Raw genomic sequence first — 72,089 nt, 5'->3', positions numbered from 1 at the left:
CGCCGGCAGCGATTAGGTGTGGATGGCGCCGGGGGGAACCCGCCGTTTTGTGCAGGCCGCTCGGCCCATCCGGCACTGAGAATCGCGAGGGTACCAGTGAATCGCCATTTTGGTTGTCTCGGGCGATTCACTGGACCGCGCCGCGCAAAACGCAATTGTGCCGATCTGGCCGCTTCCGCGGGAGGACGTCGGACCGGCGTCGCGGGAAAATTTGGCGACCCAGGCGATTCTCTGAAACGGCGCGGGAACAGAGAATCGCGCCCACAATGTTTTGGTCTCAACTACGTCCTGTGGTGATGAATTCCACAGGCTGGCCACTCCAGGGCTGAAGAAATTTCTCCTCATCTCTGTCCTAAATTGTCTACCCTGTATCCTCAGACTATGACTCCCTGGTTCTGGACACCATCAAGAACATTCTTATTGCATCTTATTGTCGAAGTATATTTTGCTTACGGGAAGTTGAGAAGGTGGTAGAACAGAGGGTCTTGCAACTAAAATCGACTGCATGAATTCTCCTGTCTGGCTGGTAAGGAAACCAGGCGGGTCATGGAGAATGACCATTGGCTATCGCACATTTAGAATAAATATTCCCACCCGTGCACCCGATTTTGCAGCACAGACAAACTTGACCTTGGTGGCGCTCAGCTTCTCACAATGCTGGATGTGTTGGTTTGGAGGGAGGACCAACATGGGCGGCATGGCAGCACAGTGGTTAGCACTGTTGCTTCACAGCGCCAGGGTCCTAGGTTCGATTCCTGGCTTGGGTCACTGTCTGTACGGAGTCTGCACATTCTTCTCGTGTCTGCGCGAGTTTCCTCCGGGTGCTCCGGTTTCCTCCCACAAGTCCCGAAAGACATGCTGTTAGGTAATTTGGACATTCGGAATTCACCCTCTGTGTATCCGAACAGGCGCCGGAATGTGGCGACTAGAGGTTTTTCACAGTAACTCAATTGCAGTGTTAATGTCAGCCTACTTGTGACAATAAAGATTATTATTATTATAAGGTTTCCTTTACCTTTAAGGAACAGCAGTGTATATGTTGATGTGTTTGCCCTGTAACTGTCATGATTTGCAGACATGCAGATAATGATATACAGACAGGCACAGACAGGCAGCTAATGAACACAGAGAACAGGACATGACCAATGAGCAGACAGGACATTCAGGGTGGTATCTCACTATAAAAGGCACGAGGCACTCACACTCCGCCTCTTTCCACTGATGAACATCTACAGAGTGAGTCAGGGTGTATGTACAGTATCATACCTCCAGCACATGGCTGAGAGCTAGTCTGGTTCAGTCAGACAGAGTAACCACACTTAGGTTAGCAAAGAGTTGAACCCATAGTGAACTGTGCTAACTGTGCTACTGGTTCAATAAATCAGATTGAACTAACTTCAAGGTCTGGAGTATCTTTTGGTTAAAGCTGCATCCAGTTGCAGCCTGTGTTATCCCAGAGTACATAACACATCAGTAACAGCCTCTTTATTTATCATCAACCTGTGGCCAAGTGCCTCAAGTTGTTTAATCAGTTCAATCAGCTCATCCAAGGTGTATTATTCACAGGAACCAGGGTCCAGCACTGGGATCTCTTGCATGAGTTGCTACAATTATTGAAGGGTTCTGGACTGATAGTTAGCCCAAAAAACATTTAAAAACGATACCTGCCCCGATCTCCCCTTGGACACCCCAATGTGGCCTTCGAACCTCCCCCATTGCCCCAACTTACCTCTTAGGGGGTCCTCAAGCCCCCCCTCAATGTACCTCTTATGGGCAAGGCACCTCCAGGCCAATTCCCTGGCATCTGGGTACCTTGGCACTGTCAGCCTGGCAACCCAGGAACCTGGGTGGCACTGCCAAGGTGCCAGGCTGGCAGTGTCAAGGTGACCAGGTGCCAGCAGGTGTGCCAGGGTGTCACCCTTCCCAGAGCCCGGCCACCCAGGGGCCTCCGATGGCCATGGAGACACCCCAGGTGCCATTAGGCCTGGTCCAGGCGCAGGTGTTCGTTCCAGGGCCTTGCGAGAATCGGGCGCTGACATATTTAAAGGAGCCTAAAGGCTCATTTAAATATGTTAATCTGGATCTCGTCCAGCAAGTGCACGATCCAGATCGCGACTTCTCACGAGATCATATTAGATTTCGCAAGATGTCCTGAGCATTGCAAATCTCGCCAGAGGCCTCTTGTGTGGTTCAACAGCCTTGTTGCGCCACTGAGTTGGGCGCAATGAGGCCATTCGATCGCCCCCAATGATTCCTAGTTAGGTTGGAGTTAGCTTTGCAATTATCCACCACCTGTGAGCCCAATAAGCTGACCTAACGATAGTAGTGCATGTAGTGCCTCATGCCATTAAACTCCTTCCACCTTGCAATAATTATTGACTTTTTGTTTACTTGCAATTTGTATACGGAATATTTGGCAACTTGGGAGTATAGCGGGTTTAGATCAGCAGATGGATGGCCCCTGACCATAACCCCATTGCTTACACCATGCTTGAAGCTACAAGGGGAAAATGGGATCAGTACTGTACACACAAAGTAAAGGTCCATTCCAAAACAGAGCCTCAGTGGAAAATTAACAAGTGGCCGATGAAATAGCCAAATTGGGAGTGGCAGAAAGTACCCCTGACTGGGGTACTTTCCAGTCAGGAATGATGACAGCAGCTTTCGAGTAAAAGGAACTAATAAGAAAGGTTCCCTTACCCCCAAATCTCCATGGGAGTGTTAGGGGGTTTACGGGGCAAAAACCCACTGTCCTCTCTCTGGATTCATTCTCCCTTCACTGCCAGTCCACCACTGTCCTTGCTGTTGCCTGTCAGCGCAATAGTCCAGATTGCTGCTTCCTATGCTGAGCTAGTGCAGTTCAAACTAGGCCCAGACCTGCACAGATTACCATGGTCATCTGCAGTCTCCTCCGCTGAATGTCAAGAGCTTTCCATCAGGTATGCTGAAGCCACTGAGGTAGCACTGCAAAGGAGCACTGGGGCGGGCAAATACAGGGAATACTGCACTAAAGGAATGCACAAAATGGTTAGTTGATGTGTGTTTGCAGCATGGCAGTCTTTGGTTTGAAATGTTTATTTTATGGAGCTTTCGATTTTTGCATTTTAGCTGTGGGTATTGTGATGGTCAGTGGTGTTACAGCACTCTGGGTTAGTTAATTCCAGCCCAATGTGTCCTTGAGTCACAACACAAGTGAATTAACCAAGAATTCTTATAAAAATACCCAAGACCTTTGGCCCTTGGCTGCCCAACAACCACAGTCAACAGGTTTGTAAATGTAAACATGATCACTGTTTATTTATAACAAGAACTATCATGAAATATGCAGTAAATATGTTAACAACAAGATAATACCTAATACCCAAATTAACTTTCCCCCATCCTCTACATTCCCCCACAAGACAGACAAACATAGAGGTGTGAAAAGGGATAGAAATCATAAGTGGAGGGAAGAAAGATTCTTCGTTCCAGATGATGGTTTTAGCGCACTTTTCTTCACAGCCAGCTTGCAGATTTACGTATTTGGTTTGCAGCCTGTAATTATCTTCTTTGTAGATTCATTCATTCAGGTACTCTGTAGTATAAAAATGCATTACTCCCAGATTTTCCTGAAGAAGCACCTTATTCCTCATCAGACTGTGCTTTCAGTTTGTGGTTTGTCTTTAGGCCTCTGTAGTTTCAGGAAAACAGCACCTGGCTTTCTGGAGTGAGAGTTAACCCTCACAGTGGCCTTCTGGAGAGAGTTAGCTGAATCTTTCTGGAGAGAGTTAGCTGGATCGTTTTGGAGCGAGTTAGCTGGATCCCTTCACTGTCCTGCCAGAATGAAACCTAACTCAAACCTTGGGTCGGAAAAGCTTTCCAGTGGGATCAGATCCAATCACCACCTGTTACCGAGCAGAGCACAGCCTTTTCGACCAATCCATTGGCCCCCAGCCGAGTCCCAACCCAAGTCCCAACCCCATCTCCCCCTCATTGACACCGGTCAGTCTACAACTCCAGATTATACCAGCACAACCTTTTGGAATCTCCTGTTTGAATTAACGGTACAGGCAGCTTGCCTTAAAGACAGGTGCTCATTAATCATACATGGAAATTACAAATTTTCCTTCCTGTACTGCTTCCATGTCACATGTTTTCACAAGTTCATCCACAATGAAAATGTAGCATGTTTCAACAGTGTCCCCACTGACATTAAGCAAACAGCAAACAGCAAGCAACCATCAGCAGTTATTTAATGGGTTATTTAATATTGCAGTTGCCTCAATTATGATATACAACGTTTACAATTTTGTAATGAAAGATTTGCAAATTGTTGGCATATTGCAGCAATGAATTATTGTTTGCATGACAACAGAAATTAGATTTATTCAGTGTTTTTAATATGAGGAATGGAACAGAGTACTTTACAAATCAGAAAGATAGGTGCCGAACAGCAATTAAAGGAAGACACAATGGAACAAATACATTTTCAGAACTTTTGAAGGCAAAGGGAGAGGTAACAAGATTAAACATGTTTGCTTGAAAACGCCAGTGATCAAGGGCATAATGATGTAAAGGAGAAACCAGGGGCAGGATTCTCCAATAATGGGGCTATGTACCCACGCCCGCGAAGAAATGCGTGTGAATCACTCTGGACTTACCTGGAGTAAGTCCAGGGTGATTCTGCAATTTGCAGGGGGCTAGCAGGGCTTTGGAGTGCTCCTTGCAGCTACGGCTGCCGGTATGGGGCCCTGCACTTCCGGTCGGGGGTCCGCGCATGCGCAAGGTGTGCGACATGGCCGATCCACACCGTTGAGCGACAGCAAGAAGATAGGCCCCTCCCCAGATGGCGGATCGGTGGCCCCCGATCAATAGCCTGGCCATCCTGGTGCCCCCCCAGGTGAATGATCCCCCTATCCCCCACCAGGGCATCCGCAGACTGAGTCCGCAGCTGCCACGTCGAGTGCCCGCCGGGTGGAACCATGAGAGAGCCACGCCGGCGAGAACTCGGCCAGCTGCACTGGGGGATCGCCTCGGGGGCCTTTTTCAATGGTGTCGAACGCACGCGCCCGATTGGCGACGATTCTCCGTTGACCGGAAAATCATGGGAGCAGCATTGGACCCGATGGCGGGTCTGACGCCCATTCTCCACCCCTGCGCCGAGCGTGATTTCGGCGCAGAGGCTCGAAGAATTCCGCCCCCGGAGCCAGAAGAATTGCTGGTACAGTTGTGATGCATGTGTAGAGAAGATTTCCATGATAGATTGTGACAAAGCTATGAAGGAATTTGAAAATGAGGTGGAAGATATCTTTAAGACGATTTGCTGGGTATTGGCAATCGTTGGATTTAATGTGTTTTTGTAAACAATGTGAATAAAAATCTAATCAACACAATTGCCACAAATACACCTGGAAATCGCTAAGAATATTAAACACGTTGGCACCAAATTCCTCTCTGTGCTATTTTAACAGGTGCATTGGCTCATTTAAAATAAACAGATTTCCTCTGTTAAAATAGAGAGGAGTAACTTGATGAAAAGGTGTTAAGTGATGATTTCCAGAGAATTTCCATTGAATTAAATTCCATGTTACTGATTTCATGCCTTTTGCTAACAATATCAGATTTCAATATATTTTTCCCCTCCGCATGCTGCTTTTGAACAGATTTAATTTCAGAGGGTTAGCAGTATCTGAGATATTGATTTTTGAGGGAGGTTTAGTTTCCTCTGCATGCTACTTTCAAACAGGTTTGCTTTAAGTGGGTTAATACTGTTTAAAACATCACAAACAGCAACTCGATGCAAACTCACAGGGCACAGAAAAAAAAGTAAACTCCCTGGTGGAGCAATATTTGTAAAAGGCATCTGCATTCTTGGTTTGGCACTTCATAACTCTCGATACAGTAGCTTCGTGGCCGAAGCTCGAAGTTGTGAGTTCGAACCCCACCATGACAAGTTGAAAAGAATGAATGTATTAATTTGAATAATTTGTGCACTGGCAACTGATAAATGACTATAAAAGCTGGCAGCTTGTCAGAAAAACCTAACTGGTTCACAGATGACCTTCAGGGAGGGAACCTGCCACCCCTTTCTGGTCTGGCCTACATTGAGGCAGCATTTCATTGAACATAACACCCAGCAGCCTGAGTAAAAATAGAAGTCAGTGGGAAAACCCTCCAGTAGCTAATGTCATAACTGGTGCACAGGAGGATGGTTAGAACCATAGCCCCAGGTCATCGCAGACAAGAGAGTTCCTCATCTATTTGCAAAGCGCCACCATAAATCTGTTTGCACAAGCGGATTAAAATATTCAGCATACTGGACGAACCATAGCGCCATAGGGCCCCAAGAGGTGCAGGAAGAATTTGGCTGGAGGGTCGGCTTGTATCATTCTATAGCCGACGAGAGCAGAGTAGAGGCTTTAAACGAAATATGCTTTTTGAAGTGTAGGAAATTGTTGGAGTCACTGAAGAATGTGCCTAGCAGCTCACAAATCGGGGGCGGGATTCTCCGACCCCCCGCCGGGTCGGAGAATCGCCGGGGGCTGGTGTGAATCACGCCCCCACCGTGTCCCGAAGTCTCCGCCACCAGAGCTTCGGCAGGGGCGGGAATCGCGCCGCGACGGTCGGCAAGGGCGGGAATCGCACCGCGCCGGTCGGCGGGCCCACCCCTGCCGATTCTCCGGCACGCGATGGGCCGAAGTTCAGCTGCTGGAATGCCTGTCCCGCCAGCGTGGATTAAACCACCTTTTGAACGCCGGGACAAGGCGGCGCGAGCGGGCTCCGGGGTCCTGGGGGGGGAGAGGTCGCGGGCGATCTGGCCCCGGGGGGTGCCCCCCCGGTGGCCTGGCCCACGATCGGAGCCCACCGATCCGCGGGCGGGCCTGTGCCGTGTGGGGCATGCTTTTTCTTCCTTCTTCGCCATGGTCTTCGCTATGGAGGAGGCGGAAGAGACCCCCCTCCCTTGCACATGCACGGGGATGACGTCAGCAGCCGCTGACGCTCCTGCGCATGCACGGACCCGCGTCGCCTGGCGAAAACCTTTCGGCTCTGGCTGGCGTGGCGCCAAAGGCCTTTCCCACCAGCCGGTGGTCCGGAAACCGCTCCGGCGCGGGCCTAGCCCCTCAAGGTGATGGCTTGGCCCCTAAAAGTGCGGAGATTTCCGCGCCTTTGGGGCGGCCCGACGCCGGAGTGGTTCCCGCCACTCCATCACGCCGGGACCTCCCGCCCCGCCGGGTAGGGGAGAATCCCGCCCCAGGTTTCTAATTTGGAGGATTCTTGTGCATGGCATTGAAAGCATGAGAGTTGGCACAGAAAGAGCATTAACCAGAAGAAAATTGGTCCCAATAACTTTGTATACAAATTAAAAACTTCGCATTCTTTAAGGCTTTTTTTTAGTCCAATTTCTATTCTCTAAAAGATTTGAATGTATTTAAATAGGTGTTACATATTTAAGAATTGTTTATAATGGCATTGTGAAGTGGTCTGGGTTGTTGCATGTTTGTTGATTATGTTATGTAAAGGTTAAGTGTAAAGTACAGTAATAAAAGTAATTGTTCTTTGTTAGAAAGATTTCTTGATGCTATTAATGTCTAAATTTTAATGCTTAATAGTAATGATTAATATTGTCCGGCAATATGAAGCTATACAAGTAATAAGAAGATCTAACTTTCTATGACAATAATTAATTTGTTAATGATGCAGTTTTACAATTTAGATGGAGAGTCTTAGTTTGCTAATTTGATTACAACACTTTGGGTGTAATTCACTCCGCTTTTAATTTCACAAAGGAACAGCCAGATTTATGCTTCAGGGATTAAAAACTGTGTGAGTTTATTGTACGCCTGTGGATTCAATCCAGAGTTAATTTTAGCAGCCCTCTGTCACAAGCAATCATTTGCAGGAGACCATTAACTGGACTATCAGAACTCTAGCACTGTAATTAACAGGAACACTTTATAACTAATGGAAATAACTAACCACTTCTTAGCAGCTATTAGGGTCTTCCAAAACTTAAGTAAAAGCAATGGAACTTAATTCACAGCAGAGATAAGGGCCGGGCTTCTCTTGGAATTGGCAGGGTGGCCCGTACCGTCGCCAAGAGTGGTGTAAACCACTCCGGCATCGGGCCGCCTGGAAGTTGCGGAATCCTCTGCACTTCCAGGGCTGGGCCGGTACTGGAGGGGTTGGCACTGCGGCAACTGGCGCCGAAGGGCCGCCGCGGGCTGGCGCGAGTTGGTGCATGCGCAGAACCATCGGCGTGTTCTGGCGCATGCGCAGAACAGCTGCCGTGTTTCCTGCGCATGCGCAGGGGGTTTCTTCTCCGAGCCGGCCTTCGCAGAGCCATAGAGAGGCCAGTGCGGAGGGAAAGAGCTCCCCCACGCCACAGGCTCGCCCGCAGATCGGTGGGCCCCGATCGCGGGACAGGCCACCGTGGAGGCACCCCCTGGGGCCGGATCGCCCCACGCCCCCCCGAGGACCCCGCTAGACGGCCGACAAGCCAGGTCCCTCCGGGATGGATCATGTTCATTTCATGCCGGCGGGACTGGCCAGGAACGCGCGGCTGCTCAGCCCATTGGGGCCCGGAGAACTGGCGGGGTTGGGCCCCCGACTGGCGCGGCGCGATCCCTGCCACCGGCCGAAAACCGGTGCCGGAGAATTCCACAGCCGGCGCGGAGCGGCAGGGCGGGATTCATGCCGCCCTCCGGTGATTCTCCGACCCGGTGGGGGGTCAGAGAATCCCACCTAAGGTAAGTAACTTGGAATCAAATAAAAAGCAATCTGAATGTTCAGCAGATGTACTGGCAAGATAGACCTACAAGAGGTGATGGTACACTGGTGCACAGTCAGGAGGTAGTGGCCTGCGGGTCCTCAATGTTGACTTCATGGCATTAGGTCAAACATGGGCAAAGAAACCTCGTGCCACCCTCTCTCAGCTGCTGAATGAGCAATCCTCCACATTGAACACCACTTAGAAGGAGCACTGAGAGTAGCAAGGGTGCAGAATGTACTCTCTATGGAGAGGTTCAATGCCCATCACTAAGTGTGGTTGGGTAGCACTGCCACAGACTGAGCTGGATGAGTCATGAAGGACATGGTTGAAAAGGCTGCAGGTAGTAAGAGAGCCAGCATGAGGAAGAAACCTACTTGATCCTGTCTTACCAATTTTCCTGTCACAGGTACATTTGTTCATGAGAGTAATGGTGACCACCACTTGGCCTTTGTGGAGATAAAGCCCTGTTTTCACATTGAAGACACCCTCTACTGTGTGTTATGGGAGAGGTGTTTTCAGAACCCCAAAATGTATCATGGAGTTCAACCAACCTCTCCCTTTAATGGATTGTTGCTTTTGAAGCAGACGGCTTGTTCTCCAGGTGTGGTATTACAATTATGGACACGTGGGTTTTTTAAACACAAAACAATGTTTATTCCATGAACTCAACTTAAACTTTTAAATAAACATTGGATCACTTAACACCCCTTACTTCAAAGATAACTCTGAAAATAATACAACACTAAATAATCCTTCAGTTATTCCTTTCAACATCCAAGAGACTTAACACCTTTAAATAGAAACACATCAGGTTAAAGGCATTACTGTTATGAGTTTAAATCACCCAAATGATCCAGAGATAGTCTTTCATGGCAGAGATCACAGCAGATCGAGCTCACTACAAACACAGACACACCCGAGCTCTTTTCCTCAAAACTGAAACTAAACTGCAAAATGGCTGAGCTAAAACCCAGCTCCACCCACACTCTGACATCACTGCATTAAAAAAACTCATGCCACCCTCTCTCAGCTGCTGAATGAGCAATCCTCCACGTTGAACACCATTTAGAAGGAGCACTGAGAGTAGCAAGGGTGCAGAATGTACTCTCTATGGAGAGGTTCAATTAGAGGTTCAATGCCCATCACTAAGTGTGGTTGGGCAGCACCGCCACGGACTGAGCTGGCTGAGTCATGAAGGACATGGTTGAAAAGGCAGCAGGTAGTAAGAGAGCCAGCATGAGGAAGAAACCAACTTGATCCTGTCTTACCTATTTTCCTGTCACAGGTACATTTGTTCATGACAGTAATGGTGACCACCACTTGGCCTTTGTGGAGATAAAGCCCTGTTTTCGCATTGAAGACACCCTCTATTGTGTTGTGGGGCACCACCCACCTTGCTAACTGGAGGAGGCAGCTCAATGAACATCTTCATCCTCAATGACGGTGGAGCCCAACATGCGAGTGCAGAAGACAGGGCTGAAATATTTGCAGACATCTTCAGGTAGTGTGAATGGTCCAACTCAGCCCCCTCCTGAGTTTCCCACCATTACAGAAGCCAGTCTTCAACCAATTTGCTGCTCAGTTTAGGTTCCACCAAGACCCCTGAGTTCGAGACCTCATTATAGCCTTGGTTCAATCACTGATAAGAGAGCTGAATTCCAGAGGTGAGGTGAGAATAACTTCCCTTGACAGCAAGGCAGCACTTCATCCGGCGCAGTATCCTATCTGGCACGATGGGAGGTGGCTGCGGCTTATGGCGACAAATCATCTCAGCCGCAGGAGTTCCTCAGAGCAGTGCCCTCCAACTATCTTCCACTGCTTCATTAATGATCTTCCTTTCCTCATAAGATCAGAAGCGGGGATGCTCACTGATTATTGATGTTCAGTTCCATTTACAGCTCCTCAGATAATGAAGCAGTTCATGCTAATATCAGCAGGACCTGGGCAACGTTCAGGCTTAGGCTGATAGTGACAAGTAACATTCATACCAAACAAGTGTCAGGCAAGGGGTTGGGGTTTAGTTTAGTTTAGAGTAGTTTGTTAGAAAAGGTGTGACCTGCGAGGGAAGAAGATGGCTTTTGCACTATGTTTATATTTGTAAGTACTCTGTTTCTACTGTTATTGTTATAAAACCATAAATACCTCAATAAAATGTTTATAAAACAAACAAGTGTCAGGCAATGACTTTTACCAATAAGAGATAATCTAATAACCTTGCCTTGATATTAAACAGAATTACCATCAATGAACAGAGAGATCATGGGGTGCATGTCCACAGATCTCTGAAGGTTGCCACGCAAGTGGGTAGAGCCGTGAAGAAGGCTTATAGTGTGTTCGGGTTTATTAACAGGGGGCTTGAGTTTAAGAGTCACGGGGTTATGCTGCGACTATACATGACCCTGGTGAGACCACATTTGGAGTATTGTGTGCAGTTCTGGTCACCTCATTACTGGAAGGATATGGAAGCATTGGAAAGGGTGCAAAGGAGATTTACCAGGATGCTGCCTGTTTGCAGGATAGGTATTATGAGGAAAGGTTGAGGGAGCTAGGGCTTTTCTCATTGGAGCGGAGGAGGATGAGAGGCGACTTAATAGAGGTTTATAAGGTAAATAGGGGGATAGGTAGAGTGGACGTTCAGAGACTATTTCCTCGGGTGGATGTAACTGTTACAAGGGGGCATAACTATAAGATTCAGGGTGGGAGATACAGGAGGGATGTCCGAGGTAGGTTCTTTACTCAGAGAGTGGTCAGGGTGTGGAATGGACTGCCTGCTGTGATAGTGGAGTCGGACACTTTAGGAACTTTCAAGCGGTTATTGGATAGGCACATGGAACACACCAGAATGACAGGGAGTGGGATAGCTTGATCTTGGTTTCGGACAATGCTCGGCACAACATTGAGGGCCGAAGGGCCTGTTCTGTGCTGTATCGTTCTATGTACTGTTCTATGTTCTATGTTCTATGTTCTAATCACCGACCATCAATATCTTGAGAATTATTGTTGGTCAGAACTTAACAGCGCGAGCCATATAAATACTGTAGCTCCAAGACCAGACCAAAGGTAGATATTCTGCAATGAGTGATGCTCCAGGTTCTGATGCTCCAAAGTCTTTCCACCATTATCATCAATGCTGAACTTTAAAAGACAATTGAGCGGGATCCTCCATCGGCCGACATCGAAATCGGGAAAGGTGATTGGGCGGAGAATCAATTTTGACGCCAAAATCGTGGCGGGCACTGAGTCCATGCCGAATCGCAATTTTCCAATGCATCGACTGATTAAATACTTACTGTACATGCAGAGTGGAATGCATTGGCACCACTGTCGAGGCACCGGAGAATTGCGATTTGGCTAGCAAATGGTGCCGGAACGATTTTGACGTCAAAACCGATTCTCCGCCCAATCACGATTCCCAAATCCGGCATCAGCGAAGGAGAATCCCACCAGACCATTGCTTCCCATCCAGCCCACATTCTGGTGCAAATATCTGATGACCTGCAAACACCTCTCTATCTGAAATCCAGCTTTTTGCTGTAAAAAGAATTTTAAATCTGTGAGAACTTAAAACACAGGCTGGATTCTCCATTTCTGAGACTATGGGCTGGATTTCCAATTTTGAGGCTATGTCCAGAGGAAGTATCTAGTCTAACGATGAGAAAGTCGGCGGCGCCCCGCACGGATGCTCTGCTCGGTGTTGGACTAGCAGCCGCGACACGTATAACCCCCTGGCGACCCGACAGAAACGGCCGGAGAATTTCCGGGTCTGTTGCCGCGCATGCGCATGGCGGCGACCTGCAGCGGTCCGCCGTACAACATGGCGCCGGCTTGCCAGATAGTGCTCCCTGTAACCCCCTCGCCACCCTCAGACCACCCCCACCAATCCCCCCAGCCCTCGCCGGAGCACCCCCCGGCCAGCGAAGCGGCTCCCCCCGCCCCCACCGGCACCGTCCGCAGCGCCACGCGAGGTTGACAAACCCTCAGAGCAGAAGTGATCTACGCCGTTGGGAAGTCGGTTCATCAGGGGCGGAGCATTGGGGGAGGGCCTTCAGGTGACGTGCGGCGTAGTCACCGATGATGCCGTTTTGGAGGGGGGCGGAGCATCCTCAAGCAGGCGCTGCCCCCGATTTCGGCATCAAAAGGATTCTCTGCCCATTCGCCAAATGCGATTTCGGTGTCGGCAAGCGGAGAAACCGGCCCTAAGTATTGACGCCAATGGAGGACGTGTGCCGCTTTACGACAGAAAAATCGGCGCACCACCCGCACCGATTCAGCTCCTTTAAATGGTCTCGAACCTTCGGCACCTGGAATGCATGAAAAACGGTGCCGGATTCGTTGGATCCGTGATTGGCACTCGTGAGGCTCACACATCACAGCCGCACTTAAACAGTCCATTCCCCCACACACACCATCCCAGCCAACAAGATGACTGGAAGGAGAGCAGCGCCGCGGTTCAGGGACGCTGAGCTGGACACCCTCCTGGATGCCGTGGAGGAGAGAAGAATGACCATACACGCCAGCCCGGGAAGAAGGCAGTCAGGCACCGCCATTCGCCATGCCTGGGCACAGGTGGTAGAGGCGGTCAGCGCTGTGGGCAACGTCACCCGAACTGGCATGCAGTACCGCAAGAAACGTCACGACCTTCTCAGGGCGGCCAGGGTGAGTCGGCTGCACCATGCCCCTGGCACTATCCCCCCCCCCCCCCCCCACACACACACCCGTAACACGGCCCCTCCCTCCTGGGGACAGACGGGCCCCCACCCTGCCTCACATGCCAAAACCCATGCCATCTGCCATGGCCTGGTTCCCTGACCATCGAGGACACCAGGACACCATCTACCCAACCCCTGGGTTGCATGCGTCGGTCCATCTAATGGCACTATCCCCCCCCCCCCCCCCCCATCCCCCCCACCCCCCTGCCCACTCTCCCAGGAGAAGGCTGCACACAACCACCTGGAGCTGGATAACACCGGAGGGGGACCAGCAGAACTGCGGGCCCTCACCATTCCCGAGCAGAGGGCCCTGAACGTGGCCGGTGGCCCAGAGAAAAGAGATGACGCCGGGGCGGAGTGCGGTCACGGGTGAGCAAGTGAGACCCCGCTGACACATGTGTCGAGACCCCTCCACCCCCCAACCCCTCACCCACTCACCCCCTCACTCCCCACCCTTCACCCTCTTCCCCCCCAAGCCCACCCTCCACCCCCACGTCCTCCCCGGCCTGCTGTCTAATCATACACGTCGCCTTGTGTCTTGCAGGACCTGCCAGAGATGGGGCAAGTCCATCCGGTGTCCCCCTCCCCAGCCAGTGGAAGAGCTGGTGACCCCGAGCAGTGAGTCGAGCACTGACAGGGAGAGCAGCCCGAACACCAGCTCTCTGACCGTGACCCAGGACACCATGGAGTTCGAGTCGGAAGATGACACTGACTTTCCGTCACAGCTGTCTCCTACACCCTCCACCATCTCAGAGACTATCGCCTCGGTTGGGCAAATTAGTGAAGAGGCTCCTGGGACACTCTCTGGTGTGCACCACACAGTCGGTCCGGTACAGCAGGTGGAGGTAGAAGCAGCCAAGGGGCCGGACGGTCGGAGGGCAGGCCAGCCCCAGGAACCAGCTGCTGTCCAGACGGGTCCCGGGCTCCAGGAATATCCAGTCCCAGCCATAGTGCACAGTGCAGAGACCCAGGAACTACAACAGGGGATGGCGGCAAGCATCCAGCACCGCAGGTGGAGGAGTCCATTCTTGTGCAGGGTGTGGTGCCGGCCATGCGAGTCACCCAGGCCGACACTGCACGGGTGGCGTCCGCGGTGGAGGCATTGGGGGCAATGGTTTCGGCTGTGGACCAGCGTGTCCAAGGCCTGGGGCATTCCGTGCAGGCGGTGGCCGAGGTGCAGGACAGGGCTGCCCTCTCACAGGCAGCCATGTGCCAGAGCCACCTGGACATTGCAGTGGCGCTCCTCAGCTTGGCCCCGTCACAGCAGGCCATGACTGAGAGCGTTGGCGGCATTGCCCAGGCCCTGGCCGGCATGGTGCAGACACAGAGGGAGGTGGCCCACTCACTGGCTGATGTGGCACAGACCCTGGCACAGTCGCAGCGTGATGTGGTGCAGGCCCAGACAGTGATGGCCCACTCCCTGTGCTCCATAGCCACAAGCGTGCAGATCCTGGTCGAGACCAGAGCGGGACTCCGGGACTGGCAGCGGGACTCCAGGTGGAGGGGGGGCCTCAGGGGATGGCGATGCTCGCACTGCCCTCCCATAAAGTAGCCCGGGGGCCATCGGGCACCCTGAGGGAGGAGGAGGTGCTGGGGCCCATGCTGCTGACTACTGCAGGGGAGGTGCCCGAACACCGCAGCACCTCGAACTCCCCCTCGCCCCTCCTGTTACGAGTTAGAAAAGAGACTGATCATGCTGGGATTGCAAATCTGGGATGGGGAACGGGCAGAACAGTGCGGCACCACACCACCCGGGATGCCTGAGCAGCAGCCAGGCCCATCCAGGCTGGGTCGCTGCAGGAGACGCGCGCCAACAGGGACCCTTCTTGCAGGGCAGGAGTAACAGCAGGCCGCCTCCAGAGAGAATCCAGCTAAGAAGGTCATGCAATGCTGGTCTGAGGAAACAGAAGAGCTCTTACGTGACTGTTTAGAGACAGTGGACTGGTCCATATTTAAGAACTCAGCAACCAACTTAAATGAGTATGCCACCACCGTCACAGACTTCATCAGCAAATGTGTGGACGACTGCTTGTCGAAGAAAGCAGTACGTACGTTCCCCAACAGGAAACCATGGCTCAATCACGAGATTGACTCCCTACTGAAGGACAGATCTGAGGCATTCAAGTCAGACAACCCTGACCTGTACAAGAATCCAGGTACGACCTCCGCAAAGCCATCCGGAATGCCAAGAGAGAATATCAAACCAAGCTAAAGTCACAGACAGACTCTCGGCGATTGTGGCAAGGACTAAACAACATAACGGGCTACAAAGCGAAACTGAGCAGTATCTCCGGCAGCAGCGCACCCCTCCCTGATGAACTCAATGTATTCTATGCTCGGTTCGAGCAGGTAACCAACAATACGCTGGCGAGTGCCCCAGCAGCCCATAATTCACCCATACCCACCATCACAGCTTCCGAAGTCAGGTCGGCCTTCCTGAAAGTGAACCCTCGGAAGGCAAAGGGCCCGGACGAGATCCCTGGTCGTGCATTCAGAGCCTGCGCGGACCAGCTGGCAAAGGTATTCGCAGACATCTTTAACCTGTCCCTACTCCACTCCGATGTCACCACCTGCTTCAAGAAGACCACCATCATACCGGTACCAAAGAAGAACCAGGCAACGTGCCTCAATGACTACCGTCCGGTGGCCCTGACTTCAGTCGTAATAAAGTGCTTCGAGAGGTTGATTATGAAGTGCATCACCTCCAAACTCCCAGAACACCTTGATCCACTGCAATTTGCATACCGTCGCAACCGGTCCACAGCAGACGCTATTTCTCTGGCCCTACACTCATCCCTGGAGCATCTCGACAACAAGGACCCCTACATCAGACTCCTATTTATTGACTACAGCTCCGCCTTCAACACCATAATCCCAGCCAAGCTCATATCAAAGCTCTAAAACCTAGGACTTGGCTCCCCACTCTGCAACAGGATCCTCGATTTTCTGACCAACAGACCACAATCAGTAAGAATGAACAACAACACCTCCTCCATAATAGTCCTCAATACCGGGGCCCCATAAGGCTGCGTACTTAGCCCCCTACTCTACTCCCTGTACACACACGACTGCATGGCAAAACTTGGTTCCAACTCCATCTACAAGTTTGCTGACGATACGACCATAGTGGGCCGGATCTCGAATAACGACGAGTCAGAATACAGGAGGGAGATTGAGAACCTAGTGGAGTGGTGCAGCGACAACAATCTCTCCCTCAATGCCAGCAAAACTAAAGAGCTGGTCATTGACTTCAGGAAGCAAAGTACTGTACACACCCCTGTCAGCATCAATGAGACCGAGGTGGAGATGGTTAGCAGTTTCAAATTCCTAGGGGTGCACATCTCCAAAAATCTGTCCTCGTCCACCCACGTCAACGGTACCACTAAGAAAGCACAACAGCGCCTATACTTCCTCAGGAAACTAAGGAAATTCGGCATGTCCACATTAACCCTTACCAACTTTTACAGATGCACCATAGAAAGCATCCTATCTGGCTGCATCACAGCCTGGTATGACAACTGCTCGGCCCAGGACCGCAAGGAACTTCAGAGAGTCGTGAACACTGCCCAGTCCATCACACAAACCTGCCTCCCACCCATTGACTTCATTTACACTTCCCACTGCCTGGGGAAAGTGGGCAGCATAATCAAAGACCCCGGGCAGCACGGTGGCACAGTGGTTAGCACTGCGGCCTCAAGGCGCCGAGGTCCCAGGTTTGATCCCGGCTCTGGGTCACTGTCCGTGTGGAGTTTGCACATTCTCCCCGTGTTTGCATAGGTTTAAGTAAATAATCAAAGACCCCTCCCACCCGACTTCCTCACTCTTCCAACGTCTTCCATCGGGCAGGAGATATAGAAGTCTGAGAACACGCACGAACAGACTCAAAAACAGCTTCTTCCCCACTGTCACCAGACTCCTAAATGACCCTCTTATGGACTGACTTCATTAACACTACACCCTGTATGTTTCATCCGATGCCAGTGCTTATGTAGTTATATTGTATATATTGTGTTGCCCTATTATGTATTTTATTTTCTTCCCTTTTCTTCCCACGCACTTAATGATCTGTTGAGCTGCTCGCAGAAAAATACTTTTCACTGTACCTCGGTACACGTGATAATAAACAAATCCAATCGAATCCAATCCAATCCTCTCCTACTGTACCGTCTGGGGAACCACCTAAGCATAGTGTTAGGGCCCGAAAGGCAGGGGACCAGTGCAACGGGACCGTGTGATGAAATGTCCAGCTTGCATGCAGGGATCACTCAGGTGGAAGGTGCTGCCATGGGCATGAGTCAGACGTTATCATACGATGTGGAGCACCAGAGCTCATCGCAGTGCCGGTTGTCATCATCATCCATCCCATGGACCAGACCCACTGTTACTGCTGTCAACCCAGGACCCCCAGCTCGTAGCGCTGCAGGTATGTATAACGGAGGGGGTATGCAAGCGCCCTGCTTGGTGGTGTGGGAAGTGAGGGGGTGTAGGTTTGGGAAGTGGTGTCCATTATCCTGGCCAACACGCCCCTCCACCCCTCCCCGCTAGTCTCATAGTTGATGAACCTGGAGGTGATCAGAGCATCCCGTGTGCGTTGGCCCTGGTGCACATGATGTGTGGCCTTCCCTGCCTGCCCGGGCCCCATGTCCTCGTCATCGTTCCCCCTCCCCCGCATCCTCCTGGTCTGACGAAGCCTGACCTTCCTCCTTATCCTCCTTCAGCACATCGGCCCTCTGCTGCGCGATGTTGTGGAGGATGCAACAGGCCACCACAATGCAGATGGCCCTCTCAGCCTCGTACTGGAGGGTCCCTCCAGAGTGGTCCAGGCACCTGAACCGCATCTTCAGGAGAACGAAGCACCACACCATCATACTCCTGGTTGCTGCATAGGCCATTTTTGTAGCGGGTGTCTGCGTCTTCAGTGTCCGCAGCGGGTAATGCCTGTCACCCAGGAGCCAACCCCTCAGCTGCGGGAAATGCCCCTCAAACATGTCAGGGGCCGCTGAGTGTGCCAGGATGAAGGAATCGCGCGTACCGCCCGGGTATCGCCACAGAGGTGTACGATGAGCAGCTGATTGTCACAGATCAGCTGAACATGGTTTTTTTTGGTTTGTGTAGAGCGGCCTGTTATCCTCAGGTGTCCATAGGGCGACATGCATACCGTCGATCACCCCCTGGACCCGGGACATCCCGGTGGTTGCGGCGTACCCTGCTGCTGGGGCACCTGGTGGGCTCGGTCCACATGGAACTGGATGTATACCCGCCTGGGTACACAGGGCTTCCGTGACGGCTTAGATGCAACTGGGCACCGAGGTCTGTGAGAACCCGGCTAGGTTGGGGACTCGGCGACTGGAAGGACCCCGTCACCTAGACGTTCAGGGCGACCGTCACCTTGATGGTCACCAGGAGCAGGTGTCCTCCCCCATACTCCCGCGGTGCCAGGCAGATGTGTCACACTGCCTCTGCTCAGCCAGAGTCTCCGACGGCATGCCAGAACCAGCAGGTCCTCGAATGACACGCGGGACCGGTACACACAAGGCCTCATGCGATGCCACCTTGGCACCTCCTCCTTGGCATGTTGGGCGGCCGGCTCTCCAGCCTGTGTGGCTGCCATCTGCTCCTATGCAGCCTGTTTCTCTGCATCTTCAGGAGGTCCTCTGCTGGCCGCTCTGCTGCTGGCCGCTCCGCTGCTGCAGCTACCCCCTCTTCTCCGAGCAGTTCCTGCTCACACGGCCATAGGGCATCTCGCAGAGCTGCGACGTTCACCACAGCGGCCAGCATTGCTGGTTGAACGCCAAATGCCATTGTCTGCAGGGGGTGAAAGACCAACATGTTAGCATGGTGCATACTCCTGTGCCCAACCAGGTGCCATGTGCTACACGGTGGCCCCTATTGGCAGTGTAGGCATCCACCCACGCATGTCCCTCCCCCACCCCTGCCCCATCGGTGTCCGGCACCGTTGGTGCTCCCGGTCCTGTCTCCCGTCCCTGCTGCCTGGGCTACTGTTGGCTGGCGCTGCCCTCACTGGGGGATGTTGTGGGTTTGGCCCTGGGTGGTCCCCTGGTGAGTGGCGGCTGGTTGGGCGAGATGTTTGGGGCCGGGGGAGTGGGGTGCAGGACTGGGTGCACCAATACGGCTGGTGTTACTGTGCAGATCCAGGGGCCGGGGTGGGTGGTCAGTGGGTGCGCAGCAAGATGGCCAATGTAATGGCAGTTGGTGCCTGAGTACTGCCCCAGTCCTGTAGGGGGACACCCCGGCTGCTTGGCCTGTCCCCCCTCCCACCCCCCCCATTCCCCAGCCCTGGCAGGGCTCCCCCACCGCAGCCAGCATGGCCGGTATCCAGGCCGGCAGCCCGCATCCACGTCATTTCCTACCTCTCTCTCGCTCAGCAGCCACGACGCCAGGTTCAGGATTTTTGAGACCAGAAGTGAACCACACCATCGGACCTCGGCCCATTGGAGGCGGTGAATCTCGGAGGGCCCGGAAAATAGGGTGTCAGGCCTATTAATGATATGCCTACTGTACCTTAACCCCGCGCGACAAGCGATGCATTTATGCCATTTTCTGGGTGCCATTTGATGTCAAATCGCCTCCCGCGATTTTAGCATCGGAGCCTATTCTCCACCCAATCGCGTTCCGTAATTCCGGCGTCGCCAAACGGAGAATCCCGCCCATACTTTAATTTGACTCTTTGTCCATATTCGCTCTGTTGAAAAATGGGAAATAAATACCTGAATCGCAATAGTTAGTTTCCCAGGGGATCTGAGAAATAACAAATCACTTGCTCTAATCATAGATTACTGCTCCCATTATTAAGAGAGCAAGTGTACACAACAATGTTAAACACAGTGACAATTTATAACAGCAGTTTTCTTGTACTCAGATGATATGCCTCAGGCCCTCTGCTGTTCAGCTAGTAATCGGCTTGTCACTAGGCATTTAATAATAGGTTGTGTAACAAATGTTCTTTGTTGTAGTATAGTGCACATAAATATTTTTTCAGTGCCAAGTTACATGCTGTCGTATAAAGAATGCACTTTTTTTTTACAATTTTTATCTCTTGCCCTTCCTCTGGTGAACATCCTTATTCTTTCAGATTATTATTTTTTTTATTCAGCCAAGGAAATAATTTTGTCTTTATTCACTCATGGTCCGTGGGCATTCCAGGCTGTGCCAGTATTCATTGCCCATCCCTAATTGCCCTTGAGGGGGCAGATAAGAGTCAACCACATTGCTGTGGGTCTGGAGTCACATGTAGGCCAGACCAGATAAGCACAGCAGATTTCCTCCCCTAAAAGACATTAGTGGCCCAGATGGGTTTTTACAACAATGGACAATGGTTTCATGGTCATCATTAGACTTTTAATTCCACATTTCTATTGAATTCAAATTTCACCTGGGAGTACTCTGGGTCTCTGGAGTACACTTATCCATCGACAATGCCAATACGCCACCGCCTCCCCAAATATTTTTGAATACATTTCAAACGCTTCTTTTTTAAAATAAATTTAGAGTGCCTAATTCATTTTTCCAATTAAGGGGCAATTTAGTGTGGTCAATCCACCTAGCCAGCACATCTTTTGGGTTGTGGGGGTGAAACCCACGCTAACAGGGAGAATGTGCAAACTCCACACAGACAGTGACCCAGAGCCGGGATCGAACCTGGGACCTCGGCGCCGTGAGGCTGCAGTGTTACTCACTGCGATACCGTGCTGCCCAATTTCAAACACTTCTGAAGCCCATCTCCAACTCAACCACTTATGGTTTTCAGGGAAGTGGGTCGGGGGCAGGCGGCTAAATATGTGGTAATGGGCGGGATATTCCAGCCTTGATATGCTCGCGCTCAGGTTTAACGAGGCCGGTGAATATAGGGAGAGGCCAAAAACGGGAACCGCACCAGGCGGCAAACAATTTGGCATGAAACTGGCCCACTCCCGTAGGCGAATTCGGAATCCCGCCGTAGTGTGGCGAGAAACCAATTGTGACCACTTAAGGCCCATTTCTATACAATTAACGAGAGCCACCCCTTATCCAACGGCCCCCTGTCATTCAGCAGCCTCCCCAGCAAGTGGTCACTCTGGCGCCGATTAGTACTCCTTTTTAAATGCATGACCCTGGCATAATGGCTTCTGCGGGTCAACGACGAGGTGAGTAGCCATCTCTACTCACAGGCAAAGCTGGACTTGCTGCCCCTGTGCTCGGTGGGGGACGGGGGAGCCCGGCTGAGGGTGGGGGCACCCGCCGCAGAGTTGGTCACCATAGGAGGGTGGAGGGTAAGCGCTGGGGGGGGGGGCAACCGGGGAGCAAATGCTCGCTGCATCTCCATGCCAACCCCTGGATTGTGTGTACCCATTCAGAGGGCAATCGTTGTCCCTGCCCATCTGCCCCTGGACCAGCCATAACCCACATCAGCTGCTAAGGTGTCTGGATGTGCAGCTGAAGGCTATTGCCAGTATTGCAGCGGCAGCATGGTAGCATTGTGGATAGCACAATTGCTTCACAGCTCCAGGGTCCCAGGTTCGATTCCTGGCTTGGGTCACTGTCTGTACGGAGTCTGCACATTCTCCCCGTGTGTGCGTGGGTTTCCTCCGGGTGCTCCGGTTTCCTCCCAGAGTCCAAAGATGTGCGGGTTAGGTGGATTGGCCATGCTAAATTGCCCATAGTGTCCAAAATTGCCCTTAGTGATGAATGGGGTTACTGGGTTATGGGGATAGGATGGAGATGTGGAGCTTGGGTAGGGTGCTCTTTCCAAGAGCCGGTGCAGATTCGATGGGCTGAATGGCCTCCTTCTGCACTGTAAATTCTATAAATTCTATGAATCTGAGAATTGGCAATTGTGGTTAACTGAGCACTTCACAGAACCCAAGTATATTCCCGTGGGTGGGCAGGCAATGCAGCATGCGGGAGTCATTGCCTGGCATCCCAAACAGATCGTGATGCCTGGACAGTGTAACTGAATACTGTGGGAGGCAACACCACACACGCAGGAGCCAACATCTGAGCACCCAGGGGATGGGGCACAGCTCCAGTGCCATGTCGGCAGGCGGAGGGTGGGCGAGTGCCACGGGGAGGGGGCTAGCACACGGTCCGGGTGATGTTGTGAGCGGGTATCCGGGGTACAGGGTCTGAGATGCGGTGAGGGGGGGCCTGCTGCTGTCTGGGGTACAGCGGAGGGCGTTCCGAGTAGGGCGGTTGCAGGGGAAATCAATGGGGGAATCGAGGTTCCGGAGTAGGAGCCACTGCTGTTTGTCAGTCTAACAACCTCTCCCAATGCCTTAAAGACATTGAACACTATGGCAGGGGTGCTGGATGCAGAAGTTGCCTGAGTGATGTTGCTGCGACGCAATGCGGCCAGACACTGGAGAAGGCGGCAGCAGCAGTGTCTTCAGATGCTCGAGGCAGTGGCCCATGTGCTAGGCCCCGCTCCACACCCTGATGACCCGGCTGCCCATCAGGCGAGGGAGTGACCCAGAGGGGGAGTACCACGACGGCCTAGAGTATACAGGCGCCGCTGATCATTTGAACAAATGACTGGCAGGGCGTGCCTCAGGAGGCTCCGCCTCAACAAGGGGACGGTGCGACACCTATGCCATATCCTCGCGACCGTGGCACACGTGGAGGAGAAGGACACCCACCCCCGGTGGCCATCAAGGCAACTGCAGCCCTGGCTGGGCCACCTTTATGCCACGGAATCTTTCCAGGGCTCGAGCGGAGACCTGTGTGGTATCTTACAGGCCACAGGAGCATCTGGCAGGTCATGATGACCCTGTATGCCTGGGCTGAAAACTACATCGTTTTTGACATGGACCAGACCCAACAGGATGCCCGGGCAGCAAGTTTCTCCACCATCGCTGGGATGCCCCAGGTCCAGGGAGTCATAAACGCCAAGCATGTTACCCTGCGCTCACCGGGCCATCTGAGCGTGCAATATGTAAATCAAAAGATGTTCCACTCCCTCAATATACAGCTCATGTGCGACCACCAGATGGAGATAATGCACGTGTGTGCATGCTTCGGGGAGTGTGCACGACAGCTACATCCTGGGGCAGTCGGTCATCACTGCCCTCTTCGAGGACCATCGCAGGATGACTGGTTGGCTCTTGGAGATAAGGGATAGCTGATGAGTGTCATGATATTCAGATGAACATCACAGCACATACATACACACATAATGATGGACAGATCAACGGACCAATCAACACACAAAACACGACAGCCAATCACGGACAAGAGCATACACAGTACAAAGCAGGGAACACGACACTTCCTGGGCACTCGAGCAGGAGAGGGCTCAGGGCACAGACCTCATTGCCAGCCACTCAGAGGTTCATGTGCTGAATACCAGAGTTTACAATGTTAATAGTTCATTGAAATAAAACTGCGTTGTACCATTCGCAACCTTGTTGGTTCGTCTGTGTATCAGAGTACCCAACACTTCATGATACCTGGAGTGATTTGATACCTACCCACAAATCTGCCATCCTGCGCCATGGACACCGTCAACACACCGCAGCCGCTGCAAGTCGCTGGGAACCTCGGCGTAAATTGGAAGCTGTTCAAGCAGCGCTTCCAGCTCTTTCTGGAAGCCAACGAAAGAGGGAGCGCCTCAGAAACCAGAAAGATCGCCATCCTCCTCACCACCGCAGGGCAGCGCGCCATCCATATCTACAACTCCCTGGTGTTCGCGGAAGGCGAGGACAAATTCAAATACGAGACGGTCCTTCTCAAGCTCGACCAACACTTCAACGTCGAGATCAACGAGAGCTTCGAGAGATATGTCTTCCAGCAGCGCCTGCAAGGTAAGGATGGGCTCTTTCAGTCATTCCTTACCCATCTCCGCATCCTTGCGCAGTCCTGCGGTTACGACACCACCTCGGACTCCATGATTCAGGACCAGATCGTTTTTGGGGTCGCTTTGGGCACCCTACGCCAGCAGCTTTTAAAAATAAAAGGCCTCACCTTAGCCTCCGCAATCGAAGCCTGTGTCCTGCACGAAAAAATGACTAGCCGCTATGCACAATTTCAGGCGACCGAATCGGCGCGGCCCGCAGCCCGGATGACGTCGGCCATTTCACGTGCTTTTCGGGGCCTCCCACGCTTGTGCGCGCCAAAACCTACGGCAACACTGAGGGACGTAATGCGCAGGCGCGCCCGACGCAAGACCGAACTGCGCATGCGCAGTGGCGCAACGAACGTCATGACGTCACGACGTGCGGCAACTGTGGAGCTGCACATTTAAAGCGGCAATGAACCCGACAATGCCCACGCTGTGGCAATTGGGCCACTACGCTTCTTACTGTCGAGCAGCTCAACCTGTCAATCTTCCACAACTCCGACAACCTCGCAGGGACGTACGGACCATTCAGCCTCCCCATTACGAATCTTGCCCAGATGACATCCAGACCGGTGACACAGATGACCGAGACGCCTTCCGTGTTGCGGTCATTGATGGGAACCGAGTTAACACGATCAATCCGGGTGATGAATGGTGTGCCACCCTGACGGTCAACCCGAATTCGTCACCCACCTACTAGACTGGACTTATGAGACTGTTTATACATTGAACTCATGCAACCACTTTGTTAATATGTTATGTTCTTATCGTTACAGGAATTCGTTTTATCGTTCAACATTTCCCCATTCTTTGTTTATGGTACAACCTCGTTGTTATGTCACACCCGACATCGCCCCTTGTATATAGTTAAGCCCCATGTACATGCTGTAAATATTGCACACACACACATTTAGCTACACTCAGTACACATCTCTATTTATAAACACATAGGCACATAATCCTGTAAAGACGGGGGGATGTCATGATATTCAGATGAACATCATAGCACATACATACACACATAATGATGGACAGATCTACGGACCAATCAACACACAAAACATGTCAGCCAATCACGGACAAGAGCATACACAGTACAAAGCAGGGAACACAACACTTCCTGGGCACTCGAGAAGGAGGGGGCTCAGGGCACAGACCTCATTGCCAGCCACTCAGAGGTTCACCATGTGCTGAATACCAGAGTTTAATATGTTAATAGTTCATTGAAATAAAACTGCGTTGTACCATTCGCAACCGTGTTGGTTCGTCTGTGTATCAGAGTACCCAACACTTCAATGAGGACTTGGCTAATTATGCCAGTATGAATGCCGGAGACTGAAGCGAAGACCTGCTACAACGAGGCCCATCTGGCTGGCTGTGATTGAGCAGTGCATCGGACTCTTCAAGATGCGGTTCTGATGTCTCGACTGCTCCAGAGGTGCACTCCAGTACACCGCCCGGAGGATCACCCGCTTTGTTGTGGTCTGCTGTGCCCTCCACCACCTGGCACAGCAGCCGGGCGACGAGCTGGAGGTTGGTGTCGAGGAACATGTGGCCACCTCAGAGGAGGAAGACAGGTAGGAGGAAGAGGTGGGCAGGGATGCGGATGATGAGGAGGCGCCAGATCAGCAGGGGCTGGAGGACGAGGCCAGGGATCAACCTAAGGCCCAGCCAGAGGCTGCAGGACTGGTGGTGAGGTGAGTGCCCAGCAAGCCCGGAGGGCCATGGAGGCCCTCATACTGGCCTGGTTCACCTAGGACATGGCCTGGTCCATCATCGCATTCGTACCCACCCGCAACCACCGTTTCCAGGTTGCTGGGACTGTGTCGACACTGTCCCCGAGTCACTGTCGAGGGAAGGGGGGGTGATGATAACCCGCAGAGAGCTGGGCACTAGTTTCCCTCAATCAATGCCATAATCTGACCCCTGGCTGTCTGCTGAGAGCTCGCCCACACCCATCACCTGCCCGCGGCAATGCATTGCGGGAGACAGTGATAGAGGCTTCCCACCGGTTATGCACAAGTGTGTTTATCGTTCCATATATACCCCCACTCTCCTGATGGTGCATACCCCCCACCGCCCACACACCCCTCACCCCCCACCTACTCCTTCCCTCCTCCCCGGTGTCCTCAGTGATCCTCGATGTGCTTTGCTCTCCTAGCTCTACCATTACATCTAGTTGTGACCCCAGGATGCATATCCGCGGCGGAGACAGGCAGCATTGGCTGCCTTGTGGCTGACCCGCCGGGACCCTCGGAAGAACAGGACATCCCTCCTGCTTTCCACCATGTCCAGGGGCCTCCACAGGTCAGCATCCCCGAATCTTGGGGCAGGTCTCCTCGGCGCCATTGTTGTGAGCTGGCTGGGGTTGGCTAAGCAAGTGCAGCTTAAGTGCTGCTCGACGTTAATAGCGGGAAGCTGGCGAGCGCGATGCTAGCGAATCAGCTGGTGAGCCGGCATTCAGGGTGGGAAACCCGTGAGGCCTCATTAAGTGGACCAATTAACATTGAATAGTGTTGCCGGCCTCGCCGGGCCAAGCGCCGGGAAACACGCAGCAATTCCCGCTTCCTATGGCACTGAGAAATATTTTGGTAAGAGCGCGCCCAATATGTTTTTCTCTAATTCTGCTTCACTGCAGTCTGTCAAGCAGTGCCCCTCTCTTTCATGTAGAAAAATAGATTTCACAATTTATTATGCCCTTAGCGATAAATGCATGGGTTTTTTGAACTGGAAGCTCCTGTCAGCTGACATCTCATAAGGCACACCAATGCCCACAGATGATCTAGGATTTATATGAACAGGGTGAACAACTATGTACATTGTACATAGTACAATGTACAGTACAGTAAGGGCCGCACGGTAGCACAAGTGGATAGCACTGTGGCTTCACAGCGCCAGGGTCCCAGGTTCGATTCCCTGCTGTGTCACTGTTTGTGCGGACCGGTCTGCATGTTCTCCCCGTGTCTGCGTGGGTTTCCTCCGGGTGCTCCAGTTTCCTCCCACAGTCTAAAGACGTGCAGGTTAGGTGGATTGGCAATGCTAAATTGCCCTTCGTGATCAAAAAGGTTAGGCGAGGTTATTGGGTTACGGGGATAGGGTGGAAGTGAGGGCTTAAGTGGGTCGGTGCAGACTCGATGGGCCGAATGGCCTCCTTATGCACTGTATGTTCTATGCTCTATGCATCCTTACCACTCAGGTTGAAGAACCATTAATGAGTGGCGAAGATTTTAAACGAAGAAGATGTGTCAGAATATTGAATTGAATTTCAAATCAGGTACAGAAAATGAGAAAAAAAGAAGGAAAAAAAAGGGACAGAAAGAAAAATGTAAAAACATTTTTGTTTTGACCTCCAACAATAATTAAAAGTTACAGGAATGATACTACATCTGTAAATGTTCATTTTTGTGCCAGCGAGGCCCTTTGGCAGTAGTTAAAATTGATCATATTATAAAAGGCGTATTTAGACTGGATTGGACAGTTCTAACTTTTTCTTTTGCGTTTAGTCCATGATGTGGTAAGTACAGGAACTCCACACTGCTCAAAAAAGAGGGCGGCATGGTGTTACTATGGTTAGCATTGCTGACTCACAGCAGGTATCTTGGTTTGATTCCGACGTCTGGTGACTGTGTGGGGTTTGAACATTCTTCCCCTGTCTGCGCGGGTTTCCTCCGGTTTCCTCCCACAATCCAAAGATGTGCAGGTTAGGTGGATTGGATATGCTAAATTGCTCATTAGGGTGGGGTTGCAGGGATAGGGTGGGGTATTGGGCCGAGGTAGGTCTTTCAGAGGATCGGTGCAGACTTGATAGGCTGAATATCCTCCGTCTGCACTGCGGGGATTCTATGATTCCATGAATATATTTGAATAGCAAACTAAATGTCAGGATACTATTTTCAGGAAACCTTTGGAGGAATGTCACATCTTGGACAGTCACTTCTGCATTTCCACATTTAACTATGTATGTGCAGTCACTATAATTTTCTGACCAATCTCCATACAAATAATGCTGAGGGCTGTTAGCCTCACTGTTATTTCTACAGTTAAAGGAGAGTGCAACTAAAATCCTGACAAGATAAATCACTGTGGCTTTACTGTGTGTATATTGAGGCATGCTCCTTGAGTTTTATATTAATTAATGATGCTTAAATAACTAGTGATGTGTTGGGTGCTCTGCTACACAGACGAACCAACACGGTTGCGAATGGTACAACTCAGTTTTATTACTAACATTTATTTACAGTGGTAAACTGGTTACTGAGGTTTGATCATAACCCTAGAATCTGTGGACCTATTCCTAACACCATCTTGTAGTGGCACTCAGCACATGGTGAATGTCTGAGTGGCTTGCTGTGAGCCCTGTGCCCTGAGCTGTCTCCTGCTGGAATGCACGGGAAGTGTTGTGTTCCCTGTTTTGTAGTGTGTATGCTCTTGCCTGTGATTGGCTGTGGTTTTGTGTGTGTGTTGATTGGTCCGTTGATCTGTCCATCAGTATGTATGTCTGTTTGCACGATGATGTTTACCTGAATATTATGACATCGCCCCCTTTTTTACAAGAACATGTGCCTCTGTGGTTATAAATAGAGATGTGTACTGAGTGAAGCTGAATGTGTGTGTGCAATATCTACAGCATGTACATGGGGCTAAACGATATACAAGGGGCGATGTCGGGTGCGACATAGCAACATAAACAAAGGACAGGGAAATGTTGAACGACAAAATGAACTCCTGTAACGACAAGGAAGAACAGAAACATATTAACACAGTGGTATTATGAGTTCAATGTACAAACAGGCTCATAAATCCAATCCAGTAGGTGGACGACGAATTCGGGTTGACCGCCTCAAGGGTGGGTCAGGAGCCACCGGCTGAGGAATGGGCATGGCCACGGGCGACGACGGAAGGGGCATGGTAGCAGGAAGCTCCACAAAGTCGACATCAGGAACAACAGGAGGGCGTGGTACCGGTGTAAGTTCCCGTAGCAAGCGTGGAAGTAGGCGAAGAGCCCGGTGATTGTGCCTGCGAATGGATCCATCAGGCATGCGAACCAGGAACGAGCGGGGTGCCACGCGTCGGAGAACTTCGGCAGGTGCTGACCAGCCACCTTCTGGTAGGTGGATGCGGACGTCGTCTCCAGGCGCCAGGGGGGGAAGATCAGTTGCCCATGTGTCATGTGCCACCTTCTGGCGAACGCGCTGCTGTCGCATCCTGTGTAGTACCGGAGCATGGTTGGTTGTGGGTACCAGAATGGCTGGCACAGTTGTCCTGAGGGCGCGACCCATCAACAGCTGGGCTGGTGAGAGGCCAGTGGCTAGTGGGGCCGAGCGATAGGCCAGCAGGGCGAGGCAGAAATCCGATCCGGCAGCAGCAGCCTTGCAGAGTAGCCGCTTGACGATGTGAACGCCCATCTCCGCCTTTCCATTGGACTGGGGGTGCAGAGGGCTGGACGTCACGTGTGTGAAGCCATGCGAAGCAGCAAAGGACGACCATTCCTGGCTGGCAAAACAGGGCCCATTGTCCGACATGACAGTAATCGGAATGCCGTGGTGAGCGAAGGTGTCTTTGCAGGCCCTTATGACAGCGGACGATGTCAAATCGTGCAGGCGTATGACCTCTGGATAGTTTGAAAAGTAATCAATGACGATTACATAGTCCCTGCCAAGCGCGTGAAAAAGGTCCACACCCACCGTCGCCCAGGGGGACGTCACCAGCTCATGGGGCTGAAGCGTCTCAGGAGGTTGCGCCGGTTGAAACCTTTGGCAGGTGGGACAGTTGAGCACCATATTGGCAATGTCATCACTGATGCCCGGCCAGTATACCACCTCTCGGGCCCTCCGTCTGCACTTCTCAACCCCCAGATGGCCTTCGTGTAGTTGGTCGAGGACCAGCTTGTGCATGCTGTGTGGAATCACAATCCAGTCCAGCTTTAGGAGGACACCGTCAATGACGGCCAAGTCATCTCGGACATTGTAGAACTGCGGGCACTGTCCTTTGAGCCACCTTCCCGTCATGTGGCGCATCACCTGTTGTAGAAGGGGGTCAGCCGCAGTTTCCCGGCGAATACGGGCCAGACTGGAGTCGTCAGCTGGCAGATTGGCCGATGTGAAGGCCAGCTGCGCTTCGACCTGACAGACGTAGCGCTGGTCTGTGGGGGGTCATGGCCCGTGGGGCATAGGCGACCGGGGCCCATGACGCTATGTCATCCTGCTGTAGGAGTACCGCCCCAATGCCGGACTGGCTGGCATCAGTCGAAATTTTAGTGTCACGAGATGTGTCGAAAAACGCCAATACCAGGGCTGTGGTGAGCTTAATTTTGAGCTCCTCCCATTCCTTCTGGTGTATGGGCCGCCACTGGAATTCCGTGGACTTCTTGACTGGGTGGCGCAGAGCCGTCGTGTGGGAGGCAATGTTGGGAAGGAACTTCCCCAGGAACTTGACCATGCCTAGGAAGCATCGCACTGCTTTCTTGTCTGCCGGCTGCGGCATGGCTGTAATGGCGCTCACCTTGTCTGCATCCGGCCGGACCCCTGACCGGGATATGTGGTCTCCCAGAAACTTCAGTTCGGTTTGGCCGAAAGAACACTTGGCTCGGTTGAGGCGCAGGCCGTTTTCCCGTATGCGCGAAAAGACGTGCTGGAGACGATTGATGTGCCCCTGTGGTGTGGTGGACCAGATGATGACGTCGTCCACATAGATGCGCAACCCTTCGATGCCCTCCATCATCTGTTCCATGATCCTGTGAAAGACCTCGGATGCCGAGATGATGCCAAATGGCATTCTGTTATAGCAGAACCTGCCGAAAGGAATGTTGAAGGTGCACAGCTTTCGGCTGGACTGATCCAGTTGGATCTGCCAAAAACCCTTCGAGGCATCCAGTTTTGTGAAGATTTTAGCCCAGGCCATTTCGCTCGTGATCTCTTCCCGTTTGGGTATGGGGTAGTGTTCCCTCATTATGTTGTTGTTGAGGTCTTTTGGATCAATGCAGATCCGGAGCTCGCCGGAGGGCTTCTTAACACACACCATGGAGCTGACCCATGGCGTGGGCTCCGTGACCCGGGATAGCACCCCTTGGTCCTGGGGATCCTGCAGCTGCTGCTTGAGGCGGTCTCTGAGTGGCGCTGGGACCCTGCGAGGTGCGTGAATGACCGGGGTGGTGTCCGGTTTGAGCCGTATTCTGTAGGTGTAGGTCAGTGTTCTCATGCCCTCGAATGCCTCCTGGTTGTGGGCGAGGAGCGATTGGAGCTGTGCCCTGAATTCTGCATCCGGGAAGTCAGATGTGCCTTCTGTAGACAGAGCGTGGACTCGTTGCACGGGGTTTAGAACCTTGCATGCCTGTGCGCCTAGCAGGGAGTCCACTGATGATCCGACTATTTTGAATGAGACTGTGGCCGTGTATGTTTTGTGTGTCACCTGGAGCTGGCAGGATCCCATAGCCGGGATAATGCTGCCATTGTAGTCGACCATCTTGCAACGGAATGGCCGAATTGGTGGTCTGACCTTCATGGCGTAGAAGGCTGACCATGCTATGAGATTGGCGGAGCCGCCAGTGTCCAGACGGAATGTTATCGGTGATCGGTTGACCGTTAGGGTTGCACACCATTCATCACCCGGATTGACAGTGTTCACTTGCAACGGCTGGTGGGTCCTGACTGGAGACATCCGGTTCCCATCAATGACCACAACAAGGAAGGCTTCCCGGTCGTCTGTGTCATTGGTCTGGATATCGTCTGGGCACGACTCGTAGTAAGGAGGCTGAATGGCCCGCACGTCCCTGCGAGGCTGTCGGAACTGGGGAACATTGGCAGGTTGAGCTGCTCGACAGCAGGCAGCGTAGTGGCCCATCTTGCCACAGCGGAGGCATTGTCGGTTTCTTGCCGGACATTGCCGCTTTACATGTGCATCTCCGCAGTTGCCGCACGTCGTGACGTCATGGCGTTCATTGCGCCACCGCGCATGCGCAGTTCGGTCTTGCATCGAGCGCGCCTGCGCATCACGTCCCTCTGTATCGATGTCCTTTTTGGCGCGCACAAACGCGGGAGGCCTCGGAAAGCGCGCAAAATGACCGCCCTCGTCCGGGCAGCGGGCCGGGAGGAACTCGATCACCTGGACCCGTTCGGCCTCGTAGGACGCCTGCCTCGCTGATCCGGCCGCGTAGGACCCCTACCGCGCCGATTCGGCCACTTGAAATTGGGAGTAACGGCTAGTCGCGTTTTCATGCCGGACACAGGCTTCGATTGCGGAGGCTAGGGTGAGGCCTTTAATTTTTAGGAGCTGCTGGTGTAGGGTGCCCGAGGTGACCCCAAAAATAATCTGGTCCCGAATCATTGAATCGGAGGTGGTGTCGTAACCGCAGGACTGCGCGAGGATACGGAGGTGTGTAAGGAAGGATTGAAAGGGCTCATCCTTACCCTGCAGGCGCTGCTGGAAGAGATACCTCTTAAAACTCTTGTTGACCTCGACGTTGAATTGTTGGTCGAGTTTGAGAAGGACCGTCTTGTACTTGGTCTTGTCCTCACCTTTCGCAAACACCAGGGAGTTGTAGACATGGATGGCGTGTTGACCTGCCGTGGAGAGGAGGATGGTGATCTTTCTGGTGTCCGAAGCAACAGCTTTTCGTTGGCTTCCAGGAAGAGCTGGAAGCACTGTTTGAACAGCTTCCAATTGACGCCGAGGTTTCCAGCGACTTGTAGCGGCTGCGGCATGCTGATGGTGTCCATGGCGCAGGATGGCAGATTCCTGAGGATTCGTAGGTAGGTCCCACAGTTACCGGGTCCAATCCTGGTACGATGATGTGTTGGGTGCTCTGCTACACAGACGAACCAACACGGTTGCGAATCGTACAATTCAGTTTTATTACTAACATATATTTACAGTGGTAAACTGGTTACTGAGGTTCGATCATAACCCTAGAATCTGTGGACCTATTCCTAACACCATCTTGGAGTGGCACTCAGCACATGGTGGATGTCTGAGTGGCTTGCTATGAGCTCTGTGCCCTGAGCTGTCTCCTGCTGGAATGCACGGGAAGTGTCGTGTTCCCTGTTTTGTAGTGTGTATGCTCTTGCCTGTGATTGGCTGTGGTGTTGTGCGTGTGTTGATTTGTCCGTTGATCTGTCCATCAGTATGTATATCTGTTTGCACCATGATGTTTACCTGAATATCATGACAACTAGTTTTTGAGCATTTTTATCAGTGATTGTTTTTACTTTCTTGTTTGCTTCAGGGCAACTTTAAAAGATCAAACTACACCTCAGGCCAACAAGTGAAGACAACAGATAATGACACCAGCTTTAACATAAGTAGAAACCCTGCAGGGCAGTGTAAAAAAAGACGACAATAGCAAGTATCAAAGCTGGAAAAGCCTACATTATTTTCAGCTTCTAAAGTATGTAGAGAGTTTTCTGAATGTTGCTAGCCACAGAACAATTTGCCTCCTGCAGAATGCAACTTGCCCTGATTCTATTAAAGGAAATAACTGAATTGATAATGTATGGAACACTAACATGTCCGAGAATAATAAAGAGTTGCACCCTTCATGAAAGAATGTCCAAAAGCATTTTATAGCCAAAGAAATACTTTTGAAGTGTAGTCACTACCGTAATGTTTTAAATACTGCTCAAGTTGCACGCAGCAAGCTCCCTGAAACAATAATGTGATCAGGATCAGATATATATTTTTTTATCAATGTTGATTGAGGATAAATATTGACCACTGTGGAGAACTCCTCGACTTTTCTTCAAAATATTGATGTGGGATTGCTAATGTCCACCTGAGAGAGCAGAAGGGGGTCTTGGTTTAATGTTTCAGCTGAAATTTGGTACCTCTGACAATACTGCAATACAGTCCCTCAGTACTGAACTGGAGTGTCAGTCTAGAGTTTTCTGTTCAACTTGCTGGTGTGGGACTCACAGACAGCGGCTGAAGTTTCAGGGCCCCAGAAGGGAAGGCTGAAAATATTGGGATGGGCAGTGTATCCCATTCAAGGCATCAATCCCGGTGGTGGCAATGATGAGGAGCATGAGGGCAGAATGGGGCAGCAAACCTGCTCTCCCTTCAATTAAGGCCAATTAAGATATTTTCCAAGCACCTCAAGAGCTTGTCAGGGCTCGTAGGTTGGATTTTCAAACACCATCCCAGACCCATGGATGAGTCAGTGGGGTAAAGGTGGATCCAGCTCTTAGTCAGGGGGTGCCCTTGGTGCAGCACGGGTGGCAGGGAGAGTGGGCAATCAGTGTCTGAGCTTTGGGGGGGGCAAGGTGTGGGTGTCAGAATCTTCCCCACCCCCCACCTCCTGGCAACGTGGGGGCAAGGCTGCTACGAACATGGTAGACCACAAGACCAAAAGAAGTAAAAACAAGAGTTGACCATTCAGCCCTTCGAGCCTGCTTCGCCATTTAATAAGATGATGGCTGATCTAGTTTGGCCTCAGTTTCGCAGAGAGTTGGCCAGAAAGAAGGCTCCAACTGGCAACAGGGCACAACTGTTAATTTTTGGATAAGTGGCAAGGAGAAGCAATACACTCTACAGGAAATGTGCGACTCAAATATCATGAGGGCACCGAAGAGGAAAGAGGATCAGGAAGCAGGCGGAGACCACAACTTCAATATAGGATGTACTATGAAGTCAAAGCTACCTGAAGGTGACCAAGATCCAGTAGTGCAGGCTTTTCCCCAGGGTAGAGGGGTCAATTACTAGGGGGCATAGGTTTAAGGTGAGAGGGGCAAGGTTTAGAGTAGATGTACGAGGCAAGTTTTTTACACAGAGGGTAGTGGGTGCCTGGAACTCGCTACCGGAGGAGGTGGTGGAAGCAGGGACGATAGTGACATTTAAGGGGCATCTTGACAAATACATGAATAGGATGGGAATAGAGGGATACGGACCCAGGAAGTGTAGAAGATTGTAGTTTAGTCGGGCAGCATGGTCGGCACGGGCTTGGAGGGCCGAAGGGCCTGTTCCTGTGCTGTACATTTCTTTGTTCTTTGTTCTTTGTTCTTTGATATTGCACCTCTGCTGGTCACTGACATCTGTGAACTTACCAGGAAAGACCTCGCACCTTATAGCCCTGGCTGTCATGCCTTGCCAATGGCTCCCAAAATCGCTGTGATATTGAACTTCTTCACTTTTGACTCTTTCCAAGGAGGCCCACCATAGTAGCATTTCAAAAATACCTGTAGTTCACTGACACGCTCTTTGTCGGAGCTGGACAGTCCATTCATTCACTGACAGATATTGCCTTGCAAGAACAGAGGGCATTGGGTTTCACCCGCAGAAGATGCGAACTGGATTCTCCCAGTTGCAGGACATCATTAGTTGAACCCAGGATCATGCTGACAGCCAATGAGACCCATCACCAGGAAGGACTTCCACTCCCTTAGAACCCAACTGGTCTCTGGCCATATCAAGAGCTTCTTCCCTGTGTGTGTTGTACTTCCTGGCAGCTGCCATGGCACCTTCACAGAATCATAGAGTCCCTACAGTGCAGATGGAGGCTATTCGGCCCATCAAGTCTCCACCGACAATCTGAAAGAGCTCCCTCACAAGGCTCCCATCCCATCTCTGCAATCCCACAACCACACTTTTTTATTCCATTTTAAAATAATTTTTATTCAAAAATTTTCACAGATTATCACAACAGAAAAATAGAACCCCCCCTTTATACAAACAATAAAACAACAAGAACGAAAGTGCATAAATAAACAAATAAATGTAAAACAGTAAACAATAGTGCATCCCCTATCAGAATTCACTACTCTTGACACCGTCCTCGCTACGTCCCTCCAGAACTTCTCCAAAGCTGGTTATGCCCAGAACATGTGGGTGTGGTTTGCTGGGCTCCCCGAACACCTCGCACATCTGTCTTCACTCCCCAAAAACTGGCTCAGCCTTGCCCTGGTCATGTGCACCCTGTGCAGCACCCTAAATTGTATCAGGCTGAGCCTCGCGCAAGGGGAGGAAGAGTTTACCCTTCCCAGGGCATCCACCCTCATACCCTCGTCGATCTCCTCCCCCAGCTCCTCCTCCCACTTACCTTTTAACTCCACTGCCGAGGCTTCCTCCTCCTCCTGCATCACCTGATATGTTGCCGAGATCCTACCATCTCAAACTCACACCCGCGAAAGCACCCTGTCCTGGACCCTGCGCGCCGGCAGCAGCGGAAACTCCACCACCTGTCGCCTAGCGAAAGCCCTTACCTGCATATATCTAAAAGCATTTCCAGGGGGGAGCCCAAATTTCTCCTCCAGCTCCCCCACGCTCGCAAACTTCCCATCTATGAACAGGTCCTCCATCCTCCTAATATGTGCCCTGTGCTAAATCAAGAACCCCCCTTTCCCCAGGCTAGTGCCCACACAGGACGCCATCTCCAGCCTCTTCCATGCCGCCCCCTCCCCCTCCATTACCCACTTACGTATCATCGCCATGTTGGCAGCCCAATAGTACCCACATAAGTTTGGCAACACTAATCCCCCCCTGCCCCTGCTCCCCTCCAAGAACACCCTTTTCACCCTTGGGGTCTTCTTTGCCCATACGAAGCCCATAATACTCCTGTTAACCCGCTTAAAGAAGGCCTTAGGGATCAGGATGGGGAGGCACTGAAACAAAAACAAAAACCTCGGGAGCACCGTCATTTTAACCGACTGCACCCTACCTGCCAGGGAGAGTGGCAGCATATCCCACCTTTTGAACTCCTCCTCCATTTGCTCCACCAGCTTCGTTAAGTTGAGCTTATGCAGGGCCCCCCAGCTCCTAGCCACCTGAACCCCCAGGTATTTAAAAGTTCTTTCTGCCATTTTTAGCGGAAGCTCACCAATCCCCCTTTCCTGGTCTCCCGGGTGCACCACGAACAGCTCGCTCTTCCCCATGTTGAGCTTGTACCCGGAGAAATCCCCAAACTCCCTAAGGATCCGCATCACCTCCGGCATTCCCCCCACAGGGTCCGCCACATACAATAGCAGATCGTCCGCATACAACGATACCCAGTGTCCCCCCCCCTCCCGCCCCCCCCCCCCCGCACCAACCCTGTCCAGTTCCTAGGCTCCTTCAAAGCCATGGCCAGGGGCTCAATCGGCAGCGCAAAGAGCAGGGGGGGATAGAGAACACCCCTGCCTCGTCCCTCGGTATAGCCGAAAATATTCCGACCTCCTCCTGTTCGTGGCCACACTCGCCACCGGGGCCTCGTACAGCAACCTCACCCAGCTGACGAACCCCTCCCCAAACCCAAACCTCCTCAACACCACCCACAGGTACCCCCACTCCACTCTATCAAAGGCCTTCTCCGCGGCCATAGCCGCCACTATCTCCGCCTCCCCCTCCACCGCCGGCATCATAATTACATTCAGGAGCCTACGTACGTTGGTATTCAACTGCCTCCCTTTCACAAAACCCATCTGATCCTCGTGTATGACCCCCGGAACACAGTCCTCAATCCTCATGGCCAATACCTTTGCTAGCAGTTTCACATCCACATTAAGGAGTGAAATCGGCCTATACGATCCGCACTGTACAGGGACCTTGTCCCGCTTCAGAATTAGAGAAATCAGCGCCCTAGACTTCGTCGGGCTAGGACCCCCCCCCTCCCTTACCTCGTTGAAAGTCCTTACCAGCAGCGGGCCCAAGTGGTCCACGTACTTCCTATAGAATTCCACCAGGAACCCATCTGGCCCCGGTGCCTTCCCCGCCTGCATACTCCCCAGCCCCTTGACCAGTTCCTCCAACCCAACCAGCGCCCTCAGCCCCGCCACCTGCCCCTCCTCTACCCTCGGGAACCTCAACCGGTCGAGAAAGCGACCCATCCCCCCCTCCTCCAAAGGGGGCTCAGACCAATACAGTCCCTCGTAAAAGTCCCTGAAGACCCCATTAATACCCACCGCACTTTACGCCGTGCTCCCCCCTCCATCCCTAACTCCCCCGATCTCCCTCGCTGCCTCCCGCTTCCGAAGCTGGTGTGCCAGCATCCGGCTAGCCTTCTCTCCGTACTCGTACACCGCCCCTTGCGTCTTCCTCCACTGCACCTCTGCCTTCCTGGTGGTCAACAGGTCGAACTCGGCCTTGAGGCTCCGCCGCTCCTTGAGTAGTCCCTCCTCAGGGGCCTCTAAATTCCTCCTATCCACCCTTACCATCTCCCCCACTAGCCTCTCCCTCTCCCTCCTTTCCTTCCCCTCTCTGTGGGCCCTAATGGAGATCAACTCACCCCTGATCACTGCCTTCAGCGCCCCCCAGACCTCCCCTACCTGCACCTCCCCATTGTCATTGGCCTCCTGGTACCTTTCTATACACCCCCGGACCCGTCCGCTCACCTCCTCGTCTGCCAACAACCCCACCTCCAAGCGCCACAGCGTGCGCTGGTCCCTCTCCTCCCCCAGCTCGAGGTCCACCCAATGCGGGGCATGGTCAGAGATGGCTATCGCCGAATACTCCATGTCTTCCACCCTCGGAATCAGCGCCCTGCTCATTACAAAAAAGTCAATCCGAGAGTAGGCCTTATGAACATGGGAGAAGAATGAGAATTCCCTGGCCCCCGGCCTCGCAAACCTCCACGGATCCACTCCTCCCATCTGGTCCATAAACTCCCTCAGCACCTTGGCCGCCGCCGGCCTCCTGCCCGTCCTAGACCTAGAGCAATCCAATGCCGGATCCAGCACCGTGTTGAAGTCCCCCCCCCCCATTATCAAGCCCCCTGTCTCCAAGTACGGGATCTGGCCCAACATGCGCCGCATGAACCTCGCATCGTCCCAATTCGGGTCGTATACATTTACCAAGACCACCCGCACCCCCTGCAGCTTATCACTCACCATCACATACCTACCTCCATTGTCTGCCACGATGCTCAACGTCTCAAATGACAGCTGCTTCCCCACCAAAATCGGCACCCCCGATTTTTTGCATCCAACCCCGAACGGAACACCTGCCCTACCCACCCCTTTCTTAGCCTTACCTGATCTGCCACCCGCAGATGCATTTCCTGGCGAGTCAGCCAACTCTTCTGACCCCGGCCACTCCCGTCGCTCCATCGACCCCCCCAGTGTGGAAGTCTCCCCTCCCCCCTCCTGTCCGTCAACGGGCTCTCCCCTCCCCCCAGACCCCACCCCCTTCCATTCTCAGCGCGGGAAAAAGCCCGTGCTCTCCACCCACCCGACCCCACCTCCTCTGGCGCAGCTCCCTTTCTAGGCCCAGTCCCAATTCCCCCGGTTCGCCCCCCCCACCCCGCGGGGCCCCATCGCCATTTCCACATTTCCAGCCACTGACGCCCACAGGCTTTTACCTGCCCCCCCCCCCCTACGAACCCACCCGACAGACAGAGAAGAAACATTGCACAACCAGCCGCCCAATCCCCCCAAAACACGACACAACAGTCCCAACCATCCCCCCTCAGCACCCCCTCATCCCCAGCCCTCAATCCAAGTCCAGCTTTTCGGCCTGAATAAAGGTCCATGCCTCCTCCGGCGTCTCAAAGTAATGGTGATAGTCCCTGTAGGTGACCCACAGTCGTGCCGGCTGCAACATGCCGAACTTCACCCCTCTCCGATGCAGCACCGCCTTAGCCCGATTGTACCTGGCCCTCTACTTAGCCACCTCCGCTCTCCAGTCCTGATAAATCCGGACCTCTGCGTTCTCCCACCTGCTGCTCCGCTCTTTCTTGGCCCACCTTAAAACACATTCTCTGTCCACGAAACGGTGGAACCGCACCAGCACCGCTCGCGGCGGCTCGTTGGGCTTGGGCCTCCTCGCCAGCACTCGATGAGCCCCCTCCAGCTCCAGGGGCCCCTGGAAGGCCCCCGTGCCCATCAGCGTGTTCAACATGGTGACCACGTAGGTTCCGACATCCGATCCTTCCAGCCCCTCCGGGAGACCCAGAATCCGCAGATTCTTTCTTCTAGACCGGTTCTCCATGTCCTCGAATTTCGCCTGCCATTTCTTATGGAGCACCTTGTGCGCCTCCACATTCACTGCCAGGCCCAAGATCTCGTCCTCATTCTCCGAGACCTTTTGCCGGACCTCTCCTGGATCGCCGCCCCTTGGGCCGTCTGAGTCTCAAGCAGCTTGTCAATTGACGCCTTCATCGGCTCCAGCAGCTCTGCCTTCAGCTCCGTGAAGCAGCGCTGGAGAAACCCCTGCTGGTCCTGTGACCACTGCACCCACGCTGCCTGCTCTCCACCCGCAGCCATCTTGGTCTTCCTCCCTTGCACCTTTCTCTGCTCCAATTCCACTTTTTTCACCGCTCCACTCCTGATCCAATCCATGCAGTGCCGGGGGAATATTGCTGTCTCCTTCCCACTCTGGGAATCGTCGGAAAAGTAGCGTTGGGGGCCCTAAAAAGAGCCCAATAGTCCGTTTCTAGCGGGAGCTGCCGAACGTGCGACTTAGCTCCGCATAGCCGCAACCGGAAGTCCCCATAACCACACTTAACCCACACATCCCTGGACACTAAGGGGCAATCCACCCAACCTGCACACCTTTGGTCTGTGGGAGGAAGTTGGAGTACCCAGAAAGAACCCACGCAGACATGGGGAGAATGTGCAAACATCACAAAGCCCCCGAGAATGAAATTGGACCCAGGTCCCTAGCGCTGTGAGGCAGCCGTGCTAACCTTTTCAGTCCAGTCCACCTTAAATACTTCAAATCCCAAAATGGGTGGATGGATGTGGGAGGATGAGGAAAATCCGTTGAAGTGATGGTTATTGATCTAGGGGATTAATAACTATGATAGGGGTCACAGCCCTAAATAGAGGCACATGGACGATCCAACCAATGACACTTGCTTAACATAATTACAATCGAGCCGGTCATCGGGCTTTTGAAGATGTGATTCTGGACTAGTTGGTTTTTGCTTTCTAATACCCTCCTGCAAGGTTCACGCTCATTGCCATGACTACTGCGTTATCAATAAGGTGGCACTCCAGAGAGATGTGGACCTTGAGGACAGCGAGGTCCTGGCAGAAGACAGCTCACTGGGGAGGAGCAGGAGGTAAAGCGGCAGAGGAATCAGAGGTAGCGGGAGATTAGACTGAACAGAAAGGTACACCTGCTGCTTGATGTAATGGCCTCCTCTTGCCACCACTGGGAAGGGGACTTAATTTGTCCCTTTCCCAGCCTCCAGGATTAAATCCAGTCGACATTGCTGAAGCACGGATTTGCCCTGCCCTGGGGCGAGACCATTGGCTCCCCTGGGACAGCTTGCCTCCCTCTAGTTAAGTGGAAAGCTATGCCACAAGAAGTAGATCTCTTCCTCAGGACAACCAGAAGCCTCAGTGATGACTGTTGTACATGTCTCAATAACTCCCAATGAGTTTCACACTTCATGTGATCATCTTTATTGTGGCCCACCAATCTTCCCCAACTCCCCCCACCCCCACAACCTGGAAATTGACTAGAAATCAGGACTTTACTCAGTTTCCCACTGGAGACAGGTTCCTGGCCCCCAAACAGCATCTTTGACATGCGCCAGCTGACTCTGCCAAAGTCGTTTGTTTGCGACTTCCATGGTGAAAATCCAGGTCAAGAAGTTTACCCACTGAGGCACGGCTGGAATTGCAGAGCGAATTGTTCATTGCTTTATGGTTTGCAGTAGGATTGCTGTCTTTTGCCAAGTCCAAACAAACGACTTTGGCAGAGTCAGATGGCGCATGTCAAAGGTGCTGCCAGGAATATTATAAAACATGTAAAGTTCACAAGTTGAAGATCTGTGGCAACCAATCACAAGCTGCAGCACAATAGGATGCAGGGCAATCAAGAAAGAACGGTGTTATCTCCCAGATGGTAGCACGACTGTGTTGGTGAGTTATGTGATTAGATTTATACTGAGCAAGTTGCATAATTTATTTCTCTGCAATCCCTAGAAGGTTCTTCTTTAACCTTGTACCATGAAACCTGCTCATGTGTAGGCACTCTCAGCACCAAAAATGTAAATATCCCCAATTAAATGTGTAAACGTTTATCTTACATCAGGCTCATAAATATATTCTCATTCTAGTCACGCAATGTACCGCACTTTAAAAAAATGATAATTTACCTCGCAGTTATAATGCGCAAAGATGATTATTGAATTATTAAGACTCTTGCAAATGATTGAAAAGATGAAATAGGGAGAAATAAAGGGATAATTATTTAAAGACAGCTGTCAGCATAAGTGGACCAACAACCTCCCCAGTGCAACTTGAAAGCCGAGGAGCTTCATGTGATTTTCCAGTAACAATAAATACCTGGAAAATCTGGGATGTGAGAAAATTGCAGGAAGTAAATTTTGCCTCCTGTCCCATCAGGCAGAGCGTGTTCAAATATCCTTTCTGATTGGTGACCTGGCATGAGCAACATTGCAGGTGAGGGTGAAAATGTGCTGCTGGCATACAGGGAGTCACTGGTTGAAGGGCAGTTGCTTGGAGAGCCTATCAGCAGCCAATTCTCAGATAGGCTGGGCTCTGACTAGCCAATTGTGATTTTTTGCTTTCTTTTGAATTCCGAACGCACTCCATGGCTCCTGCGGAACCCCTGGCGACCTCGCACTGAACCTCAGGGCTCTGCAGACTCCAGTTTGTGAATCCCTGCTCCAGCAGCATCTGTGTCCCCTAACTGTTGGTGTCCGAACCCAAGACATGTACTTTAGGATGATATCCCTAGGCAGGCCCACATCTCAATCGCAGCAATGTTTGATAGTGTTGAAAGCATCAAGCCACACCTCACATTTTTGCCATTCCTCAGTGGACTTTAAGTTCCACAGAGTGAGCACATTAGCAGGTTACTGCTAAGCACACGTGCTAGTGAGTCATGAGGTCAGAACGCGCTAGTGTGAATGCAGGACCCATTCTTTCAGCGATAGTTTGATTCTCCCCTGAGATGACAGGAAATGGGCTACTGCACCCTGCACTCTTGGGAATCCCGAGATGGCTGTGAGGCTGGTAAATCTTTGAGTTTCGCTATCCATGTCCAGAGAAAACCTGACATAATGATGGGTCTTCCTGTAAAGGGCATTGGACCCCCTTAATGCATCAATGTGTTGCTGACTGAGAGATGCCGCACAGGTCCACTGTTGATCCCTGTAAAAACTCAGAAGCAAGAAAATTGAGCGCTGCCGTCACCATCAAGGCCACTGGTAGTGGGAAGCCTCCAACCCTACATGGCATCAGGACTTCACATACGATGTCTGTGGTCTCTGGACAATTTCAGGTGTGCCCAGCATTGCCTCTCACTCATTGTAAGACTGTTCAATGATAAAGCCTCGATGTGTTGAATCACTTATGCTGTCTGTATCTCTCCACCTCTTCTGTTTATACTCAGGCTTTCCTTGCCATGTCCCCCAGGTAGTGCCTCTTGCTGGAGTTGTGAGTGCTGATACCTCTCGCTCCTTTACCTCCGCCATTAAATGAGGACTCTGAGAATCGCAGCATTGAATCTATTGGTCCTTTTGCTTTCTCTCTGAAAGTAAACATCAAAAACAACAATGGTTAAAGAGTGAAGATAGGGAAGCTGTGATTAAGAGACCAAATGTAGACGTGGGGCTGCACAGCTATGGCAGCCTTGATTTCATTGTGCTGATGCAGTCTTACCCCGTGCCTCTAGCACACACATTGGGGTGAGCAACATTTCATTCCAGAGGGAGCATTGTGGGATGTGATAAGTTGTGAATGAAATGATAGCTCTGCGCTCCATTCTTTGCAGTGTCATAACAATGACCTTCAGTTGCTCATGGTCAATGAGTGGAATCTGTTTGGCCACTGAAAAATTACACTCATTGTTCACCTGTGCCTGATCTCCACTGATTGGGTGGCAGAAATGATGCAGCTGTATGTCCTTCACTATTTCCTTTACTCTCTAAGGCTGCATTCCAACCTTCCACTCGGTCCCTGTTGCAGCTTTGATGTGAGGCTGTTGAGTTTTGTCTATATCTCTTAATGGCACAAAATAAAATGATTAGCTTTAAAACTTCAATCCCTATTTCTTTGGGCAATCAGTTTTGGAACGAAGTATTCTTTCTGCAGTCTTACAAAACAAACTAAAATATTGATGTTTCGGTCTAGTTTCCTAGCCATTGTTGGGGTCTGGTCTGGGATTATAATACCTGGATCGAACAAGTGAATGTTTGTTTCAAGAGGGAGCCCCATGGCCCAACTTAGCATCCCTCACACACTGCCTTATACACCTCCTAGACAAAACCAAACTTATTTGTTTTTGCACAATGTCATTCTGGGGTCTCAAGATGGTGCTGCTACAACTGTGCTTCAGGATTGAGTTCATCCCTCCCTCCATCACTGTCCACGTGCCTTCCATTTACATGGAGCCTCATGATGCACAGGTAGAACTACCCCTTGTTATTCTCCGGGCTCCCTCACTAATACTGGATCTCACCGTCGTGATGATGGACATTCCGACCCCACTCCACCAAACACTTGGTGTTGAGGTAGAGGATCAGCCATGATCATATTGAATGGCGGAGCCAGATCAATGGGCCAATTGACCTACTCCTGTGCCTATTTTATATGTTTCTATGTGTGCACAGTAATATACTTAAGCAAACCCACAACATGAGGGCTTTGCATACTACTCTTTATTATGACTTCTCTATCTACAGGCTGAATAAAGAAGCCCCCAGTAATCATCGCCATTGTTCTGCAGCCAGTACAAACCCCAACACACAGCGGAGGTATTGTCACTGGGTTAGTAAACCAGAAACCCAGGGTAATGCTCTGGGGACCCACGTTCAAATCCCACCACTGCAGATGGTGAAACTTGAATTAGCTGAAAACCTGGAATTAAAAGTCTAATGATGACCATGAAACCATTGACAACTGTCATAAAAACCCATCTGGTTCACTATTGTCCTTTAGGGAAATAAATCTGCTATCCTTACCTGGTCTGGCCTCCAATTGATTCCAGACCCACCGCAATGTGGTTGACTCTTAACTGCCCCCTCAAGAGCAATTAGGGATGGGCAATAAGTGCTGGCACAGCCTGCAACCCCCTCATCCCATGATCAAATGAAAAAAAACTCAGGAACCTGTTGTACTATGAGACAGCCCTGCACACCAGCCTATCTTTATTTCCTGTGGAGCACACAGCCCTTGTCCCTCCCAGCAACTGGGATACACCATGCTTTCAATAATTGCCCCTGCGTGCCTGCTGCTCTTCTGCACTGTCTCCTAACTCTGACTTCTGAGGCCCACATAGCCCCAGGACTGCATGACATCTGTGACTTCTTTCCATTTCACAGGAGGAATCACTGCACTCTGTGGTTGGAAATTTCTCCACAATTGGCAAGATGTCAGGTTCTGACTGAAAGACGGCATGTTTCTCCCCAGAAACACAGCCAGGTTTTCACTCCAGATCCTCTGAGACTTTGTCAGAAAAAGGCAGGGAGGCATTTTGCGCCATCACTCTGGCAGGGCAGGACCTGAGAGAGTCTACTGAGGCTAGGCTCCTTTTTTTTAGGGGGCGCCCCAATCGCAAAGTGCAGTTAAAGATCCCCGTCCCGCCCCACCGGATGACGGGACCCCCAGCACAAAAGGGAACAGGTCCCAACCCTTGAACACAGAAGGTTAACCCCCCCACCACTCAGTGTCAGGGGGAAGTGGCAAAGTGCCAGGGTGCCTGAGGCAGTGTCATGTCGCTCAGCACCCGGGGACTATACTCACCTCCACACCCCTGGCATGGTCATTACGGCTGGTTTCCATTTTTGGAAACCAGTAGTGATCCCCGCTGGTGTGACATTACACAGGCAGGGGGTGGAGGGCATCTGACGTTGCCCAAAGTTTTGGTGGAAAGCTGTTTAATTACATTTAAATGATTTCTAATTCATTGAAGTCAGCAGGTTCGCACTCTTTCACTTTCAAAACCTTGCTTAGCATAGAGACAAATCCCTCCGTCGAGACCCTTAGCATAGCTGGTGACCATAAAAGACCATGTCATCAATCCTCACCACAGAAATGATGAACCCACTGCCCCCTTCACCAGCATTGCAGATTTCCCCTATGAGTAGGACCACCTTCCCTAATCACTCACTTTTTAAAAAAAGTTTTAGAGTACCCAATTATTCATTTATTTTCCAGTTAAGGGGCAATTTAGCATGCCAATCCACCTAACCTGCACATCCTTGGGTTGTGGTGGTGAAACCCACACAGACCCGGGGCGAATGTGCAAATTCCGCACGGACAGTGACTCAGAACCAGGATTTGGACCCGGGTCCTTGGCGCCGTAGTCCCAGTGCTAACCACTGCGCCACATGCCGCCCTTCCCTAATCATTCACTATCCCAGCAGTAGACTCTCTATTTCATTCTAGTCTGCAGACATTTTTCGATGTTTCTTGACATCAGGCTGGCTTCCAGGTGGGGACCCTGCTAGGAATAAAGACATGCTGTGGAGTTAAACCTGCACAGCGTACAGTTCGGAAAACAAAGGTAGTTTTAAAGGATTTATATTTGTGTTGGTAAATATTAGAAATAAGGTATAGTTTTAAGTGGGTTTAATTTAATGTTTCTGTGCCTGGAAGGGTAAAACCTATAGCTAGATTCAGGCTGGATGAAGGTGTTCATATGTATGGGGGTTGGTTAAGTTCCAACAGTGTTTCCATTGTCCTTAGAGAGGGCTACGGTGTGAAGAATAAATAAACCAGCAGTGGTTGCTTAGCAACTGGGGCCTCATAAGTTTGGGAAACCTTTAAGATTTAGTTTAACTAATTTGATTGCAGTTGGAGATAGTTAATGAGAGAGAAGACAGCTCTCACAGATTTGCTAGAAGTAGCTGGTTTAGAAGATGAAAAGCCATATCATGGAGTAATTATTAGGAAAACGAGTGCAAAGTTCTAAAGAGCAGCTAGCTAAGGGAACTAAAGAAATGAAGAACATTTTCTAAGGAAACAACAGCCTGTGGAACTTGAGTTGAAATAACTATGGAAGTCGATGGCTGGACCTCGGAGTTTGTACAAAAGTTAAGAAAAAAGGGGCTGGATTCTCCGCACCCCAACGCCAAAATCACGGCCGGCGCGGGGGCGGAGAATCCATTTTCCCGCAAGGAATTGGGACTGGCGGTGGTTCCCAGATTCTGCAGGCCCCGAAAAGCGGCGTACTCGCCGCCTAGGACCTATCTGGGGCCATTGCCAGAGGCTCGCTCCGCAATTCTCTGCCCCCGACCGGCCGAGGTCCCGATGGCGTGAAACTAATGTGCTTCAGCCGGTACCGGAATATTCGCGTGCCGGCTGTGGACTCAGTCTGCGGCCGCCCTGGTTGGGGGTGGAACAATCGGAGAGTGGGGGTGCCTTATTGGTGGCCGGTAAATGCTTGTGCGGGTGTTGAGGGTTGGGCGCGCGGCCAATCAGGGGATTTCTTTTTTGGGTCAAGCTCCGCGCTCCGAGTAGCTGGAGCACAGCGCGGTAGCTGGAGGCCGCTGCCGTGCACATGCACGGCCTCCGACCTGGAAGTGCTGGGGCCCGTATCTGCAGCAAAAGCTGCAAGATCTACACCAGATCACTGCAAGCCCCCTGCAGGGCTAAGAATTTGTGATCCTTTCATGCCAGGTTTTCTGGTGTGAATCTCCACCGTTTTGACGGCAGCGTGGGGACATAGTCCCAATAATGGAGAATCCAGCCCTGGAAATCTAAAAGGGGGTAAAATAAAATCCTAGACTTGATTCCCTGCTAAAAGTGGAGCGGAAGCTTTGTTTGAAAGTGTCATTTGTGAAACCTGGACGGGATTTCCAGAATGCAAACCACTCAGGAAAAGCATTTATTATGAGAGCGATTTTAAAATGTGTTTTTGGGCGTGGAATTTTTAAACTCTCATGTGACAATCATGTGGGGGAATTCTGAGGAGAAATCCACAGACACTAATTTGGGTTCTGATTGGTGGGTGTATTTGACCACAGCCATCTTATGTACTTAAAAGGGACTTTGTGTTAATGAGACAATTGTAGCTTAAAATGTACTTTGTAATCCATGTTAACCTTTAAATCTGCTTGTATTTGATAAGCTAAGGGGGAGTAAAGGAGTATAGCATTATAATCCAATTTTTGATGTTTAATAAATGTTTTTTCTTGCTGTTAAAACTAATTAGCGATCCTGTGACTCTGTTCCTCCATGTTTTATTTTTAAAAAGTATTTTGAGCCAGAGTTCGATTCTGTTATCTTCCCATTCAGTTGTAGCATAAACTGGGATTGTAACAGTACAGTTACTGATCCATACTCCACCTATTTCCCTCTGCTGTTGGAAAACCTGTCCCAGGATCAGCGCCAAAATTCCAGTTCAAAATCTTGGCATTTGGAGAAGTACAGACTAATAAATGAAAGCAAACTTAGATTTGTCAAAGCCAAATCATGTGCCTAACTTGATTGAGTTATTTGAGGAAATAATGGAGTAGATTGATGAGAATAATATAGTTAACTTTATGTATATAGATTCTCAAAAGGCATTTAATAAATTACCACAAAATAGGCTTATCAGCAAAATTTAAACCCATGGGATTAAAGGGACATGGCAGTACAAATACAAAATTGGCTAAGGGACAGAAAACAGAGTAGTGTTGAAGTATTGTTTTTCAGCTGGGAGGGAAGCATGAAGGTACACAGTGGTGTCACACAGAGGTCAATATAAGGATCATAGCTCTTTTTGAGATTTATATCATAGATTATCATAGAATTTACAGTGCAGGAGGCCATTCGGCCCATCGAGTCTGCACCGGCTCTTGGAAAGAGCACCCTACCCAAGGTCAACACCTCCACCCTAGCCCCATAACCCAGTGACCCCACCCAACACTAAGGGCAATTTTGGACACTAAGGGCAATTTATCATGGCCAATCCACCTAACCTGCACATCTTTCGACTGTGGGATTAAACCGGAGCACCCAGAGGAAACCCACGCACACACGGGGAGGATGTGCAGACTCCGCACAGACAGTGACCCAAGCCGGAATCGAACCTGGGACCCTGGAGCTGTGAAGCAATTGTGCTATCCACAATGCTACCGTGCTGCCCTTATATATGAGGGCTTATACTTATATATGAATAAATAAGTTTGGAGTTGCAGTTTATGGATAACAGAAAACACAAACTAGTAAACAATCAACGGGATAGAAACCAATCTAAGGATATGTATATGGATCTTTGAAGGTGACAGGAAAAGTTGAGAAGCATGTTAAAAGAACATATGGGTTCTTGGTTTTATGAATAGATATGAAAACAAATAAGCTATAATAAACATTTAAGCAAACACTGAATCGGCTCAGTTGGAGTATTTTGTTTAATTAAGGCACCACACCTTAGGAAGGATGAGAGACTTACAAGAGAGATTTATTAGTATGGTAACAGTGAAGCGCAAGTGAGAGTGGAGAAACTGGGGTTGTTTTCCTTAGAGCCGAGAAGGTTAAGAGGAGACTTGATGGAAGTGCTCAAAATCAAAAATCCTTCAAAATAGCTTTGGTAGAGTAAATCTTGAGAGCCTGTTTGCAGTGGCTGGGGGCTGGTAATCAGCGGACATAGGTTGAAGAATCAGAGGCGACATGAGGAAGCATTTATTTATATGGCGAATTGTAATGGAGAATGCACTGCCTGAAAGGGTGGTGGAAGCAGATTCAAAAGTAAGAAGCAGATTCAAAAGAATATCCGTAATGTCTTGAAAGGAAAGAATTTACAGGATTATGAGGAAAGCTAGAGAGTGGGATTAATTGGACATCTCTGTCAAAGAACCAGCATAGGCATGATGGCCTCCTTCTTGTCTGTGTCATTCTATGATTCCTAATTAAATTTTGATTGATTTTAGCCAGTGAGGTCTTCAGTTAAGTTGAGAGTAAATCATTAAAAAACTGATTTTCAGTATTTATTTGTATGCACAGTTATAGGGGACTGTCGATGGAAGAAGTGCACAAAAGCCAAATTCTTTATTGCACACATTAATGCAAGGGGTGTGAAACTTCCATCAGCTTTGTGAGAGAGCAGAGGCAGTGTCTTTGTAATGCTGTGTCTTTTCTTTTCTCTGTCTCGGTTATATATTCTTCTGCAGATGCTAGATGTTGCTGCAAACCACTTAACCTTATTGAAACTGGAGTGAAGAAAGACTAAATTGATGAGGCTCTCAGTGGAAGCATCAGGTTTACTTTTACTGACTATAAAAATGCTTCACCAAGTGCTTGCCCAAAATTATGTGAAATAAATAATGAGATTACATTTATTTTCTTTCAAGGATTGAACCAGAGAGAAATAATGATGACTGTTAAAGATAATTATATTTCCAACTTTATTACACTCTTACCCAAGAAACATCTTTGATTCAAAGCCAGCTAGATGTAGAGTTTTGTGAAGTAACATTGGTTAATTGTTCCTGGAAGTACTTTGTAATACAATTTGGTTTACAAAAAATAAACGTTTGCCATTTGAAATGATACCTTGGAACTGATTTCAAACGACAGGCCTGATTTTAATCTTGCCTGTCCTGTGGGACTGTGATGACCATTCCAAACTCATTTTCCACACTTAAGACGGGATTTTCTGGCGTCGTTGTAATGAATCTCCAAGTTTTCCCATCCCGCCCCCAGCAATGTCCGCTGGTGTCAGGGCCAGAAAATCCCACCCATTGTACGATTTTGATAATTCTAATAACTTTTAGAGTCTGTAATATCTTTGGATTTTATTCTGTAACCAAAGTTTAAAATTTAGTGGCACATCTTTGACTTTTTGTTCGACACTTAACAATTATGGTAGTTGGGAAATGGGAAAACAGCTATTTGTGAAAAAAAAAACAGGATTGTGTTATTCTTTTAAAAGGAGCTCCTTTGAGTCTTGATTTGAAGCTGTCTTAATGGCTACAATACAATTAGGTGTTTGTTTGTAAATCAGTTTGAAGGAATAGCCAATAGCAGCCTGAACTTAAGATGGCACTATGTTTAAATAAACTATACATTGCTTTAATTGATCAGTACCAGAGAGGAAAAAAAGCATTAATTGCATTACTTGATTTGTACCAGAGAGGATACCTTTATTCTCTGATATTATGATAGGAAGTGGTCGTACCTGTTGACTTTAATAAGTTTAGTGTGGAGCTTAGGTTATGATATGTTGATAAAAGAATGTAACTTTATTTATGGCCCCTCTGTAGCTGGAAGGAAATGTGTACATATTTGTGGTGGAATGTAAACTTCTGGAGTTTATGACCCACAAGGCAGGGGTTGTTGCAAAGGTGGGATGACACAATCGGAGGAGTGAATTTGGATCATCTCCAAAAAAGGACGGAGAAATGGGAGACTCGGGCTAATAGTTGGGTAATCGTAATTCTTGTTGGCACTGTGCTTCCATCACTTCTGGGGTATGAGCCTTCAGGACGCAGTTCAACATCACTTTAAAGACAGAGAAGAGAGAGAGAGACAGATTTTTCAGCCATTCCCGCCGGCAAAATCTTCCAGTCCCACCGATGGCGAACCTGGCACTTGTTTCCCGGAAATGGGGATGCATAAAATGGTAAACCCCATTGACAGTGGCAGGACCAGATGGTCTTGCCATCGGCCAACAGTGGACTGCCTCCACTGCCGCGAGAGATGCGGCAGGTGGCGTGCAGTGTCCCGCCCATTGTCTGGGCTGACAACATCGAGAGATCCTGGGATTTTGAGAATGAGAAACTGCCCAAGAGAAACAGAGGATTGGAGGATAGCCAATGTTTTACTGTTATTTAAGAAGGGTTGCAAGGATGACCTGGGTAATTATAGGACAGTGAGCTTGACGTCAGTGATAGTGAAATTGTTGGAAAAGATTCTAAGAGATAGGGGGCTGGATTCTCCGCAACCCCACGCCAAAATCGTGTTCAGCAATGAGGCGGAGAATCCAGTTTCCCGCATGAAATCGGGACTGGCGGCGGTTCGACGGTTCTTCGCCCGCCCGAAAAACAGCGTACTCAGAGAGTATGCCACGCAGAGTATCTACCACCGGAGCCATTGCCAGAGGCCCACCCCACTATTCCCTGCCCCCGATCGGCTGAATTCTTGATGGCTGGATCTAATCTGGTCCTGCCGTTCGGAATACTCACGAGGCGGCTGCGGTCTCAGTCCGTGGCCACCATAGTCGGGGGCGAGCCAATTGGAGGGCACTATTTCCATGGTCCAGGCCCACGGTCTGAGTTTGCCATGGAGCACGGCGCGGCCGCTGGAGACCACTACCATGTGCATGCGTGACCTCTGACCCGGAAGTGCAGCTTGAACTGCGAGCTCCACGACAGCTGCTTGCTAGCCCCCTGTAAGGCAGTGAATCTGTGGCCTTATGACGCCAATATTTCTGGCGTAAAAGACCACAGTTTTCACGACGGAGAATCAAATCGAGAATCCAGCCCAGGATCTATGCACATTTGGAAGTGAATGGTCTTATCAGCGATAGACAGCATGGTTTTGTACGAGGGAGGTCATGTCTCACTAATTTAATTGAGTTTTTTGAGGAGGTGACAAAAATGATTGATGAGGGAAGTCTGTGGATGTTGTCTACATGGACTTTAGTAAAGCATTTGATTAGGTCCCTCATGGCAGGCTGGTGCAAAAGATTAAATCACATGGGGTCAGGGGTGAACTAGTTGGATGGATTCAGAACTGGCTTGGCCATAGAAGACAGAGGGTAGCAGTGGAAGGATGTTTTTCTGAATGGAGGTCTGTAACTAGATGTGTTCCGCAGGGATCACAGCTGGGACCCCTGCTCTTGTAATATACATAAATAACTTGGAAGAAAACGTAGCGGGTCTGATTAGCAAGTTTGCAGATGATACTAAGATTGCAGGAGTTGCGGATTGTGATGAAGATTGTCAGAGAATACAGCAGAATATAGATAGGCTGCAAAATTGGGCCGAGAAATGGCAGATGGAATTTAACCTGGACAAATGCGAGTTGATGTATTTTAGTAGATCCAATTCAGGTGGGAACTACAAAATAAATGGCAGAACCATCAGGAGCATCGAGACACAGGGAGGTTTGGGTGTGCAGGTTCATCGATCCTTAAAAGTGGCAGCATTTTTGGAAATGGTGGTAAAGAAAGCATATGGCATGCTTGCCTTCATAGGCCGGGGTATCAAGTATAAAAGCTCGAAAAGTATGTTCCAATTATATAGAACGTTGGTTAGGCCACATTTGGAATACTATGTACAATTCTAGTCACTGCACTACCAGAAGAACGCGGAGGCTTTAGAGAGTACAGAAAAGGTTTACGAGGATATTGCCTGATGTGGAGGGTATTAGCTATGAGGAGAGATTGAAGGAACTGGGATTGTTCTCCCTAGAGATACGGAGGCTGAGGGGTGACCTGATAGAAGTTTATTAAATTATTAGGGGTATAGATAGGGTGGACAGTTGGAGGCTTTTTCCCAGGCTGGAATTTAAAGTTACAAGGGGGCACAAGTTCAAGGTGAGGTGGGACAGGTTCAGTTGAGATGTGCGGGGAACGTTTTTTACACAGAGGGTGGTGGTGGCCTGGAATGCACTACCAAGTGAGGTGGTTGAGGCAGATACGTTAGTGACCTTAACGTTAGTTAAGACTTATCTGGAGGCACACGAACTGAAGGGGTATAGAAGGATACGGGCGGTTGGTCTACATAGGACACGTGATCGGCGTAGGTTTGGGGGGCTGAAGGGCCTGTCCCTGTGCTGTATTGTTCTTTGTTTGCTATGTTGTCTTCACTGCTTCTTGTTAAGTATGTGTAAAATCTTGCTTAATAAATTCTACTTGATTCATAAATACTAGTTATTTGTACCTGTGATGCACGGTCAATTGCACAAAGACTACAGTTGGGTACAACTGTGGCTTTATTACAGTCAGATGCGAGGCCTCCTGCTGCAGCTGGCGAAATGGCAGGGTACTGGAGGTCATGCATATTTATACAGTTCTCCCTGAGCGGAGCCAGCCGGCAGGAGCTACCGGCAAACCTGTAGAGCAGGTCCTACCTTACATCTCCAATTACAGTGGATCACCACATTCACCCCCTGTTAAAAATGAGTCCGGCGGGGGTGACGTGAAACTATATACAATTAGTGCAATTATGTACAGTGGTAGGGAAAGAAAAGTCCATGTTGACGGTCCAGAGTCTGTCAAAGGTTCAGCCGGTCCGGTGCTTTGGTGCTTCGTTGGGATTGACGTAACGGTGGCGGCGAAGTCGGTGCTGGCGGTGGTGGAGGTGGCTCAATGGTTGCTGGCCAGTCATCGGGGAACTCCGGGAGCATGCAGAAGTCCTCTTCGTTCTCTTGTGCGGAAAAGGGGAGGGGGGGTGGTCTGGTGGGGTCAATATTGGCGGCGCGGTGGGAGGTGGGGGGGGGGGGGGCGCATTGGTGGGGGTGTGTGTTGGGGTGGAACCTGACGGTGCCAGGTCCCTAAGTGAGACAGTATCTTGGCGGCCGTCGGGGAACTCAACGTAGGCATATTGAGGGTTGGCGTGGAGCAGGTGAACCCTGTCCACCAAGGCGTCCGCCTTGTGGAGTCGGACGTGCCTACGGAGAAGGACCGGTCCTGGAGCAGCGAGCCAAGTCGGGAGTGACACACCGGATGTGGACTTCCTGGGAAGGTAAAAACACGTTCATGGGGTGTGTTATTAGTGGCGGTGCACAATAGTGACCGGATCAGTGCAGAGTGTCAGGGAGGACCTCTTGCCAGCGAGTGGCTGGGAGGTTCCTGGACCGTAGGGCCAGCTGGACGGCCCTCCAAACCGTCCCATTCTCCCGTTCTACTTGCCCGTTTCTCCGGGGATTGTAGCTGGTCGTCCTGCTGGAGGCTATACCCCTGCTCAGCAGGAACTGATGCAGCTCATCGCTCATGAATGAGGATCCCCTGTCACTATGGATGTAGGCAGGTGAACCAAACAGAGCAAAGATGGTGCTCAGGGCCTTGATGATGGTGGCAGACATCATATCGGGGCATGGGATGGCGAAGGGGAATCTGGAGTACTCATCGACCACACTGAGAATATACGTGTTACGGTCGGTGGAGGGGTGGGGCCCTTTGAAATCCACGCTGAGACGTTCAAAGGGGTGCGAGGCCTTCACCAGGCGCGCACGGTCTGGCCAGTAGAAGTGCGGCTTGCACTCCGCACAGACCTGGCAGTCCCTGGTGACTGTCCTTACTTCCTCGACGGAGTAGGGCAGATTGCGAGCTTTGACCAGATGGTACAATCGAGTGACCCCCGGGTGACAAAAGCTGTCATGTAGGGCCCGGATTAGGTCCACTTGTGCGTTGGCACATGTACCTCGGGAGAGGGTGTCTGGGGGCTCGTTGAGTTTACCGGGGCGATACAAGATCTCGTAATTATAGGTGGAGAGCTCGATTCTCCACCGCAAGATTTTATCATTGTTGATCTTACCCTGCTGTGTGTTATTGAACATGAAGGCTACCGACCGTTGGTCCGTAAGGAGAGTGAATCTATTATCGGCCAGGTAATGCCTCCAATGCCGCACAGCTTCAACGATAGCTTGAGCCTCCTTCTCGACAGATGAGTGTCGAATTTCAGAGGCATGAAGGGTGCGGGAAAAGAATGCCACGTGTCTGCCTGCCTGGTTTAGGGTGGCGGCAAGGGCGACGTCTGAAGCGTCGCTTTCTACTGCGCGCATCCCGGCCTTGGCGATGTCTGCTCTGATGCGAGCGAAAGCATGTTGTGCCTCGGCCGCAAGGGGGAATTGGGTGGACTAAATGAGTGGGCGGGCCTTGTCCGCATAGTTGCGACCCACTGAGCGTAGTAGGAAAAGAACTCCAGGCAGCATTTGAGGGCCTTGGGGCAGTGGGGGTGGGGAAGTTCCATGAGGGGGCGCATGCGGTCGGGGTCGGGCCCGAGAAGTCCGTTTTGGACTATATAGCCGAGAATGGCTAATCGGGTCGTGCTGAACACACACTTCTCTTTGTTGTAGGTCAGGTTGAGAAGAGTGGCAGTGCGGAGGAATTTATCGAGGTTGGCATCGTGGTCCTGCTGGTCATGGCCGCAGCTGGTGACATTATCTAAGTATGGAAAGGTGGCCCGCAAACCGTACTGGTCGACCATTCGGTCCAGCTCTCTTTGGAAGACCGAGACCCCATTTGTGACACCGAAAGGGACCCTAAGGATGTGGTAGAGGCGACCGTCTGCCTCGAAGGCCGTGTATTGATGGTCCGACTTCCGGATGGGGAGCTGGTGGTAGGTGGATTTCAGGTCAATTGTTGAGAAGACCCGGTACTGCGCAATCTGATTGACCATATCAGATATGCGTGGGAGGGGGTACGCGTCGAGCTGCATGTACCGATTGATGGTCTGGCTGTAGTCCACGACCATCCTGTGTTTCTCCCCAGTTTTAACCATTACCACTTGGGCTCTCCAGGGGCTGTTGCTGGCCTCGATAATACCCTCCTTAAGCAGCCGCTGGACTTCGGACTGATGAAGGTCTTGTCTTGGGTGCTGTACCACCTGCTCCTTGTGGCAACGGGCTTGCAATCCGCAGTTAGGTTTGCAAAAAGGGAGGGGGGATCGACCTTGAGGGTCGCGAGGCTGCAAACGGTAAGGGGGGGGTAAGGGCCCGCCGAATTTGAGGGTGAGGCTCTGGAGGTTGCACTGGAAGTCCAGGCCTAACAGGAGTGCAGCGCAGTGATTAGGAAGGACATAGAGACGGAAGTTACTAAATTCTACGCCCTGGACCGTGAGGGTGACTGTACAAAAGCCTCGTATCGGGACGGAGTGGGATCCGGAGGCTAGGGAGATCCTTTGATTGGCAGGGTGGACCGCGAGGGAGCAGTGCCTTACCGTATCTGGGTGAACAAAACTTTTGGTGCACCCGGAGTCCAGCAGGCACGAGGTCAAGTGGCCGTTGATTTTAACCGTCGTCGTCGACGCGGTGGCCAGGTTGTGCGGGCGAGATTGGTCCAGCATCATCGAAGCGAGCTGCGGGTAGCCATCGGATGCTTCGGGTGGCGAGCGGGTGTGGTTCCAATGTCAAGATGTCCGGGGACCCTGTGGGGAACAAGATGGCGGCACCCATGGTGCACACATTGCGGGGTCGGGACAAAATGGCGGCACCCATGGTGCGCACATTGTGGGGTCGGGACAAGATTGCGGCGCCCATGGTGTGCACATTGTGGGGCCAGGACAAGATGGCAGCGCCCATTGGTCGCACATGGACCCGGGAGGAGAAGATGGCGGCTCCCATTGTGCATCTGGCGTGGGGGAGGGGGCGATAGCGGGCGTGATCGCAGCGATTGCGCAGGCCTGGCACACAGCCGCGAAGTGGCCCTTTTTACTGCAGCCTTTACAAACTGCAGTGCGGGCTGGGCAGTGTTGGCGGGGGTGCTTCTGCTGACCACAGAAGTAGCAGCGGGGACCCCCGGCGTGCGCAAATCGGCATGCGGCGCAGGCGTATTGCGAAGGCAGGGCCCCGGCTGAGGAGGTCGTCGGCGGGGTCCAGGAGGGGTCGGAAGAGGTAGAAGGGTGGGCAGCGTGGCGGGAGAGGTTTGATTGTACGTTACGGGATGCGACCATCATGGAGAGCGCCAAGGTTTTCGTCTCCACCAGTTCGAGCGTGGCCCCTTCCAGCAATCGTTCTCGGATGCGGTCCGAAGCAATCCCCGTCACAAAGGCATCGCGCATGAGGAGATTCGCGTGTTCGACAGCCGTGACGGCCTGACAGTCACAGTCCCGGACAAGTGGAATTAGGGCCCGCCAGAAGTCTTCGATGGACTCACCAGGTAGTTGCGAGCGGGTGGCAAGTACATGCTTGGTGAAGAGCGTGTTCGCCTTCTGCGCGTAGTGTTCTTTGAGGAGTTCCATCGCTTTTGTGTAAGTCGTGGCGTCTTGGATCAATGGGAACACGCTGGAGCTCAGTCTGGAGTACAGGGCGTTTATTTTCTGAGCCTCCATTGGCGCGGGGTCCGCAACGTTGATGTAGGCCTCAAAACATGCTAGCCAGTGAGTAAAGTCTTTCCTGGCGTCGGGCGAGTGAGGATCCAGCTGCAGGCGATCGGGCTTAATTCGGATATCCATTCTGTGGAAAGTTTGACTGTAATAAATTGATGCACGATCAATTGCACAAAGACTAAAGTTGGGTACAATTGTGGCTTTATTACAGTCAGATGCGTGGCCTCCTGCTGCAGCTGGCGAAATGGCAGGGCACTGGAGGTCATGCATATTTATACAGTTCTCCCTGGGCGGAGTCAGTCGGCAGGAGTTACCGGCGAACCTGTAGTGCAGGTCCTACCTTACATCTCCTATTACAATGGTTCACCACAACCTGGTAGGTCAAGCGTAACTTAGGATCCTCGCTTCACCATGCCAGGGTCCCAAGTTCGATTCCCGGGTTGGGTTACTGTCTGTGCGGAGTCTGTAGGTTCTCCCTGTGACTGTGTGGGTTTTCTCCGGGTGCTCCGGTTTCCTCCCAAAAATCCCGAAAGACGTTCCTGTTAGGTGAATTGTACATTCTGAATTCTCCCTCAGTGTACCCGAACAGATGCCGGAGTGTGGCAACTAGGGGATTTTCACAGTAACTTCATTGAAATGTTAATGTAAGCCAACTTGTGACACTAATAAAGATTATTATGTGTTAGAAATTAAGAACTCAATTGGAATGGTTTTTTTACCTCGAAACCCCAAACCTTACACTCTGGTCATGGCCAGTTAAGCTCTTCGTTAAGGTGATCAACATTATTTCTTCATGTTTTCCTTTTTGCTTATCTCATCAGAGAGCTTTCTGTAAGCACCATGTGTGCTAGTTCCTTGCAGCAGATGCATTATCAGCCTCTACAACGATCACCAACAGTGCCTGGGTTTATGAGAAGATAGCAAGTGCTGGGGCTTCTTCGAAGAGGGTGATTCCAGCACACTGAGTTCACAGGTCAAGAGTCTCTTCCTTGCATCTAATGATTCAGGAGGCCATTGTTTCTTCAGACAAACTGTTGATGGCCTCTCCAGCCTTATGCAACAGGAGCTGCCATGCTTTCTAGGTGGTTCTCAAAGTAACCACCTTGTTTACCACTGGCTCATTCCAATCTGTGATCTGGTAATTCACAGCTCCTAGCCTGCATTAAGCAGGTGACCAACACTCTCTTCACAAGGGCTGACCATGTGTATCGCCTTCCCCATTTACTTCAGCTCAGTTTGCAGCAATGGTTCATTTCCTCATTTCCTGGATACGTTGACAGCACAGATATTGCCATCTGTTCACTACAAGATCAGCCAGCACCCTATGCCATTACAAAAGCCCACTGTACCATCAATGTGCAGCAAGCATTCAATCGCACAAACAGAATTATGCAAGTGTCTGAAAGATACCGAAGCAGCTGCCAGGATGCAGAAACCTGAAGCATTCGACTATCACGACAATGTTCAACCCTCCCAGAAATGTGGCAGGATGGCTAGTGGGGTCAAAGGATACCCTTCAGGCATAATTAATGACACACCTCTGCAACTCCCCCACACTTATTGCTAAAAAAACAGCAAATGGGCACTTGACAATGTGCATAGTCAGTCAGACTCCTGCTTTTTGTCAGGAGTGATTGCTAGCTGCCCATTCTCAGGCACAGCTGAAAACCTCATCGCAAGGGCCTTCGGTGATCAAAGAGTGAATGATTTAAAGAAATTTGGCAGCTGCCCTATATTCCAGTACAGAAATGGTAGATGGTTGTTGGAAATCACCAGTAGTAAATAAACAATAGGACTAGAACCATTCAACTGTTATTTTCTGTGTAGAAATAAATGGTTGAAAATAAACACAAGGGGCATCAGCGGGAATCATGGTGGCAAGAAATGAAATGAAATGAAAGTCGTTTATTGTCACAAGTAGGCTTCAAATGAAGTTACTGTGGAAAGCCCCTAGTCGCCACATTCCGGCGCCTGTTCGGGGAGGCTGGTACGGGAATTGAACCGAGCTGCTGGCCTGCCTTGGTCTGCTTTCAAAACCAGCGATTTAGCCTTGCGCTGAAGCAAAGCCACAACATTTGGCAAAAGTCAGCTTTTCGCCGGCAGGAAAATATGTTTGTATTTTCCTTGATTTTCAAGGTGGTCTAATGGCGGGTTAACTTTTTAGCTGACCCATGTCCAGGACCAATTGACTGAATAGAGGGGTGGACACAGATGCATGACTTGGCAGGGTGAGTGGGGGTGGGGGTTAAGGGAAGAGGAGGGAGATGTGTGAGTCAGTCATGGGGCTATGCGGACCACATTGTCAGGGGCAGAAATTAAAGGCTTTCCTGGGGCAATGAGGATAATGCTCCAGGACTATGCATGGTACACATGTCTTGGTCCAGGTCTAGGGAGGGTGAAGTCCTGTCTGTGCAGTATCAGTTGTGCACAACATGCTGTTCAGGGCATGCTCAATCATTCACACATTTGAGTCCTGGGTGTTGTTGGCCTGGTATTTGGCTTCAGATGGCATTATCACAGTCAGGGAGGCATCTTCAGCTTGTAACTTGGGAGCTGGTAAGTGGTCGGGGTGGGTAGTTGATGGTCTCATGGGAGCAATCCCTGTAGATCACTGTGCATAGGGTCTTAGGATGGGGAGGAGTGACATCAACATGGGGCATGGGGACATCCGCAGACAACGGTTCAGTAGGGAGGACTGGAATATCAACAATAATATTAGAGGACTTGAGGCTTAAAGGGGGAGTCAGGAGGAGTGGAAAGTTGGACATGGTAAGGATCGAGGAGGATAGGAGGGACTTGGATGGTAACTGGAGGAGGTTGGAAACTGGTCCGAAAGTAGAAATGGAGTAACATCATCTCAACAGCTCAAAGCAGTAGAAAAATAGCTTTGGAAAAAGAATCACCAGGGGAGTGGTCCGATGGTTTGTGGGTGGAGATACCTATTGCACTTTTGGGCCAATTAAAGGGGCATCCTAATAATTATCACTGAAGACATGGAAATCCTCAGATGAGATACATTGACATAAATGAACAAGAGCAGCAGATACCTGGGAACCCGGCCACCTGGAGGTTCCCCTCCAAGTCACTCACCACCCTGACTTGGAAATATATCACCGTTCCTTCGCTGTCGCTGGGTCAAAATCCTGGAACTCCCTCCTAATAGCACAGTGGGTGCACTACACATCAGGGACTGCAGCGGTTCAAGAAAGCAGATCACCACCAGCTTCTGAAGGGCAACTAGGGATGGTTAATATATGCTGGCCTAACCATCGATGCCCACATCCCGTAAATTAATTTTAAAAAAACATCAATTAAATGCCATTTGAAAGATCGGGACATCTCAACTCATGGTGGATATTCTTGCAAAAATCCATTAGGGCTTGGGGCTACATCTTATCTGGTCTGATTGAAATTGTCCATCATAGAGGAATGTGAAGAGTCAAAAAACTATTAGGGGGTACAGCTGAAGCACATACGCAAAATTCTCCAGACAACCCTACACAGTGTAATTGGGATGCTCGTGGGTTAGAGGGCCGAACACTTGCATTCATTAAATTAGTGAAAGTCTGGCCCATAGTCTAGTCAAAAGGGGGCAGCTTGACAGTGATGTAACTGAGGTTGATATCAAATGATTGTACTCATTCAGATCCAAGCCTCTTTGTGAATGCGCTGTCATGTGTGGGGTGGCTGGGGAGTGGGTCAGCTGAGGGGGGGGGGGGGGGGGGGGGGGGGTTGCTCAGCAACTGTGATCCTTCAGGATGTGCTTCAGATACAAGGGAGTATGGAATCAGGACAGCCCAAGCACGTCACAACGACTTCCTATCTTGGCAATAGAGGCTGATCATTCCAGTGTAAGATGCAAACATGTCTCTAATCTATTTATCCACGGAAACAAAGAGAAGTGCAGAATGCAGGCTGCAGTCGATGCTGTCTTCTTCTAGGCTTGAATGTGGCTGAGTACTCTTCAGAAATTGCGGGGGTAGCCTTCGGAAATTGTTAAACGAATTAATGTGAGGATGAGCCAGTATTCACTGCAAAAACCCTGCCAGAGTACTGGCTGCTGGCTATTATTTTTGGGAAAGCTGCGATGTCGATGGATGGTCAATCATAAAAGACACCGCAATCAATCAGAGCGAGAAATGACTGACACCAAAAAAGACAGTAAATTCAACATGCAAAAAACAATAAGAAGAAAGAAGCTGTTGGTTGCTGCCCGGCCCTCTCACGTTCAGCCCTGTCTGGTTGGTCACTGGCTCTGGTCGAGTCACGCCACTCCCATTGACCGCTGCTTCCCAATTCCTGAAACACGATGCCGGCGCTTGCCTGGCCGTCTCAATGAAGGACACAATCTTACAATGTGTAGTCACTGCCCTGTGTCTTGATGGCCTCATCGTTGGAAGGCAAAGCAGCTTTTGGAAGCTGTGGTTGTTCTGTGATGGGAGAGGAACTCCACCAGCACTCAATCTGAAGCAAATAAACATGCTGCGGGATTCTCCATCGACGGGATCCTCTGCCCCTCCGGCAGCGCACCAATGCCTGTGCGTTTCCCGATTGCGTGGGTTGGCCCAAAATAGGAAACTCCATTGGCCGGCTGCGGGATCGGAGAATCTCACTGTCGGTGGGGGTGCGCCGCGCTGGAAAATGGGGCTGGCAGGACAGTGAATCCCACCCATGGTGCTTTACTTTCAAGCATTTCACCAATATATCACTGTCTATGGCAGCCTTCAAGAGGCAGGAGCTCCACTGCAAACATCAATGCACACATGGCAGTATGTAGCAAGATGCCTTAAAGGGGCAAACATTCAGTTGCTGGTTCTTACTTGATCATCTGAGGATTGATCTAAACCAATCAGCGGCATCTTTCCAAATGCCATCTCCCATGCATGATTAATGACCAGGCCTCATCCTGATACTGAGCCTCTAGGATGGCATCGTTCTTCAGGGCACTGTGATCCGCCATTCTACAACGTGGAAGCAATTTCGAAGTGTGTGCACAGCGAGTGATTCAGCAGAACTATTGTGTGATCACTGACAAGCACTCATAACCCTGCATTTGTCAGAAGCTTCCCAAGTTCTAGTCCAGTATTGCCTTGGCATGTGAGAGCGATGTGGCCCAGTCAATGTTGACATGTTATTTAAGGATAATTATGTATCCCTGGAAATACGAAAGAGCACTCAGGAAATGTGCAGGAGCTTCTCTCTCCTTCCATTACAGCCCTCCACATTTTCATTCACCCAGAATACGATGTATATGGCACTGTCACGTTCAGAGATCCATGTCCATTAGCTTAATGAGACTTAGCACAGGTATCCGTTAAGCGATGTTAGCCTGACTTCCAGCTATGAACTAGCATCTTCATGTGTAACAGGCTGGCACCACGATGTTACGCACACACCTATAACATTGCATACTTATTGCCATCTCACAGATGATTCAAGAGTCATCAACTGGAAACTACTTCCATTGCTCTGCATCAAGCATGTGGAGAGTGGGAACTAATAAATTGGAAGGTTCAGCTGTAAAAGTGGTGATGAGTTAATGCAGCAGGCAAGCAAGAAAGGCTAAGGTCCTCCAGATTAATTAAACATTAAACCAAATCTGACAGTCATTAACATGTAGGCACGTGATTGGAAAGACCCCAAGGCGGATCGCAATAAATACCTATGACATCCACAGAGAACAGACTTCATTGCAGCTGCATTAGGATTATAAATAAATTTCCGAGAACTATACTTATGAGGCCACCTTATATGATCCTCTCATGCAAGGCTTACATAAGCATTGACCAATCTCCATGCTAATATAGGAATTGGTTTTGATCATCTCACTTATGTGAACATAAAGGCGACTGACTGAATTGAGATTGAGTGAGACCCATAGACCTGTGGGACGTGATGGGAAATACTTGGGGTTGGGTGCATCTGTTATCCTTGCATGACCTCGGAACCCTTACATCACATGGAAGAGCCATTCAGTACCTGATACGTTTAGGGATAGAGGCAAAATGTATTTACAAATGTCCAAAGTGTATACAATGAGTGAACAACCATACCAGTATAGTGCTCCCAGCATTTCTGCTATGTTTAAACACAACTGCTATGTTTAAGTGCAACCTCCCAACATCCACAGCAGAGGTAAAGACAACCTGCTGATTGCTATGCCCTGTTGTCTGAGATGACCTTGGTAGATGTCCTCTGGAGGCCCGAGGCCTGGAGGGCCTTGGCCTGGAAAGGGTTCCCTCCTCTGTGGCAGATGTACCCTTCCCGGCCTGACCTTCTGGAATTGATGGGACCACAGGGAGAGGCAATTTGGAGCAGCAGGGCACTCTTAGAGTTTGCTGAGTAGATGGCCCTGGGGTGTCCAGCTGATGTTCCTCCTCCATGTGGGTGCCTGAGGGCTCATCACTGACTCCTTGAGGACTTGAACCCTACAGGGTGATACACCATCAAGATACACGACGAGTTGATAAAGTTAACTGAGGCTTTAATACACTAAACAGCAGGCCTCTAGCCTCTGGACCCGAACTGGGGCCGGAGGCGGAGACTTGTCACTTTTATACAGAAGCCCTGAGGGGAGGATCCACAGGCGGAGCCAACCTGGACAAGCCCAGGCATGTATGATACAGTACAGTCCAGACAATATAATCACGTGGTTTACCACATTCACCCCCTGTTTAAAAAAAGTCGTGCGGGGGTGAAGTGGCCTTAAAGGTCCAGTCTGTCAGGGGCCTTGACCGTCCGCCGTGATCGCCTCAGTCCTGGCTGTGGAGTTGTCACCGGCGTCGAGGCCTGCGTGTCCGGGAGCGTGTTATCATCAGCTTCTCCACCCAGGTAACACCTGGGCGAAGGAGGAGGCGGTGTAGGGACGGAGGTGGTGGTATTTGTCGCTGGTGGGCCTGCGGGTGTCAGTTCGCGAGGGAGGTGGGCAGGGCTGGTGGAAGACGGTGTAGGGTGGGGTGTGGTGGTGATGATCTCCGGGAGCCAAATCCCAAAGGGAGACTGTGTCCTGCCGCCCGTCCTGGTGTGTCACGTAGGCATATTGGCGGTTTGCGTGGAGCAGCTGGACCTTCTTGACGAGGGGGTCGGTTTTATGGCTCCTCGTATGCTGCCGGAGAAGGACAGGCCCTGGGACTGTCAGCCAGGACGGGAGCGAGACTCTGGAGGTGGACTTCCTGGGGAAGGCGAACAGGCGTTCATGAGGGGTCACGTTAGTAGCTGTACATAGGAGCGACGGGATGGAGTGGAGCACATCGGGGAGGACCTCCTGCCAGCGGGAGACTGGGAGATTCTTCGACCGAAGGGCCAGAAGGACGGCCTTCCAGACTGTCGCGTTCTCCCTCTCCACCTGCCCATTTCCCGGGGGTTGTAGCTGGTCGTCCTGCTGGAGGCGATGCCTTTGCTGAACCAGGAACTGACGCAACTCGTCGCTCATAAAGGAGGAACGCCGATCGCTGTGGATATAGGCGGGGAACCGGAATAGGGTGAAAAGACTGTGCAGGGCCTTGATGACGGAGGCAGAGGTCATTTCAGAGCAGGGGATGGCGAAGGGGAATCTGGAGTACTCGTCAACGATGTTCAGTGGAGGGGAGGGGCCCTTTGAAGTCCATGCTGAGGCGCTCAAAGGGGCGGGAGGTCTTTACCAGGTGTGCTCTGTTTGGCCGATAGAAGTGTGGTTTGCACTCCGTGCAGACCTGGCAGTCCCTGGTCACGGACCTGGCCTCCTCGATGGAGTAAGGCAGGTTGCGAGCCTTGATGAAATGGAAAAAGTGGGTGACCCCCGGGTGACAGAGGTCGTTGTGGAGGGCCCGGAGTCGGTCGACTTGTGCGCTGGCACATGTACCGTGGGAGAGGGCATCAGGGGGCTCACTGAGCTTCCCGGGTCGATACAAGATATCGTAATTGTAGGTGGAGAGCTCGATCCTCCACTTCAGAATCTTGTCGTTCTTAATCTTGCCCCGCTGTGCGTTATTGAACATGAAGGCAACCGACCGTTGATCAGTGAGGACAGTGAATCGCTTGCCGGCCAGGTAATGCCTCCAGTGTCTCACAGCTTCTATGATGGCCTGGGCCTCCTTTTCAACAGAGGAGTATCGAATTTTGGAGGCATGGAGGGGACGGGAGAAGAAAGTCACGGGCCAGCTTGCCTGGTTGAGCGTGGCGGCCAAAGCAAAGTCCGATGCATCGCTTTCCACTTGAAATGGGATAGACTCATCCACAGCGTGCATCGCGGCTTTGGCAATGTCTGCTTTGATGTGGTTGAAGGCCAGTCGGGCCTCAGCCGTCAGGGGAAAAGTGGTAGATTTGATCAGTGGGCGGGCCTTGTCCGCATAGTTGGGGACCCACTGGGCATAGTAAGAGAAGAACCCCAGGCATCTCTTCAGGGCCTTGGGGCAGTGGGGAAGGGGGAGTTCCAGGAGAGGGCGCATGCGTTCGGGGTCGAGCCTTGGAATCCGTGTTCCACGATGTAGCCAAGGATGGCCAGGCGTGTCGTGCGAAAGACGCATTTCTCTCTGAGGTTCAGGAGTTTCATGGTGTGGAGGAAGCGCCGGAGGTTCTCGTCATGGTCCTGCTGGTCACGGCCGCAGATGGTGACGTTGTCCAGGTACGGGAACGTGGCCCGCAGCCCATACTGGTCGACCATTCGGTCCATTTCCCTTTGGAAAACCGAGACCCCGTTAGTGACGCCGAAGTGAATCCTGAGGAAGTGATAGAAGCAGCCGTCTGCCTCGAAGGCAGTGTATTGGCGGTCCTCCGGGTGGATGGGGAGCTGGTGGTAGGCGGACTTCAAGTCGACAGTAGAGAAGACTCGATACTGCGCAATCTGATTAACCATGGCAAATATGCGGGGGAGGGGGTTCGCATCGAGCTGCGTGTACCGGTTGATGGTCTGGCTGTAATCGATGACCATCCGGTGCTTCTCCCCAGTCTTGGCGACCACCACTTGGGCTCTCCAGGGGCTGTTACTAGTCTCAATGATTCCCTCTCGCAGGAGTCGCTGGACCTGTGACCTGATAAACGCCCTGTCCTGGGCACTGTAGCGTCTGCTTCTGGTAGCGACGGGCTTACAGTCCAGGGTGAGGTTTGCGAAGAGGGAGGGTGGGGCGACCTTAAGGATCACGAGGCTACAGACCGTGGGGGGGGGGGGGGGGGGGGGGGGAGGGGGGGGGGGGCGGCAGGGGTCCGTTGAACTTCAATGTAAGATTCTAGAGGTGGCATTGGAAGTCAAGCCCCAGTAATAGCGCAGCGCAGAGGTGGGTGAGGACGTAGAGCCTAAAGTTGGTGTACTCTACGCCTTGCACAGTGAGGGTTGCGACGCAGTATCCCGGATTTCCACAGCGTGGGATCTGGAAGCCAGGGAGATTTTCTGGGTCACGGGTAGGATGGGGAGGGAGCAGCACCTTACCGTATCCGAGTGTATGAAGCTGTCTGTGCTCCCGGAGTCGAAAAGGCAGGCCGTCTCGTGCCCGTTGATCCGGACGGTCATCGTGGTGCAGAAGACGGTTGGCGGGCCGGTCGGCGGTAGCAGCGGCCAGCATACGTTCAGGCGAGCTGGGTTCCCGGGAGGCAGCGGAGGGGTCCCAAGATGGCGGCCCCAATGACTCGCACGTGGTGGGCGAGTTGCAGGATGGCGTCCAAGATGGCGGCCCCCGTGGGTCGCACGTGGCAGGCGAGGTGCAAGATGGTGTCCAAGATGGCAGCCCCCGTGGGTCGTACGTGTCGGCTGTGATTAAAGATGGTGGCGCCCAGGGTCGCACATGGTGGGTGGCGCGGCAGCTGGGGATGCCCCGACAGGGAGCAGGCAGCGCTGCTGGGCCTAGAAGATTTAGTGAGGAGTCGGGCCTGGCAGGCTTTTGCGAAGTGGCCCTTCTTCCCACAGCAATTACAAGTTGCGTTCCGTGCCAGGCAGCATTGTAGAGGGTGATTATTCTGGCCGCAGAAGTAGCACCTTGGGCTTCCAGCGGTGGCGGGCCGGTGCGCGGCGCAGGCTTGCATCGAGCCCGGATCGGCTGATGGCTGCGCCCCCGAGGCCCACGAGGGTGCCGTGCGGTCGGAGGTGTAGGCCCCCATGTTTTGGGAGGCCATGTCCAGTGAGTTGGAGAACTGGACTGTCTCTGGGAGGCCGAGTGGCCCCCCTTCTAATAAACGCTGGTGGATATAGTTCGAGTGCATGCCCGCGACATAGGTGTCCCTGATCAGCAGCTCCGCGTGCTGGGTAGCCGATATCGCCCGTCAGTCACAGATTCAACAGAGGATGCGCAAGGCGCGTGGGAATTCCGCGAGTGATTTCCCAGGGCGTTGGCGTCGCGTGGCGAGGAGGTGCCTAGCATATACCTGGTTGCCGGATTTCACATAGTATCCTTTGAGCAGCGTTATCGCCTCCACGTACGATGGGGCGTCCCTGATGAGGTTAAAGGCTCTTGGGCTCACCGTGCATGGAGGACCTGCTTCTTCTGGAGGTCTGTGAAGTCCTTGTTGAAGGACGCAAGGTAGGCCTCGAAGCAGCTTAGCCAGTGTTTAAAAGTCTCTGTAGCGTCAGCTGCTTGTGGGTCCAGTTCCAGGCGATCGGGCTTGAGTGAGGAGTTCATCTTGAGTGAAGCGTCCATCTTGGAAGTTTAATGTATTAAATTGATACACCATCAATGATACACGACGAGTTGATAAAGTTAACTGAAGCTTTAATACACTAAACAGCAAGCCTCCAGCCTCTGTACCGAACTGGGGCCGGAGGCAGAGACTTGTCACTTTTATACAGAAGCCCCGAGGGGAGGAGCCAACCTGGTCAAGCCCAGGCATGCATGATACAGTACAGTCCAGACAATATAACCATGTGGTTTACCACACAGGGGCCTGGTCCTCAGCAGTCTGAGTGCCGGAGTCCTTGGTTATCACTATCTCTGCCTGCTGTGTACCTGTGTCTCTGTGGTGCTCTCCAGACAGTGACCCTGAGTCAACTTTAGATCTAGAACTAACAAGTTGTGTGTTTTTGCGCTGGTGAAGGTGCAGGGAATGCAGTCTTGGGTCTTCCTCGGCTGCTTCCTCAAGATCCTCATATGAGATGTGCTGGGGTTGGGTTGGTGCATTGGTTGGCATTCTGCCTCTGCCTTTGTAAAGAGATAATTAGTCATTGGATCAACAGGCACATATACTATAGATCAATCACGATCATTTTCCGCATATCGCTGAGATATACTGGATGGACAATTATTGGCGTGTTGGTAACACCGATCTCACCTTCCACACATGTCGTCTACGTTATCTCCAGCAAACTCTGCCAACTGCTCCTTGTAGGGAGAGAGTGGCCTCAATTCCTGCAGTATGGGATCTCTCCCTTTTGCTGAGGTAGATCTTGTCCTACATCAAGTCAGGTAGAAATGACTGCAAGCACAATGGACGAATGGGAGATCAGAAGCATGCATATCTTTTGTGTATGTTGCATCTATATCAGTGAGGTATGAAGGTGCCATTAGTGCAGGATGTTATATGAGATGGCGATGTTAAAGTGTCTGTCAGGCAATCAGTGCTGATGTCCCTTTTGCTGGTAGTGTGTGATATTCCTGTGGGCTGTAACGCTTAGGCTGCCTGATGCCCTTATGAGAGAATGAGTTTGGAGTGAGTAGAGGGTTGACTTATCCTGGTGGCATGGATGAGATCATTCATCTTCTTCTTGCAGTGCAGGATGGCTACCTTGGTGACCTCCGCGCAGGTCGAGGCGAGGTTGGTTGATCTCTGGCTCGCAGCACGAGGATAGAGGACCTACTGCTGGCCCTGGACTGCCTGAAGGATTCCCACCAGGCACTTGACACTGCATTTGGGCACAGAAGGCTTGTTTCTTTTTGGGGGCCTTTTTGTTTTTGCCACGATAAGTCCTGGGCTTCAGCGATTGTGGGCGGGATTCTCCAGTCGGAGAAATTGGGTTTGGCGATCAGCCGGAGAATCCCCGTTTGTGCCAGAATCGGGGGCGCCGCCGTTTTTGCGATGCTTCGCCGCCCTTAAAAACGCACTTCCCGAGTATGCCGCACACTGGATGGACGGCCTCAGCACGTCACCTGAGGCCCTCCCCCGATGCTCCGTCCCCGATGGGCCGAATTCCCGATGGCATAGAACACTTATCCTTTTTTGTTGCGAACCCAGCATGGCGGCTGCAGACTGAGTCCAGTGCCGCTACAATCAGGGAGGAGCCGTTCTGCGGGCAGGGGGGGCTTTGGCGGGTGCTGGGAGCACTGGTGGGAGGTGGTCCAGGGGTGGCAAGGTGGGTTATTGGGGGACAGTATGTGGCAGGCCGGGTCCGCGTGCGCCGGCGCCATGATGCACGGCATGGCCGCTGCAGGCCACCGGGGACTTCACGCGGCGTGGCTGCTGGCCCCCCAGTAGATGGAGGATCATTGCAGCTTTTGCGCCGTTTTGTCTGCCCTAAAACAGCACTGCTTCCGCCGGTGTCAGCACTTAGTCTTCAAATCAGAAAATCCAGCCCCGTGTGTTTCTGTGTGAGTACCGTTTAAATATGGCACCCGGATCTTTGACCCCATGAAGTAATGGTGAGGCGGATGAATTGTTGTCTGCTCCATCACGAGATTCAATGGGCTCCTCATCGATGCATAATTAATGAGCTGAAAAGCAGACAATCTCGCGTGAGAAACCACTGCACCGCACAGCAGGAATCACACTGAAAGTTTCCTGCCCGCCAGCGGGCTTTGTCTCCAAAACATGAAAATTCCGCCCAAATTCTTTTGACATTGTTTTATTTAATAAATGGGCAATGGAGGTCTGTCTTGTAAAAACACAATTTATTTGTTAAATGATGTATCTGCCTTGCAGGTTGACTGCGGCCTTTTGTTGTCCTTGACTTTTGTTATGTTCTTACAAAATAACAAAATGACTTTCAATAAAGCTTGTGAAGCATGCAATTTGTATTGCTGATAAATATTTGGAATTACTAAATATAAAGCACAAATTTCAGTAGGAAATATCAGGTTGATCTAAATAATCAATATCTGGAAGCCTGCATTAACTTTTACAGATTATATGGAGATGTCAGGCACTTCACTTCCCCATTTAATTAGGGAAATATAACAAGCAGAAGCATAGCAGAGAACTATGGATTCTATGAATCCAGGCTGATTAAGTCTGCGGCCCTTCCTTTCAAAGGGATGTAATTTCCCCAAGAAGAGGGTGAAATAAGAATACTGAATGAAAGAGAAAAGATAAATAGCGTTTCTACTGCGTCTGAACTATTAGCAGAATTAACTTACTGGGCTCCTGAATCACTTTGCACCTGTTTCTACTGATGTCACGAGGGCTCACATTCAAGTACACAATTCTGAGCGACTAGGCATCATTGTCAGTACTCAGTTTATAATTTAGGTCTGTATAAGGGTACGAGGAGGTCTTGTGGTGCAGGGTCCCTACCTCTGAACCAGTAACTCTGCATTCACTCCAAGATTGGATGGCCAAGGTAGGTTGGTTAGCAACGTGGCCAAACAGGCATCAACTTGTAAACCCTTCCAACACACGCCAATGCAGATGGTAAGAGCAGGAGAGATTTCTGATTAGCCTTGTGGTGGAAAGAAATTGGAGCCTTTACCATCACTGTCCATGGTTCCAGGCCACAACATTCATATGAATGTGTATGTAGCCACAGCAACTCCGATTCCTTGGAGGACCAGTTGGATGGGCAGACAGGGTGGATCAGATTGATGCCCTCAGGAACATTAGAGGTCTTTCAGTCAATGGAGCCTGCTCCACTATTCAATACAATCATGGCTGATCATCCACTTCAATGCCATTTTCTCACACGACCCTTCATTCCCTTTACATCATTGACATTTAGAAATCTGTCAATCTCTGCTTGAAACATACTCAATGACAGAACATCCACAACCCTGTGAGGTACAGAATTCCAAAGATTCTCAGGTAAAACAAATCTCGGTCCTAAGTGTTTTCCCCCTTATTTTGAAACTGTGTCCATTGGTTCTAGACTCATCAACCAAGGGAAACATCTTGGGCGTG

The sequence above is a fragment of the Scyliorhinus torazame genome, chromosome 3 (genome assembly GCF_047496885.1).
Source record: "Scyliorhinus torazame isolate Kashiwa2021f chromosome 3, sScyTor2.1, whole genome shotgun sequence".
NCBI lineage: Eukaryota > Metazoa > Chordata > Chondrichthyes > Carcharhiniformes > Scyliorhinidae > Scyliorhinus > Scyliorhinus torazame.
This window is presented reverse-complemented; position numbering follows the sequence as displayed.